Source organism: Peromyscus eremicus, chromosome 5, assembly GCF_949786415.1.
Source record: "Peromyscus eremicus chromosome 5, PerEre_H2_v1, whole genome shotgun sequence".
In the NCBI taxonomy this organism is placed as follows: domain Eukaryota; kingdom Metazoa; phylum Chordata; class Mammalia; order Rodentia; family Cricetidae; genus Peromyscus; species Peromyscus eremicus.
Window position 1 is genome coordinate 39,758,078 of NC_081420.1, and position 72,089 is coordinate 39,830,166.

The window sequence follows — 72,089 nt, forward strand, 5'->3', positions numbered from 1 at the left end:
GGGACCATCCGTATTTGTAAACGCAAGTCCATCCTGTCTTTTAAATTAATTTCCTATTATATTCTCCAATATAATGTGAAAGATAAGTTGCCTCTCCCTCCTCTGAGAGTCCACTCCAGTAGAAGGGATCACTTATTAGATCAGAATCTGTTCTGAAATATGATTGAACTTTGGGGTGGAGAGAGAGAAGACCAGAAAAGTAGGAATCCCCAGGAAATCAAGCATTAAACAAACAGAAAAATGTTAATATTTTCCATCAAGATTTGATATGAATTATTGAAGGGATTTTTACAGATTCCAGCCTCTGAGTAAACACTGCATTTTTATTCTAAATTGTTAATGAATGCTGATGTGCTTGTTATTACTGTCTGGAGCATATTTGGGATGGTATAGTGATTCTAGGATGCACCAATAATACAGGCAATAATTACTCCTCCATCAGGGGAGCAGTTGAAAGGAAGTACCTGGCATTTCTAGAGTCATGAGTCAAATAAACCCAAACCTGGGAATACAGCTCGGTTCATGCAGGTCACAGGTGATACCATCAAGACATAGACAGTTAATACAATCCTGTAAGTTTCACAGGAATAAGGGAACAGAGGCATTACAAGTACTCAGTACACACAGACCCCTGAAATATTCAGTTTCCTCTCATTCTAGAAAAGATGCCCAAAGCTTACCATGAGTCCCTGAGAAATGAGAACGGAGCTCCTGAGCATGAAGAATAACATCCTGCCGAGATCTAAGGTTCTGGAATCAGCTCAGACTGATGCAGAACAAAGCAGCCTGCCTGATACACAGGTTGGAGAAGAATCAGGAGAAGCAGCTGCAAAGCAAACTGACAAACTGCTGCTCACAAGGCCCCATAGAGGCAAATGACACCGTGAACTCTGCGATGGGGGTCCCTGCTACACAGTAGCCCCAACCTACGGTACTGTAGGTAGAAAATACTGAGGAGTTGTAACTCAAAAACTTCACTCATTTCATAGCGGCACATAATACTTCATTAATCCCCTTCTCTTATCCACCTCATCATCATCCCCTCCTGGAGAGTGGATCCATGCTTCCTCAGATGACCTCAGGTCACTCACTGGAGTCACAAATGCCCTGAAGTCATAAACTGGGGTCACGGCTGTCTGCTACCCCCTCTCCTAGGAGGCACCACAGGGTTCTGCTAGACACATGCAACCTGGTAGGTACATGAATTTTTCAGCATATCTTTCTATGATTTAAATTTAACTGTCAGGCCCTATATGGAAAAGTTACATGATTTGATTTGACATTGAGGACTATCTTAAAACATGACTAGTGAACATTAATATGGAGAGAAGTCACGGAGTGGTCAATATAGGAACTTTTAAGATGTGGAAATAGAAGTTATAAAACTTTGAAGCCAAAGGCAAATCTAGAAATTGTTATATTAGTCAAGATCCAGATAAGAAAGGAATATCAAACAAAGGAGGAGACAGTGTGGAGGGTAAGGTACTAAATCTGAGATATGTTACAGGTGTTGACCCAGCCGGGATTCCCAGTGTGTGTGAGGTGATGTGGGGAAGGCACACAGATTCAGCACGAGCCTCAGGCTTTGGGAATCGGGTGGGGAAATATGATGAAACAGAATGAGAAACAGAGGAAGAAATGTTGGTTGGATAAACGTAGAGTTCAATTCAGCTAAGCTAAGAGTTAACTAGGAAAATCCAGGTATGAAGACATACAGACAGAAAGACAGACAGGGAGACAGACAGACAGACACACTCCACTTGACCAAGTCAACTTTGCTAGTGCACAGCTCAAAAATAAAAATCTCCATTAAAACTTTAGATTTTGAATAGCAGTTACCAAACTCATCCATCAGAGTACAATATCGCAGAGTCCACAGTGGGGAAAAAGGAGGCATTTCAAGGACCTAATCTGCACACATTACATGTGTCCATTGCTGCCTTATGCACACTAGAAAATGCCATTGTGCAAAGTGTGTATTTCAGATCCATGTCTAGCATTACTGATACTTTCTTGAAAGAGTCTTTACATCCTGGACACAAAGTTTTCTACCTAAGAAGGAGGAAATGGTTTTGAAGTTTATTAAGAAAATAATCTTCCTCTTAATGACTATGGTTGGCACTCTGGGGAACATTTCTGTTTCTGTGAATTATATGTTCAGTTGGTGGGGAGGCCCTGAGAGGAAACCCATACACCTTATTCTTATCCACTTGGCTTTTGCGAACATCATACTCCTCCTTGCAAAAGGATTGCCAAAGACAATAGCAACTTTTGGTTTGAGAAACTTCCTAGATGACATAGGCTGTAAGATCCTTATTTACCTGTCAAGGGTGGCCCGTGGTGTCTCCATCTGCACCAGCAGTCTCCTCACTGTGGTCCAGGCCATCATCATCAGTCCCAGAGCATCTGGGTGGAGGAGGCTCAGACCAAAGTCTGCATGGCACATCCTTCCATTCTTTTCATTCTTTTGGATGCTCAATGCTTTAATAAGTATGAACCTAATCCACTCCATCACAAGTACAAACCTGAATACATCACAGCTTAAGAATGAAGACAACTATTGTTATTTTATGCTAGAAAGTCAGAAAACAAAGTGGATTGTTCTTCCTCTCATGGTCCTGAGAGATGCTGTGTTTCAGGGTGCCATGGGAGGGGCCAGTGGCTACATGGTATCTCTTCTCCACAAGCACCACCAGCATGTCCTCTACCTTCAGAAGGCCAAGCTTCTCTACAGAACTCCCCCTGAGCTGAGAGCTGCTCAGAGTGTCCTCCTTCTGATGCTCTGTTTTCTTTCCTTCTATTGGATTAATTGTGCTTTTTCTCTATTTTTAAGTCTCTCTTTAGGGAACAATTCCTTGATGATAAATATCCAAGAATTTATGATCCTTGGTTATGCAACCTTTAGCCCGCTTGTGTTGATTCACAGGGATGGACTTCTGCCTGAGTGTTGGCATGCTCAGTGAGAGAATTCAGTAAATTATCTCTCTCATTCATCTGTTAATGAGTGTCAAAAAGCTTTCAGTTCTACAATATTGTGAATAAGACAAAATCCCACAGAACAGTTTAAGCATGTGTTTATTGTCAGACAATCTTCCTGGTAACTCAAGCCTTGAGTGGAGAGGGAGGGAGACTTTGGCAAATTATAGTGATACAGAAACCTCATTCTTTATATTGCCACCCTTTTGAAGGGACTTTATTGTTTTTAGCTTTTTTATATTTGTATTCATTTCTTGTGTATGAATAGTTTGCCTACATTAGGTATGTGTAACTTGTGCATGCTTGGTGCGTCTAGAGGCTGGATGAGACCATCTAATGCCCTGTTACTGACTGGAGTAAGACTTATGGTTCTGAATCAAAATGTGGTTGCTAGGAATTGAACCTGGATCCTCAGTGAAACCAGCTACTGTTTGTAAGTGAACCATCTCTCAAGCAGTGAGAAAATGACTTTAATTAGAATTTGTAAAATTGCCTTTTCTGTTACCATGACTGAAGCATGAAGATGAATTTGGTAAATTTTATCAAAATTTATAGTGATTTAATCCTGTTAGTCCAAGAAATTCCATATCTTGTACCCGATGCTGTGCTTGTGAAATGTTAGTACTACAAAGTTATTGGGGATTCCTCAAAGTGTCTTAAGATTTCATAGAAAAGATTTTACAGAACTTCGAAAGAATGATGTATACTGTGCAGTCAGTCACTAGATGATCAATGCATCAGTCACAACACTTGAATGAACAGAAAAGTATAATTGGTGTTGTATTTGTGAACATTCTCTGCAGGAAAAAACATTGTGTATATAGGACAAACATTTTATTACTCAACATAGAAACATGGGGCAATGTAGATCCACATAAAACCTGAGGAATTTAAAGAGAAATAAAGGATTCTAAACATACACACACAAAAAATGGAGTCAAATATGGCTTCTTGGTGACTGCCTTTTTTTTGGGTAGGCTTGGTGCTAGTGGCAAACAGAGGTTTGGTTCCTTTAAGAGGCAGCTTCCTGGCCCAGTGCTAGTGACAAACATGGGTGTGGCTCTTTCAAGGGGCCTGCCACTGGACATTTACATGGGGTTGATGAGCAGCTTGGCGACATCGTGGACCCAACAACTTCCCAGAGCTGGGGCAATAAAGGTGGCTCCCTCCAGTCCCTTGGCCATGAAGCCAGGCTCTCAGGGAACCAAGAGGGGAGGAGCCAGCTGCTAGTGCCATGAGCCAATGTATGCACTAAGCCGAGCAATGCCAGGCAACTAACATAGCAGTATAAAATTGGTCTCATGCAATCAAAGAATAATACAGATGCTCAGTAAAGACAGCTCCAGATGGACAAAACCTCTAAACGGGTTACAGTGTGTTTAAAAATATACATAGGCTTGGGAAAGAAAAGAGAAAGGATATATACAGTCATATAATAAAAAGAAGTTTAAAAACAATAAAGTATTTAAAAAGGGGTTAAGTGTAGCTGAAGTTTCCCTGATTCTGCCCGGATCCCACTGCCCTGTGGCCGCTTAGGCCCAAGTAAACACACAGAGGCTTATATTAATTAAAACTGCTCGGCCATTGGCTCAGGCTAACTATTGACTAGCTCTTACACTTAAATTAACCCATAATTCTTATTTATGTTTAGCCATGTGGCTTGGTACCTTTTCTCAGTTCTACCTTCACATCTTACTTCCTCTGTGTCTGCCTGGTGACCTCGAACTCTTCCCAGAATTCTCTTCTCTGCTTCTCCTGCCTATACTTCCTGCCTAGCTAATGACCAATCAGCATTTTATTTATTAAACAATCAGAGCAATACATTCACAGCATACAGAGTGATATACACAGCAGTAAATTAAAAAAAATAAATAAATAAAAATAAATAAGTCACATAAAGATGGGAACTACACAGAGTCTGGATCCTTCATGTTACTGTGTTTCCTTTAGATTTTCTGATTGCTAATGAAGAAATAACAGCTGCTAAGATGCATTGATTATGAAAACTGCTGGATTAAGCCAACCTATATATTTTCAAAACATCTTGACTTCAAAATGGAAATAAAAATGTTACTTTGGGAAGAGGTTATGCTTTTATTTCCACAGGAAGGGAGAGGCTGTAGATTCATTTCAGGTCCATATGGATCAATTAATTGGGAAGACCTTCTGAAAGTCCTGACTACAGACATAAAGAAATAAACATAGAAACCTACAAAACAAATAACGTATATTTTAGTTGCTCAAATATAAAGCAAAAAAAAAAAAAACACAAAACTTCTTTGGCTAATGTGTGCACAATGCACTGTATATACTTGTATTAATGCAGACATGTATGCTACTTTTAAAAGTTTATGTATTTTCAGAGCAAAGGGACCAGACACCAATAAAAAACCAGATGGCCCAGGTGATCAAGCATCTCAAAATGCCTCTGTTACAGTCTCCTCAGAATTCTGCATTCAAAACAGCTTCAAGACTGCTGGCTGACTGGGTCCAGCCTCACATACTAGCCATGACCTAACAATTATCCTTATTTTCTCAGAGTTCCCCCAAAGATACCAGTGCTGACAGACAACAGGAAGTAGTCTAGAGAATGAAGCCCACATTCCCAAGAGATGGAGTATGGGTGGGTTTTGGTTATTCAATGGATTATAAAAATTTTCATTGTTTAGGGGGGTTGGTTACAAGTTGTTATTGGTTATAGTCAGAAAAAAAGCTAAACAAAAGAGTTAAATTCAAAGATCTCTTTCTAATGGAAAAAAGGAACATTATATAGGAATAATAAGGCAAAAGGCGTAGATTATTGAATTTACTTTAATCCTAAAAACAACTATACATCTCAAAATACTTTACATTGTTATGGATTTTGGTATATTGCCAAAAATTTAAAGTTAATTTTTTATACTGTATATATGTTTCTACTCTTGTTTGGGGTATTGTGTTTATGCAGCTCATTTAAAATGTAATATATAATTAAGAAATACAGATTAATAGTCGTCTATAATAGTCAAATTTATAGTCATGTTAGGTATGTTTTCAAGGTCATACAGAGATATATTTAGATGGATAGTCTTCAAACACTTCAAAGACCTACAGAATATGGCATTAAATATGTTTAATAACCTATAACTTTTCATGACAATGAGACAGATACATCTGCTCCTGACAGCAGCAATTTGTTTCAAAAGAGGATGATGGGCATCAAAGAAACTGCATGTGGAGTTTGTTTTCTTTATGGCAAAAGCTAGCCATTTGGGCAAAGAAACTGCCTCTGCATCAGTTATTGACAGAATGCTGTCTGTTGTTGTTTGGTTTTGCTCTTTTGGGGGGGCTGCCATCTAGGTCACAAATAAATCATACACAGAGGCTTATTCTTACTTACAAATGCCCAACCTTAGCTTGGCTTGTTTCTTCCCACTTTTCCTGACTTTAAATTATCCCAGCTACCTTTTGCCTCTGGGCTTTTAACTTTTTCTTACTTCCATAACCTTATTTTGCTTCTTACTTTCTGGCTGGCTGTGTGCCCGAGTGGCCGGCCCCTAATGTCCTCTTTCTTTTCCTGCTCGTCCTTCTACTTTTTTTTCCTCCCAGATTTCTCCTTCTATTTATCCTCTCTGCCTGCTGGCCCTGCCTATTTCTCCTGCCTTGCTATTGGCCATTCAGTTTCTTATTAGACCATCAGATGTATCAGACAGGCACAGTAACACAGTTTCACAGAGTTAAACAAATAAAACATAAATAAAAGTAACACACCTTAAAATAATTTTCTACAACATTTCTCTCTTTTGGCCTAAATAGAAAGAAAAGTTTTCACTTTAACATAGTAAAATTATACACAACAAGAGCAGCTGTAAAGTAAGAATTACATTTACAATATCCTATTTGTAGTTAGTATATTCAGAGAAAATAATGGATTATCTATCCTATCTTAGTGAATCCAAAGTTTTACACTTAATTTACTTTCTATCATAACTAAGGAAAACTGCAACCATAACTATCTAGTCTTAACTCCATCAAAGACCCCAGAAGGATAATATTATTTCAGTAAACAAAAAGTGCATTGCAAGCAACTTCCAAAGCTCTAGAAATGACATCTGACTGTCTGGACATCACTCAAAGTTCCTTCTGCAACCTTGGGGAAACCATCTTCAGCCTACAGGCCTAGAGTATCAGGCAAACTTATCAGTGAAGCAGGAAACTTGAAGGACTGTCTTGTCTTGTATTGGCAAAGTTCATCAGTTGCTTTTCTCTGTGTCCAGAAGAATGTCTGAAAGACTTTTTGTGAAGCAGTAATTTTGAAAGACTGTCCTACCTTCTTTTGGCAAAGTTCATCAGTTTTTTTTCCTGTGTGCCTCGCATGTCCAGTCTGCACAGCACATTGTCAGCAGTCAAGGCAAGAACAGTTTCTTTGCTCAGTGGCTAACCTTGCCACAATGAAAGCAAACTCCGTAAGGAGTTTCTTCAATGCCCATCATCTTCTCTGAAGTAAATTGGTGCCGTCAGGTGTGGATGTGTCTTATTGTCATGAAAAACTTTAAGTTAACAAAACATTTTATTTTATTTTATTTTATTTTTTTTATTTTTTTTTATTTTTTGGTTTTTCGAGACAGGGTTTCTCTGTGTAGCTTTGCGCCTTTTCCTGGAACTCACTTGGTAGCCCAGGCTGACCTCGAACTCACAGAGATCCGCCTGGCTCTGCCTCCCGAGTGCTGGGATTAAAGGCGTGCGCCGCCGCCGCCCGGCTAACAAAACATTTTAAATGCCATATTCTATAGGTCTTTGAAGTATTTGAAGACCATCTATCTAAAATATATTTATTTAACCTAGAAAATATACCTAACATATCTACAAATTTGGTTGTTCTAAATGACTACTGATTTATGTTTCTTGATTATACTATATAGTTTATAATAATGCTTTAAAAAACTAGAACTTTACCTTACATTTTTAAATGAACTGCATAGGTACAATACCTTAAACAAGAGTAGAGACATATATACAATATGTGGTACCAAAAATGACCTTAAATTTGTATCAATAAAAATTCCTTTAAACAAGACTAGAAACATATATACAATACTTTAAAACAAAAAATGACCTTAAATTTGTATCAGTATACAAAAGTCCATACCAATACAAAATATTTGAGATTAACAGTTGTTCTTTAGTTTAAAGAAGATTCAATAATCTACCCTTTTATCTCATCATTCCTGTATTTCCCCAAATTATAATAAATATCCATAACCCATCAAATAACCAAAGACCACACACACCTCCAACTCTTGGGAATGTGAGCATAGTTTTCTCTATACTGGCTCCTGTTCTCTATGGACAAAATATCTTTAGGGCCCGAGAGAAAAATTTGAGATAATGAACAAGTCCAGGGAAGACCAGCAGTAACCTTTGCTGATAGACATCAACTGTCAAGATTCAAGAGGTCTCGCCTGATCAAACCTGATCTATAATAACTCTGAAGGAATCCACAGCCTCTCATCTCCTATGGAAACAAAAGCAAAATTTCTTCTCCAATGCATTTTTGATTTGAAAAATACATTTTTTGACTTTTTTAAAGTTAAGGCATTCCTAAAGCATCTGGATTAGTTCAAATTAGCAGTCCAGTTCACACTTCCATATTTCCTAGCAGCTGTCTTCTGCTTCTCATCAATCAATAAATTCAAAATCAACACAATGACATACAGGATCCAGAATACCTGTGTATTTCCCATCTTTATGTGGCTTATTATTTTTATATTACTTTACTTCTCCCTTAAATTTATGAATATACCTTTTTTTCTTTTCTTAAGCCTATGAACATTGTTAAACACACTATAACCTGTCTAGAGGTTTTTCCATTTGGACCTCTTTTATTGTATATCTTCAGCCTTTTTTGACCATGAGAGCAGAGCTTTAAACTGTGAACCTACACCTAGATCCTCTGTACATGGATCTCAGCTGGCCCTGCCTGCTTCTCAGTTTGTGAAAGCCAAGTGTGAGGTTTGCCTGACCAGGAACTGCATTCAACCTTCCTAGATCTCTAAAATGCTGATGCTTGCACTGTGGCAGGCATTTTTACTTAGAGTTTTGTTGCTACTTAACATATTGGCTGCTCAAGGGCTTGCCAGCAGGCAGAAACTCTTAAAGGAGCTGTATCCTTTTTTTTCCTCTTAGCTTTCTTAAGCCCTATGTGGAAATTCAACCATGTTGGGCTCCAAAATGTTGTTTTTGTTTTTGCTCTTTTATTGCTTTTTATTCACAAATAAATCACACACAGAGGCTTAGTCTTACTTATAAATGGCCAACCTTAGCTTGGCTTGTTTCTTTCCAGCTTTTTCTGACCTTAAATTATCCCAGCTACCTTTTGCCTCTGGGCTCTTACCTTTTTCTTACTTCTATAACCTTACTTTGCTTGTTACTCTGTGGCTTGTTGTGTGCTGGGTGACTGCCCCTGATATCCTCCTTCTTTTCTTGCTCCTGCTTCTTTTTTTCATCCCAGATTTCTCCTTCTATTTATCCTCTCTGCTTGCAGCCCTCCCTGTTTCTCCTGCCTTGCTATTAGCCATTCAGATCTTTATTAGACTATCAGGTGTTTTAGACAGGCACAGTAACATGGTTTTGCAGAGTTAAACAAATGTAACACACCTTAAAATAATATTCTCCAACAGCTGTCCAGACTAGACAACCAGGGCACAAGAAAGGCAACTGTCAAACTTTGCCAAGACAAGGTAGGACAGTCTTTCAAAATTCCCTGCTTCTCAAAAATGTCTGTCATATATACTAGGCCTGTAGTCAGAGTTAAATGCCCCAACATTAGAGAAGAACTTTGGGTGATTGTCCAGGCAGCCAGATGTCACTGTCATTAGATAACATTACACCCTTCTGGGGTCTTTCAGGGAATTAAACACTAAATAATTGGACTTAAAGTTTTTCTTAGTTATAATGAAAAGATAACTTAGGTTTAAAACTTTAGACTCACAAAGATAAGATATATAGTATTTTCTCTAAATTTGCCAAATATAAATGGACTGGATATTGTAACTGTAATTCTTACTTGATAACTATTTTTGTTGTATATAATTTTACCATGTTAAAGGTAAATCCTTCCTTTTAATTAGACAAAAAGAGGGAAATGTGGAATATTCTTCTACACTGTGTGAATGTATGTCACTGTGATTGGTTTAATCAAGAAGCTGACTGGCCAATAGTTGGACCGGTAGAGATCAGGAGGGACTGGCAGACAAAAAGAGAGCACGAAGAAGAAGGGGAGGAGTCTCGGGAGTTGTGAGGAGATGCAGAGGAAGAAGGAGATGAAGGTGCTCTACTGAGAACAGGTACTGAGCCTCATGGAAGAGCCAAGATAAGAAATAGGGGTTAATTTAAATGTAAAAGCTGGCAACAAGCCTGAGCTACTGGCTGAGCATTTATAATCAATAATAAGCCTCTGTGTGTGTATTTGGGGAGCTGCTGGTATAAAAGAGCTGATCAGCTATCTAGACAGAAAACTCTGCCCACATCTAACAATTGTACAATTTTATTTTCAATGATTATATCCACAACTATTTATCAGATGTGTCTCATCTGACTAAAACCTCTGTAACAGTTTGGGTTTTGGGTGCACCATGGCTCTACTTTACCATGATGAATAGGTTTTTTACTTCTTGATTGTACTCTATGTACAAAACAATTAAGTGAGCAATGTGTGAGTATTGCATTACGGTATACCTTATTAATTAACTTGTTTTTCTAAGATAAAGATTTATTTTTATTTATGTGTATGTGCCTGTGTGAGTGTATGCCACATTTGTACAGGTACTCACCAGGCCAGAAAGGGCACTGGGTCCCAAAGAGTAATAACTGCAGGTGGTCATGAGTCTTTGATGTGAGTGTTGGACAAGGAACCAGGATCCTCTGCAAGAGGGGCAGATCTCTTAACCATCCCTCCAGCTCCTTTACACATTTCTCATGTAAATGTGACTTGTTTGTAGGTAACAGCCATTGCTTCTCTTGGTCTCACACTCTTCTGTTACAGCCATTTTCTAGAAACTGACATAAAGGGCTGGATTAATGAACACTTTATCAGTCCAGCTAATTTGACCCTAAAGAAAATGACATAAGAACATGGAGAAGGAGTGAAGAAATGTGTGCTAAATCTGATTGATGAAGAGATTGTTCAACACTAAGACTAGACAGAGGGTCTGGAGAGATGACTCGTGGGTGAAAGCACCTACCGACAAGCCAGACAACCTGATCTATCTCTGAAGGGAGAAAACTGACTCCTACATGTTGTCCTCTGACTTCCACATGTGTGCTGTGACACACACACACACACACAAAATAAACTTTAAAGTAATTAAAAACTTTTTTAAAAGGGTAGACAGGAGATACATAATTGTTGATACAGCATGCCCAAGGATGGTCTGGATTCTGAGTGGCACATAGAGCTGCAATTTTCAATTTCCCCTTAAAAGTCAGAGTAGATTAGAGAAAAAAACAAAACAAAATCTTGATGAGAAGATAAATCAAAAATTTTAATTCATGATGGAAATAGTTTAGAATCTAAATAAGTAGAGGATTGTGAAGGCAACCTGGACATGTGACTCACTTGTGCCCTTCAGGTAATGTACATGAGATTTGACAACTGGAATTGGATTAGTATAAACATCTCAAACTTCATAATTTCTTTTTACTTTTCTTTTTTGTTTTATTGTTTTCGTTTTTTGAGACAGAGTCCCCTATTTCTATTTGCAGCCCTGGATATCCTGGAACATGCTCTATAGATCAAGCTGGCCTTGAGCTCACAGGGATCCATCTGCCCTTGCCTTCTGAGTGCTGGGATTAAGTGTTAGCCACCATGTCCAGCCGATGATTTCTTTACGTTGGATGAATTGCTCATCAGTAGCATGGAACTGTGGGACATTAGGATAATGAAATAAGTCAGCTACATGTAGACAAATACCACATGATTTTACTAATAAGTGGAGCCTAAATACAGAAGAGAACAGAGCCTTCAGTGTGTGGTGTGCAGCCTACAGCCCTCAGAAACTACCTCCATTTGTGAACCTGCTTGTGGCTGGTTCTTCCATATAATTAGAAATATGAATCTGTGGCTACTCAGAGCTTACCAGCCTTTACCTTCAAATTCTCCTTGTCATGTGACTTTTACCAAGGAAGACATTAAAAAGCATCTGTTCACCCCAGATAGGGTAAAAAGTGTGCAAAGAATTGGTTTCTTCAAGGTGGTGTTGAGTGAACCAGTTTCCTTGGATAAGTTGGGTACATCTTTATTTGTAGGTGCATGGAAGACATCAAGCTACATCTAGAAAGTCTGGTTCCAACATGGATGACAACCCCAAAAGAGCTGTACAGTAAAATATCCCAACCCTCAATCAGGCTTTCACCTCCTATATATCCCCCAAACAATATGCAGCTATGGCAGGAAGAGGTGAAGATGTGAAAACAGGCCCTGCCTCCCATCCCCCATGAGACTTGAACTGTCTCATTAACAGTATCATAAGGCAAGCTTCCTCTCTGCTGTTCTGTGTATATCATTGCTGAGGTTGTAGGCAAGGGTATTCTGTGGGACATACCTTAACTCTACTTCATGGTGGCCAATGGCCCTGTCACTCCTGAAGGAAAGAGATCTACCACAAAACTGCATTACTCCTCTGGTTCATACATTCTCCCCACTCCTTGCAAACTGCTCTCTTAATATCTTGAGATGCTGAATCCCAAGCCCAAGTGGGTCCCTGAGCTGGTTCATAGCTTGGAAATGTGGGTGGAGGACCAGTCTGGGGACCTTGGAAGATAGTTACAGAACATGTTTGGATTTCGTGTTGTGTGTTTTCTCAGCTCACATCCTTAGTTAATCCACAACAAGTGCTTGGATAACCTCTGAGCCAAACAGTGTAATGATTGTAGAGGAAGAAGAAAAGCTGCCACATGGGCCGAGACTCTGCAGAGTTTCCTGACACAGTGATGATAACAGCTGAAGTCTTTGTGCTGCTTCCTTGGAGCCAAGAACCGCAAGATCCTGAAAGTGCAATAAGACCTGGGACTCCTCACCCTGACAGGCTGACCCAGCACTCACCTTTGGGCTCAGCACAGCAAGGAGACCTTGAAACCCTTCAGTTCACTCTAGTGTGGTGCTAGCCTCGTCTGTGACAAGTTCTTACTATTTATCTCTAGGTAGTTTCTAAGTCATAATCCTCCTGCTGTAGTCTTCCTGGTGCTGGGAATGTGGACTTGCACTACCAGTGGTAAGGGCAGTCATTTTTTATCAAGCTATAAGTCTGTTTGGAGAAGTGTTGCTTTTTCTTTGTTTGCTTTTATTTATTTATTTTTTTTGAGACAGGGTCTCACTATGTCACCATGGCTGATAGAACTGGCCATGCAGACTCTAAAGCAATGATGTAATATTAACTGGGAAGCAGAAGAGGAAGGGTTCAGATCGGCTTTCCAGCTATTTAGAATATATGCAAATCTTAGGGACCCAAACGCACAGTTTCCTTTACGCTAACATACTGTCCCATATAAATATGCCTATATGGGAGACATGGTTCTTGGATGTGAAACAGTAACTTCCTCCCCATCTAGAAATCAGAAAATAAACTTGATCTGAGAGAGATCACAGTGACCCAGTTATTGACAAGGATGAGAGAAAAGATTGGTAAGACCAAAGGAAAACTAAAAACTGACTGCAGAAATTTTCCTAATCCCATGACAATACACAGCAGCAAGTTATTCTCCTTCTCTAATCTATCTTCAAAAGCATCCACACATATAGAACAAATCCATGCTTCCCTTAGAGGTCAGGAATCAAAACTCAGACCTCATAGTTAAGTGCCACCCCACAGTTCCTCTAGGGCACTCTCCTGCCTACACACAGTAGATTAATTAATTATTTTTTTGAACAAGAGACTTTTGGGGACAACTTTGAGTGGTTCAGCTTTAATTGTTTGATCATAAATGGAAAAATTATGCCGCTTGACATACTATTGAAGGCTAAAATGCCATTTAATACTAAAGCGCAGAATCCGTTTGAGGTTCAACTATAACCCAGGAAACATCAAAGCTCTGGAGCAAAGACACACAAGTTGGAATGAAAAAGGCAACCCCAGATGTCATCTTTATTACCAAAGGGGAGACATCAGGGAAAACTGAATCAAACTAAATGGAGAGAGAAGTGGCTGAGCAAGGAAAAGTGCTTGCTGCCTACCTGAGAGCCTGAGTTCCTTCCCAGAACCATGGTAGAGAGACAGAGCCAGTTCCTGGGTATTGACCTCCAACTTCCACACACACACACATAGTACATGTATGTGCCTATATATATACACACATGTACATAAAATGAGTAAATGTTTTAAAAGAAATAAAATCTGAGACACAGTAGAAGTTGCAACACCTGTAGAGTTGGAGATGTTAAAGAACTTGAAGAAAGAGATTCCCCGAGTGTCTGCAAATAGGCCATAGTTAAGATGCATTGATTGATTCCCTGGCATTTGGAATTGCATGATGGTAATATGATAGGATGAAACAGAATCAAATACGATAAATAAAATAATGAAAATAAGAAATAACTCCACAAGTTAAGAAAAAATTTAGGTTGTCTTCAAGCATCTTGAGCGTGACCATGGACAGAATAAACAAGGATTCAATTTGATTTTTCCACTATGGGGCTCAAACAGCATGGTTAGAAAATTTAGATATTTGTTCTGTGTTGCACAATATTCCTTTACATTGTGTGAGTATGTGTCACTGTGATTGGTTTAATAAAGAGCTAAATGACCAATAGCTAGTCAGAAAAAGGTTAGGTGGGACTTCTGACTACAGAAAAGACTCAGAGAGGAAGAAGGTTGGAGTTGCCAGCCAGATTCAGAGGAAGCAGGACGTGCAGGAGGAGAGGTAAAAGCCACAAGCCACATGACAGCATGCAGATTAATAGAAATGGGTTAATTTAAGTTATAAGTGCTAGTTAGAAACAAGCCTAAGCTAAGGCCAAGCTTTCATAATTCATGTGAAGTCTCCATGTCGTTGTTTGTGAGTTGGCTAGAGGGACAGAGAAAGACCCGTTACAGTTCTGTAATAGAAATGTGGTGATTTGAATAAGAATGGCCCTCACAGGCTCACATATTTGATTGGTTAGTCAACATGGCAGGACACTATTTGAGCAGGATTAGGAGCTGTGGCCTTGTTGAGGGAAATGTGGCACCAGGGTTGAGCTTGGAGGTTTCAAAAGCCCACCCCTGACCCAATCTCTGTCCCTTCTCTCTCTCTGTGTCTTTCTGTCTCGTCTCTGTCTCTCCCTCTGTTTCCAGATTAGGAGGTAACTCTCAGCTTCTGCTCCAGCTGGGAGTGCCACCATGCTCCCACCTTGCCCCCCAAATGGTGATAATGAACTAACCTTCTAAAACTGCAAACACCCTCCAGTTAAATGTTTCCTTTTAGAAGAGCTGCCTTGCTCATGGTGTCTTGTCATACAACATCCCAACTCACACATTAAAATGCAATAAATTATCAATGTTAACTTTATTATTGCACTTCCTTAATAGAGACAATTGTTATCCAATATAAGTGGTTTGGAAAAAGAGATCTACTAGAAGAAACTGGAGCCAGAGATATTGGATTCAAATTTCACTTCTGCACTTTCTATTTATTTATCTAGGTTTTGTGTGTGTGTGTGTGTGTGTGTGTGTGTGTGTGTGTGTGTGTGTGTTTACAGCTGGTGCTGGGATAAATGCAGAATCTTGCATTGCACATGCTAAACACAGAATTATATATCTCAATCTCCAAGTCACCTTTTAAAAAGCTTTTAAGAAGATTTATTTACATTGTGTGTATCTCTGTGTGGATGCCCACCTGTCATGGTATGTATGGAGGCCAGAGGACAGTTTTCGGGAGTCAGTTTTCTCCTTCTACTGGGTGGGTCCTGGATATTAAACTCAAGTCCTCAGGCTTGGCAGCAGGTTCCTCTACCTCAGAGTCATCTTGATGGCCCCATGTCTCCTCTTACACTGAAAGGTTACTGCTAATTATGTAAAAAAAAAAAAAGCTATAATAGTACTGAATTTATGATGATATATAAAATGAAGGTCCTTATTTATAAGGTATACAAAATAAAAATCTTAAAGTTAAAATGAATTTTATTTTAAATTAGCCTCATTACATCATAATTAAACTCATAGGAAGACAGAGGAAATATGATTGACAAATGTCGATGATTATAAAACGTACTCTCTGCAATTTGTCTAGTTATGAGGTACTGCAGTAACCACTGCCCACTTCAGAGAGAAGCTTCTGTGACTAAAGCTTATGGCAGCAGCAATCTATGGGCATAAACGTAAGTTTCCAGAACTCATTTTGTCATTTGACAGGCCATCATGTCCATTTTGCAAAACAACAGGTGTACCTTTCCTGCTAGGGCTGTGAGCATCCCACTCACCTCTGCCACAGGCTTCGGTCCAGGTTTACGGCATCAGATGTGAATTCCTCCCTGTATTTGGGGTTTCAAGTCCAACCAGAAAGTGTCTGGTTACTTCCACATCAGTCATGCCTTTATCGCAGCAGTGGGCAGGTACTGTGTGTCAGGTTGCTAGTGCAGCATGCATGGTCTGCAGATATGGACAAATGGGGCCACAGAAACTGGATATCCACATGTAGAAGAAAAGAGCTAGGTCTATATAGCCTGCCTTTCACAAGACCTGACTCTCAGTGGACCAAAGACTTTAAGGTGAGACAAGGAACTAAAAAGTGTCAGAGGAAATGTAGAGAAAGACATCCAAGATCTAAACATAGGCAAGGCTGTTCTCAATGAGACTCCAGTTGTTCAGGAAACAAGACAATTGATAAATGGGAATTTAGGAACTTAAAAATCTTCTGTACCACTAAACAGTAGTTAATCAAGTGAAAGACAGACTACAGACAGAGAAAACCTTGGCAAGCCAAGCATTTGACCGCTTTGTGCATTTAGAGGGTGTAGTCCTTAGTGCCCGAATCTCTGCGGCCAGCCCCAACTCTGCAAATCTGCCTTCCTGAGATGTTCATTAAGTTTTCCACCGAAGACTATGAGTCCTGATTGTCAGAAGTGTATTCATCTCTGAGACACTCCTTCACACCTGCCCAGGTCTCTTTTGCTTTGGTGTCGGTAGCATCCCTGGATGACATTTCATTGGATGCTTGGGGAGGTCTGAGTCGCTGCTGTTCTGTTTGATGTCTGTTGTATAGCTCTGCTTGGTGGCATCACCGTTCATGTCCGTCATCCAGGCCAGAAGACATTCTTCACATTGGTCACCTTAAAGACATATTATCTTATCCTTACCACTCTTCTTATTCTTGCTTTTATCACCAGCTTTTGCCTCAGTCACAGGAACCCACTTCATAAGAACATGTCACCAATGGTCACTCACTTTTTATCTATTTGTGCACTTTCTCAACTTTCATGACCCTCTTGACATCACCTCTGGTAAGGATCTCCTTCTCGTCTGGAACCTAGCTACCTGACAAAGTCCTCACTGAGATAGAAAGCCTGGGATGCACACCGGGGTCCTGCTTGTGCTCCGTGGCAGCTACAGTCACATCCATCCAAGTATTTGGTGACCAAACTCTCAGGTCTTCGATGTGTCTGGACTCATCTTGTGTTTATTCTTACCAAATTGATGTGTTGGAACCGAGCAATGCCAGACAACTACTATCTTGAGATTATGGTACGGAAGGGGTTAGCTTCTTTCTGGTCAGCAAGCTCATCTCAGATAAAGGATATCCCTGTCTTACAAGGTGGCACTGAAAATTCATAAACCCTGGTTGGGGAGGCGGCTCAGTGGCTAAGGTGCTTTCCTTGCAAGCTTGAGTGCTAACTCACTCAAATGCCTGGCGGGGTGGCAGCCTACCTGTAATTCCAGCCTTGGAAGCCAGGGGCAGGCTAGCCCTAGAGGAAGCTGGGTAGTGAAGTTAACTATTTTGGTGAGCTCTGTGTTTGCTTGAAAGATCCTGACTCAGTAAAATGGAAGATGGAGGATGATTCCTGACACCAACCTCAGTCTCATGCATGCAGGTGAGCACAAATGTGCATACACACCACTACACACACACACACACACACACACACACACACACACACAGAGAGAGAGAGAGAGAGAGAGAGAGAGAGAGAGAGAGAGAGAGAGAGAGGTGCCGATCCAATCATAAAGATATACATGCAGCCACACATGAAAAATGGAAACTGCTGTTCTTTAAGGAAATTAGGAAACAAACTGACAAAGCCAAAGAAACCAACCAAAAGGCTTTCTCTCCCCCTCTCCATTTCTGTGGCAATGTTACGATGTATAACAGAAAGAAAATGCAGGAAAGGGGGGGGAGGGGCAAGTTCCTCCTCTGAGAGTCCCAGGGCTTCAGCCTTCCCCCCTGCAAGACTGGGAATGACTCCTGGGCAAATGTCATTTCTTTGGGTTTATTGTATCGTGTAGATGAATTTCCAAATGGTCTTATTAAATAAAAACACAGAGCCAAATATAGGGGTGAAAGCCTTAGAGCAGAGAAATAGGAAAAGCCACCAGCCAACCTTATCTCACCAGCTCTGCAGCTTCCAAATGCCATGACTTCCTGTCTACCCGCATCTTTGTTGCCTTGCTGTTTTGCCCTCTCATTGGCTATCTTAGCCCAGCTACCTCACTTCCTCTTCCTACACAGCTCTATCAATTTCTGTCTGTCTGTATAGACCTCCAGGTCTCTATGGTTGGCACTGGGATTAAAGGTGTGTGTCACCACGCTTGGCTCTGTTCCCTAGTGTGGCCTTGAACACATAGAGACCCTGCCTGCTAAGTGATAGGATTAAGGGCATGTGCTACAGCTGCCTGACTTTTGTGTTTACTTAAAGTGGCTTGCTATTTCCTCTGATCTCCAGACAAATTTTATTTATTAACATAAAAATAAAATATCACCACATTTAAGCACAAATAAAATATCAACACAGTATCAATACTATGATAGTGAAATAGAGGGGACAAATATCTCTCTTTAAAATATCTGCTCTCCTCCCAGGACAGTTACACTCTGACACCTTTTTTTCTGTTGTTCTTCTGCTCATGGCTCCTGGGAGAGCCCATGACAAAAAGGAAGTGCTGGGGTATTTCCCTTCATGATAACCATGGAAGCTCATTGAGGGGATATAAATGTGGACAATTGTTACTTGTTTCTTCTTAATTTGCAGTTCTAGCTTCCTGGCAACAGAATCACCTCCAGTTCTTTCCCCAAGGGAGCAAGAGATCTAAAACCGAGTGATGGGTGGGCACAGCGGGGTGGTAGACAGGTGGGCACAGCGGGGTGGGAGACAGGTGGGCACAGTGGGGTGGGAGGCAGGTAAGGATCTGTCCTTTCAGCTTTCTAGACTCCTTGAGTAGGGCCTAGATTCCCTAGAATGAATTTTGTAAAAAATAATGCAAACTTACTTTTAATAGACTTGATTAACTTAGTGATTTGATATGTTAGAACATTAGGACACAACAATCAGTAATATACATATACATATACATTATATATAGATTATATATATGTATACATATATATAGCATGGAGAAATGGGTGTAAGCAGTAACTGATAACCAGTTTGTCAGGGTAACTCTCATCATTTAGCAATAACAACATCCCTCCTGATCAGGACAAAGGGGCTGAGAAGAGCAGAGCCAAGTTTTAGAACTAGCCTAACATTTAGCATTATACAAGCTTATATCAAGGTAGTAAAAGGTTTCAAGTTTAGGGTCAAAGGAGGTTTAGGAAGGCAATGAAGTGACTTATTGTTTGAGGGTAAGACGTTTATTAGAGTTAATAACACTGAGGACAGACAGCAGCATGCAGGGGCTCTGAAGCAAGATCTGGCTCACAGGCACATTGCCTCTCCTCACCTCCATTAACCTAATTTGTTTTCCTTCTCTGGCTTTGGGAAAAAATTCGATACTAATTTCTCCAGCGTTTTCCCCAGTGCTAAGGAGAAGCAAAATGTCCCATGACAGGGATGGAGGAATAGGAAGAAGATGGTAAGAATCTGATTTCTACCTGCCTAGAAACCCTGAACTAGTCTTAAGATTGTGCAGTGCTAGACTTTTTAAGGAAAGAAAATATATTATTATAATATTTAATTTAATGTTGTGATACTTTAGGACATTTAAGCAAATGGCAGTTTGGTGGGGAATGCCTGTAACACCAGCATTTGGAATTCCAAAGTATCTCAAGGTGAGCCTGGGCACTGACTGCCAGGTCAGCCTATGCTCCATAGTGAGCATTACGTCCCCCAGCTCTAAAATTCATCATGGCAAAGCAGTTTACAATATACACACCTTTAGCTCATAGAGAATATGTGTAGAATGTAATTTCTATGCTTCTCAGTGAACATGCAAGACATTAGGAACACGGATGTCTCTGCTAATCAGAACATAGGGGCTAAAACCAGCATAACCAAGTTCTAAAAATGTTTTAATATTCAGTGAAAGAGAATCGTGGGTCACTGTGAAACCAGTGTGAAAGGAGAGAATGAAATCTATCCAATAGAAGAAAAGAAAGCAGGACATTAGAATGAGAACACTCCATGTAGCTCTGATTTCTGGAGGGGAATTGTTTTCAGACCTGGAGCTGTGAAGGTAGAGGACTCGCTTGTGATGTTTATAAAGATGGAGAGCCATGGACCCACTGCTCCAGCCCATCAGACTCTGAAAGGTGACATCACGAAGAGTCATGAGAGACAGGAAAAGCCACTTGATTATATATCTTGATTGCAGCATATAGCAATGGCCAATGAATGTTCCAGATGTAGACATGTTCAAGCCACCACCTGCTTTGATGTAGCAGAGCAAGTTGGAGCTTATGAGAACATTAACAATCCAAAAGAGGAGGAGAAAGGGAAGAACTTGCCATGAGGTCTGTGGTTTTAGCTTTCTCCAAAGGATTGTCCCGGGACTGATGGTGACAGCCTGGACCACGCTGAGGAGACAGGTGGTACAGATGGAGAGGCCCCGGGCTGTCCTTGCCAGATAAACCACAGCTTTACAGCCAGTATCGCCGAGGAAGTTTCTGAAATAAAACACTGTGGCTATGTCTCTGATTCCCGTGGTACAAATAATGATCATATTAGAAAATGCCAAGTGGATGATAATAAGGTCCACAGGCTTTTTCTCAGTGCCCAAGATAGACGTGTATACATGTCTTGCAAATATTAGGATATTTCCCACAATTCCAGGTCCAGCAAGAGAAAGGAAGATTACCGTGTGGAGAATGTTATTCCACTTCATCTTCTGACTTCATGCACAGTGCTAGGGAAAATCATTTGAGAAATACATGTAAGATTTTCTCTGTTTATTCTGATGAAAATAATGATATCAATTATGTAAACACATATGGTTCTTTCCTTGATGGTGCCTGATCATATTCTTTATTTTCCTGGTTTGTCTGTTTTTCCATTCACACAGAAGTGGTGCTAGCTACAATCAGGGCATAAACTTCATTAATGCTGCTTTCACAAAGACCCTTCTTTGAATTCCTTCATCCTTCATCCACAGTCACATGACCATGCTCTTCCCAGACAAAAGCTAAATGTATGGCATCACTTTGTCAGTTTTCCAAACAACACAGTCCTGACAGGCCTCTTCCTTTTCTCTCCTCACCCAGTTTGACCTCAGGCTCCTGGACTGTGCTGGCTCCTTATCCTGGTCCTCTTCACTGCCCACATGCAACTATCACCTGATTGTTGAACTAATAAAAAGCTTGCAGCTTCTCAGAAAGCTGTTCTTGGTCAAGTGGTCCAGTTTCTCAGGGGATATGATATGGTATTCTCCTCTTCCCAAACCCTTTGATCATAAATTATACAGTTGTTAGTGAGTTAGTGGGCCATGAAAGTCTAGATCACTGGCCTCAATGTGGGGCTGCGTGTGATTAAAAGTTGTGTTCCCAATCAGCATGGGTAGAATCATACTGAAGACAATTCCCTGTTTACTCCTATTAATCCTGTTTTTTTCTCTTTCTTTTGTGAACACTGCCCCCCCAAAAAAAAAAAAAAACACCAGGAAACTGTTCCTGTAGCATCTTAACAAAGGCATGTCTTGCTGATTGTTTTAAGGTTAGTTCAGTTTAGTGATATTCTCAGTCAGAAATCCCCCAGCCTGCGAGTCCTCCCCAATCTCTCACACTGTGATTGTCACCATTTTAGGAACAGTATCTTTTTCTCTGTTGTTTTTTTTTTATTTTGTTTACTGCAGTCAAAATGAGGCCTTTGAAGCAGAAACCTATTCCATTTGTTTCATCCTCCACAAAACACATAGAACTTCACATGATAACTTTAATTTCTGTCTGTCCTCAATAATTTGACACCTTGTTCACATCAAAATCAGTTCTGAATTACTTTGAACCTCTCCCAAGCAAATGTTAGCATTCACCCTTACCTTTCCACAGGACTATGTGCTGTATCCACAGCTGATCTTTGCCAGTTATCATGCCTTATTGAACCCTGCTTAGAGTTTCATCTCTTACGTTTTCCCTGCTCTCAGAAAGCTGTTGCCTGTGTACGAGCTCCCTTCCTGCACTGGGCAATGAGCAGGCCCCAGAGACACTGGCTCTGTATGTAGTTTATAAGTATTGGCATAATACCTGCTCAAAAAGTTTGTAGGTTGCTCAATGAAACTGTTGGTTTTAAAACGCACTTTAATCACAGAGATGAACTGACAGAGGAATTTTGAGAAACGTTTGAACTGGGCTCTTTCATCAAGGTTGATAAAGCCGAGTACCCTCCAGAGTCTGTTCTGTCTGGGTGGCACACTCGGTAAGTGTTTAGCTCTTCCTCACTTGTGCAGTGATGTGAGCTTTCAGGCTTCACACAGTTTAGTGATGGGCATGGGTTATCCTTTAAGAACTTGCCAACGATGCTTTAGTTTCTCTTGAAATCCTTCTGTACTGAACTGCTTATCATTTGATACCTTTTCAGATGTACCTACGTGATCTCCAAGATGCCAAAAGCAAAATTTATAACCATGAAATTGTCTTTGATTTCATGTTTCACAGTGTCAGAACTTAATTAGAAAAATTACTCTCTCTCTCTCTCCCTCTCCCTCTCCCTCTCTCTCTCTCTCTCTCTCTCTCTCTCACACACACACACACACACACACACACACACATACACACACACACACACACACACACACGTCTATTCCAGGGTGATTGGGAATATACATTTATATACATCTTCATATGCATATTTAATATGCTTTCTCAACCATCACTCCTCCAGCATGTAAGAAATAGCAAAGAGCATCCTGTGTGAAACTAATCAAACCAGGGTTTTCCTTCAGAAATAGATCATGGACTCTAGGGGCAGATGCAAGTTCCAGACACATGAAAGAGAAATCAGTAAATTAGAGAAAGATTATTGCAAAATCAACAAGCTTTGTGACCAGCTATCCTGTCTGTCAGACCCCGCCTTTCTACCCGCTCTACTCCTGGCTTTGAACATTTAGCTTGGCCCCTTTAAGGCTCTCTAATGTAGGAATGATGCTTGGCACCACTCACGTGTTGTGAGAATTCGCTGGAGCAGAGGCGCTAGTGCTTAGGACGTGCCTGCCGAGTGTTAAACACTCTAACAGCACTGTTCTATGGGTTTGTGCCATGTCACTTTCCCCCACGATTCTCTGCACTTGCACACCATGTGATGGTTTGAGTCTGGACAGGGAAGCTTCGGGAACAATAAAACCACAACAAAGAAGGGCAAAGCCCCCCCCCCCCGCCCCCCAGAAGCTAAAGAGCCCCAGATCTCAGATACTGTTAAGCAGAACCCTTCACTCCTGTGAGGACAAACACACAAACTGGAGACTGCAGAGAGGAAAAGCTCCTCACACTCAGGCTGAGATCTCAGCCCATGTCTCCTAGACCTGCCTGGGCTGTCATGAGCGTCTCTGGCCCAGAGCACCCCACGCAGCTGCACAAGGCTCGCTCATGGACGTGGAAACTTTTCTGCATGGCAGGTGGGAATGAGAGACTACTTTTTCCCTGGATCTTGTCACCTTCCTCTTTCACAGCGACAGAGGAGCCCAGACCCTTCTCTTCAGCCGCCTTCTCTCCCCATCCTACCTCACAGCATCTCTGTCAGGGGGAAAGGCAGCTTCAGTCCACCGTGACGGGATGGAACACTAACCTGCGGCGTCTGTGTGGGGCTCAGGGTGGGTGTTCGCACAGCACAGCCAGGCCCTGTTTGTCACCCTGGCCCTGTGTTCCCAGCAACCGTCACTGCTGTTAGGATGTCACCATCAAGACTTCCCTTCTCCAGGGGAAAAGGGCTCCTTATGAACCTCTCCATCCTGGATGCCACCTCTGCGCTCTCCCTGGAGCCCTGCCATTTGCTGAGGCAGAAACTTTCTGTTACTAATTACAGTCCCCGTGTGGTGACGAGGAGGGCTGTGAGGATGAACAGCACCCCACCCCGAGTTTCCTGGCTCCTGGGAATTAAGTATCTAGCATACGTGGTACACATACATATATGCCGGCAAAACACACAGATAAAATGATAAATAAAAGATAAGATAAAATGAATCAATCTAATAAAAAAAATAAAGGTTTAAAGAAAAATACAAAGAAGCTCAGTAACACCATGAACAAAAGTTGTTCAGGGTCCGAATCAGTGGCTGGTCGTCAGGTGTGGTGTTCGGGGTGAGACAGCAGGGGACCTTTTGGAGGTCTGTCTGTCTGTTTCTTGCTCTGAGTACTGACTCTATAGAGGAGTCAGCTCCCTCCTGGCTGAGTTCTCCATTTCTCCTCCTGTTTGTATGTAGTTGTATGTAGTTTGTATGTAGGTAGAGGTTCACTGTCAAGCAATGGACTTCTGTCTCTTGATGACCAGATTGTTCAGTTATTGTCCAGATCCCGTGGAGAAGGGTCATGTATAATTAACTTGAAGGACGACACATCAGTTCTGGGTCTCTAACAGCAGCTTCAGAAATGAAGTTTAGTTCTCACTTGCCCTCAGACAGCAGAGCAGATCCAAGGAGAGAGCACTGGACTCACCATCCATACAGTCACCCCTGCAGAGTGGCTTAGCTCATACTCCCCTCCTCCATCACTCCTTTCCCTCCTTCCCAGGGCCCATCTACTTCCTGGTGTGAAGGAACACACTGAGTGGTCATATTGAACTAGTACTCAGGAGACTTTTTTCTCCAGTCACAGGAGTGTGTCTTGTGTCAGCTGAGGTGGATAAGTTAGGTGGAGGGTGTAGCTAGGGTTTTCCTGCCTGGCCCACAGTTAGGACAAATCTTTCTCACCTGCCGATCCCACAGCCGTTCAGTCCCAACCAAGTAAACACAGAGACTTATATTGGTTACAAACTGTATGGCCGTACCAGGCTTCTTGCTAACTGTTCTTACAGCTTAAATTAATCCATTTCTATATATCTATACCTTGCTATGATGTTTGTCATCATGGCAGCTGGCAGTGTCTCTGACTCAGCCTTCCACTTTCCAGCTTTATTCTCCTCCTTGTCCTGCCTATACTTCCTGCCTGGCTACTGGCCAATCAGTGTTTTATTTACCAACCAATCAGAGGAACACACTTGCCATACAGAACATCCCACAGCAGGGGGGTAGAAGAGAAGAGGGCTCCTAGTCTTGCCCGGAGACACCCTGTGCTGTCTAAGCCCTGGATCTGTCTTTTACTCTCCTGAAAGGGAGGCTCTGGCCTCTCTGCTGCATCAGCCTGTGTTTTACTGAGACTTAGGATCGATCACCCATGGACTGCTGGGGGTTGCTGTACAGACACATTCTCTCCTTTTATTCTTCTTCAATCTTAGGTGTACCTAACTGTGAGTTAGGGCTCTCTCTAAATTTAGGGGTGTGTGTGTGTGTGTGTGTGTGTGTGTGTGTGTGTGTGTGTGTGTGAGAGAGAGAGAGAGAGAGAGAGAGAGAGAGAGAGAGAGAGAGAGAGAAATCACTATATATTGTATGCAGAGCTCACGTGTATCCTCTCCCTTTAGTGTGTAGGATATAAACTCTCCCAGCCTGTGGCTTCCAAGGTCTTCACTCTTGATCATAAAGAGTTCTTGAAAGTTGTGGTCATGCTCATTTCTGTATTGCTGCCTCAATATAGGATAGTGTAGTAGTCCTTAAACTTTCGTACAATCCCTGATGTTTTTCTGCTTATACATTTAGTTTTTTGGGTAACAGTTCTCACTGCTTTTAACTTGGCTTATTGAGTTTTCCATTTCTAATGTTTCTGTTTATTGATGAATTTTTTTGCTAAACATCTAATCTGTGCTGCTGACTTTCTGGTTTACATCCTGAATGTACTGAATGGTCTTTCATCCTGAATCCTCTTTAAGGTCATTGATCATTTGAAAAACACCTTTTTTTTTTGTTGTCCAGTATATCAAATATTTCATTACTTTCATGTATAGTATAATATGTGTGAAGATAGGGAGACTCCCAGGGTGGACTCATAAAATTGTCATTTAAAACCAATCCACTGGAGCCCAGAAACTCACTGAAATCAGTTGAATAAATTTTCTAAACATGGAGTCTTGGACTGGGGTTCTGGCTGTGCATAGCTGTCAGTGCAGAAGGTTGTCCAAATATTCCATTAATAGAGGGGAAATGCTGCAGATTCGGCCACTGAAGTGCAGCTTTCCTTATTCCTCCGTAACTGTTACGTTCACTTGGCTCAGAAGTTATCCCAGCAGTCGAGTTTCTGTAACCAGTTTCAGGTTTCTCCAGACCCGCCCTCCTCTGCCCACAGTGCCAAGCTATGACCCAGCCCAGGGACCCTCTTCTGAGTCACAGAGTAGGTGGTCACTGCCTCTTCCTCCTCGGGTCCTTCTTTAAACACTGGCACAAAACAGATATGGAGATTACTGAGGATTGTGTCTTCTGACTAAGTTCCAGCCAGGGATCTGGACAGATGAGAGTCACCTTGCTGTATCTACACCACAGGCACTTCAAGGTCATTGGTGTATTTGGTACTTTTATTCCTTGAACACTAAACTACAAATGGGACTCAAAATCTTGACTGGATTTGAGCCCAACCACCCCCACTTCAAAAAGCCAACAGCCTCATAAATAGCTTTAAGGAAACCTGTACAATTCACTGTTGTGGAATATTAGTTGAAGATGTGTTACATCTGTTTATGCTGTTGAATATTTGTTTACTGATGCAAAGATATGTTGCATTCTTTTATGTTGCATTTGTTTAACTCTGTGAAGCTGTATGACTTTGCCTGTTAAAACACCTGAATGGTCTAATAAAGAGTTGAACAGCCAATAGCTAGGCAGGAGAGGGATAAGCGGGGCTGGCAGACAGAGAGAATAAATACAAGAGCCGAAAGAAAAGGGGGGAGTGAGAAAAGGAGAAGGAGAGGAGGATGCCAGGGGTCAGCCACCCGGCCACCCGGCCACCCAGCCAGCCACAAGTAAGAAGGAAAGAAAGGTATATAGAATAGAGAGGGGTGAAATCCCAGAGACAAAAGTTAGATGGGATAATTTAAGAAAAACTGGCTAGAAATAAGCCAAACTAAGGCTGGGCATTTGTAAGTAAGAATAAGTCTCCATGTGTGATTTATCTGGGAGCTGGTTGGCAGGCCCCAAAGAGTCAAAGAATAAAGAAAAAAAAACTATAATTCATCTGTCTTAGGGATGCTTCTCTCTGTCACATACTGTCCCACCTAGGAGGGCCTTTCCATGTCAAGTACTGTAAACAACTGTGGGCACAGGGCTAACAGCACAGGTGAAAGGAACATATTTAATCCAGAAGTGAGAGCAGTGCTGGGCTGGCCTGGGAGGTGGCTTCTGGTCACTGGTCCTGTCCTGGGTGGAGCCTAGTCACTGTCTTTCAGATGTGAATCAATGAGCATTACTAAGTGATATATTTTGCACAAAAAAAGAGGCTAAAAACTCTTGTGCCATAAATAAAAGAATGAAGAACTCTGAGATCTACTGTCACACCCTCCAAGTGAACGTGAATTGGGCTTGGGATTCAGCATCTGAAGATTATTAAGAGAGCATTTTGAAGAAGGAGTAGGAGAATGTATGAACCAGAGGAGTAATGGAGTTTTGTGGTGGATCTCTTTCCTTCAGGAGTGACATGTCCTGTCTTAGTTAGGGTTACCTTGGCTGTGAAATAACATCATGACCAAAGCATGTTGGGAAGGTGTCACCACTTCAGAGGCTGGAGGACCCAATTCAGTTGAGCTGGTAAATGAAGCAATTGAAGTCATATGAGTAAAATTCATCTGAATTCAAGTTGTGTACAGTGACAAAGACAAGCTGAGTGTAGCTGGAGTTACCCTGTGTCCACCTGGCTCCACGGACCCGCAACCACTTATAAAAATAATCGCTCAGAAGCTTATATTAATTAAACTGCTTGGCCATTAGCTTAGGCCTACCACTGACTAGCTCTTACACTTAAACTCAGCCCATTTCTGTTAATTTATATGTCACCACATGTTCTGTGGCTTTACCTGTTGCCTTTACATGCTGCTCCCTGGACGGCAGGCTGGCGTCTCCTGACTCAGCTTTCCTATTCCCAGAATTCTCTTCTCTGCTTGTCCTGTCTATACTTCCTGCCTGGCTACTGGCCAATCAGCATTTTATTTATACAGAGCAATATCCACAGCACTTCCCCTTTTCTTTTTTTTTTCAAAAACGGAGGTTTTAACTTTAACGTAGTAAAATTACATATAACAAAACAATTATCAAGCAAGAATTACAGTTACAATATCTAGTCTATTTATAATATCTAGTCTATTTGTATTTGGCAAAATTAAAGATATCCTATTTATCCTATATTTGTGAGTCTAAGGTTTCATATCTAACTGACCTTTTATCATAACTAAGGAAATTATAACTATCTAGTCTTCAACTACATCAAAGACCTCAGAAGGATATAATATTACCTAAGAAATGGGAAAAGGATGCAAGCAACTTTCAGGAGTCTTGCAAGAGTAGACCGAGACAGCTGGCAGCCTGGACAGTCATCCAAAGTTCCTCTGTAAAGCTGGGGCATCTGTCTTCAGCCCACAGGCCTAGAGTCTCTCAGTCACTTCTCTCTGTGTCCTGTAGAATGTCTGGCAGTTTCCTCTGTGAAGCGGGAACCTGAAGGACTGTTTTGCCAAGCAAAGTTCAGTGGTCACCTTCCCATGGGTCCTGCATGTCCAGTCGATACATTTTTTTAAGCAGTCCAGGCAAGAACAGTTTCTTGCCCAAATGGTTATTTTTTTTCCAAGAAGAAGATAAACTCCATATGGAGTGTCTTTGATGCCTACCCTCCTCTCTGAAGTAAAATCAGTGATGCCAGAAACAGATATGTCTCACTGTCCACAAAGTCTAAATATTTTTTTTTTTTTGGTTTTTCAAGACAGGGTTTCTCTGTGTAGCTTTGGTGCCTTTCCTGGAACTCACTCTGTAGCCCAGGCTGGCCTCAAATTCACAGAGATCTGCCTGCCTCTGCCTCCCGAGTGCTGGGATTAAAGGTGTGCGCCACCACCATCCAGCTCAGAAAGTCTAAATTTTTAAAACATTTTAAATGCCATATTCTGTACATCTTTGAAGTGTTTGACGATTACCTACCTAATTGAATTATATCTATATATACCTAGAAAACTTAACATGACTATAAGTTTGACTATCATAGAAGACTAATTATTGATCTGTATTTTTTTAATTATGCAGTGGTAGCATACACCCTTAATCCAATCACATGGCAGGCAGAGTCTTCATGTGGTCAAGGACACAGCCAAACATGGTAACAGGAGCCTTTAATCCCAGTACCAACCATAGAGACCTGGAGGTCTGGATAGACAGGCAGTGACAAGGAAGTCATGTTGCTGGGCTTAGAGCCAATGAGAAGGCAGAACAGAAAGGCAATAAAAACACAAGTCAGGCAGGAAAAAGCTCTCTGGGGGAAGCTACTGCTGTTGGTAAGCTAAAGCTAGTTGTGGCTCTTGCTCTGATCTCTTTGGCTATTAACTCTGTATTTGGCTCTCTGTGTTTCTTATTTAATAAGACTGTTTAGAAATTCATCTACAGCTGAGGATGGCGGGAACATGTCCTTTAAACAAAGGACAGATTAAACATTTATATAATTATCAATAACAAACAAGCAATAGTAAGTAATGTAAAAGAAAACCCCTCCTTTTTGCCACACCCGGATGGAGCACAAAATCACATTCCAAGGACACTTCCGTGTGGTGAAGAAACTGAGACACGAGACTTTTCTCCTGTTTTCTTTGAGGGTTTCCATGAACACTCAGCATTCTCCCCAAATGACTCAACTCCTGGGCTGTGGTCTGACATCTCCCCTTTTTATGTTTTTAATTGCAGGATATCCAGTGGTTCTGGTTCGAGATGTAGTAGATAAATCTGTCATTTGATGCATGAGTATCCTACAGGTAAACAAATTATAAACATAATGTATAATATTAGACCAGTAAAAGTATTATATGTTATACTCTGAGGCCAAGAATGAGGACCAAACTACTTCTGGTACTATTAGTTACATTATTATATTTATCAGAAAAATCTACTGAATAGCTTGAAAAGAGACCCATATTATTGGCAGTTCTGGAATCTGGTAGATTTGCCCTTTTATAGGAATACAAATGTTATGATTGTCCTATGCAAATAGGAAGCGATTCAAATCTCAAAGCAAAATTAAACCCTGTCCCTTCTTCAGGTGAATGAATGATTCTATCACTGCCTCAAGGTCCAGTCATAAACACGGAGTCATTAGTGAAGAGAACAGGAGCTGGATCTATCTAATCCACAAGCTGAAGCAAAAGAGCCTGAGGAACATGTACATGCTCAGAGGCACTCACACAGCTAGCATCACCAGAAAAGAAATTCTCAGGCGACCCAGGGCCCCATGTGCTTCATAAATAACTTCTCCCTTGGTGCATAGGGCCTTAACTTGACCCCAGCGGACAGGCTTGAGTTCTGACGATAGAGTCGGAGTCGATATCTCCTTTCGCCCTTTGGCTGGAGGGTTGCTGTCTCTCTGGTGACTCCCACTGTCTCCTCACCCTCTGACATCGTCTTTGATGGTCTGGGGCCAGAGTAGCCAAAGAGGAATTCATGTTTCGGTGGATCCATCTGCAACGACAGATGCATATTTTCTCCCAATTTTCTTCAGCAAAGTCAGCTTCAAAGTCCCAATTTAAAAAAACAAAAACAAAAACAAAACCACATAGGCCTTTTTAAAGGTAGTTTGGTATGTTTTGTAGAGAAATGCCTTGAGCTCTTGAACATATACCACCTTGAGATAAAATTTTTAAAAATTAAGAGTAAAAAAGGAAAGTGCAATAATATCCCTTGGTGCCCCCTTTTTTATTCTTAAATAATTGTTGTTTTAATGTTCCAGGTGCTCTTTCACCTTTGCCCTGGCATTGAGGAGTATAAGAAATACTGTAAGATGGCTAATACTTCATTCCTTACGGATGTTTTTGAATTTTTTTTGCTACTATAGGCCGGCCCATTGTCAGTTCTTGTTGAAGTGGGCACTCCCACAGCAGCAAAAGTTTGTATATGGGAAGAGCACATGGCAGAAGCACTCTGAAGAGCGAGGTACAGCTGAAAAAAATTAGAACATGTGTCCGTGCAGAGGTGCAAGTGCAGCATCTGAGGTACAAAAGCAAAGTGAGTAGCATCCATTTGTTATAATTCACTAGTTTTTCCGTATCCAGGGTTAACTCCAGCTATATGACTCTGACAAGGTAAGGGAGCATAAAGAGGACATCCTTGCACAGTTGGCTCACCTGTTTGAGCGGGAGGTGGTATTTATTGTCCATGAAGTTTATCGGCATCGGTGTGTGGTGTCGGTGCTCCTATTCTGGAGAGGTAAAAATCGGACAGGTTAGTGCATTAGCTTGCTCATTTCCATCTGTAATAAAACGAGGAAGGTTAGAGTGTGCACGAAAATTGGTAATAAACAAAAGGACATGTGTGGATTTTAACTAGATGTTGTAGCTCCTGTCGTAATGAGAGCAGAACAGGATGCGAAGACAAAATGGATGCAGTTTCCACCACTGGGAATAATCCTACAACATGAGCAGAATATAAAACAGTATTTAAGGGCTTATGAATTAACTGTAGTAGGTTAATCAAAACAGCCAATCCTATCTGTTGGGCTAAGGTAAAAGAAATACTAATAGATTGATTATTATTTGGATCATGAATTCCTCTTATACTGTTGGATGAGCCATCAGTAAAGTAAGTGTCTGCCTGTAGAATGGGAAAAGATTAAACAAGTTTCGTAATTAGAAATTTAGTTTTTATGAGCAAATCCCATAGTTTAACAACCAGATAATGATTTCCTGCCCTTCCATAGTAAGGGCAAATAAGATCTGAAAATCCATAGAGTTCTGTAGCACTCTTAAAGATGGATGTTAATTAAAGGTAACATAATACAGCAAAGGATCAAATCCATATAATTGTTGATGTTGGGTCCTCCTCTGATTTACTAATTGAGCAAGAACAGTAAGGTATGCGGTTAGTATTAATTTTATAGCCCTTACGGTGTAAATAAGTTCATTGCAAAGGCTTATCCTCTTGTGCTATAATACCTGTGGGAGACAATTTAGTGGGGAAAATAACTAAGTTTTAAGGCAGTGAAGGATTCACACGATACACAGATGCCTCTTTTAGCCCTGATTTAAATAGCCTAGTTCTTCCTTTGCCTCTCAAGATAATATGTGAGGACTATTCAATGCACTTTCTCCTACTCAAGGTTTAAATAGATTGGTTAGTGCATAATTAGATATTCTTAAAGTAGGATGTAGCCAATTAATATTCCCTATTAATTTCTGAAAGTCTTTAACTTTTTAATTGTCTTGTCTAATGAATAATTTTTTTGTTTGACAGTTGTTTTAATAACTGGTTATCCCAGATATTGCACAATGTCTGATCTTTTTTACCAATTCAGGCACAATAATAAGCCCATTTTTATGTAGCATATCCTGATTTATGTCATATATTGATTGTAGCTCTTCCTCTTTGGAGGTGACTATCAGGATATCATTCATACAATGAATAATATAAGCCTGAGGAAAGCCTGCCTCACAGGCTCTAAAACCTTTCCAAACAGTACTGACACATCACCGGGGAGTTTGTCATGCCTTGAGGTAATACAGTCTGTTGATATCGGAGCTGAAGTTTTTTATGATTGAGTGAGGGGACAGTAAAGGTGAAATGCATCTTCTCATCAGAATGAATATATGGTATAAAAGCAATCTTTTAAATCCAAAACTATTAAAGGCTAATCTTTAGGAATAAGGGTGGGTGTAGGTAAACCAGTCTGTAAAGCTCCCATTAGCCACAAGGTGGCAGGAATATTGCAGCAATCAATCAACAATTTCTACTTACCAGATTTTCTTTTAATTACAAGAATTTAATTCCAGGGAGAAAAAAGTAGTGTTCTATGTGCTCATTCGCCAACTGTTCTCTGACTAACTGGCAAAGGACTTCCGGCATCTTCTCTAGCCACTTCTGGAGTCATGTGCATGCGCAGTCAGCATCCAGACAAATCGCTTAGTCGCCCCAGGGCCTTATATCCTATGTAATCTATGTGCTATGTGTAGCATGGCTACGTAAGCCTCTACATGCATGTGCTAAGTTACCTTTAAAAAAGCAGACTCGGCCTGATTCTCTCTTTCTCCTTCACGTTCCCTTCTCCGGACAGGCCTGTCGCACACCCTTCCATTTCCCCTCCCTCACCAATAAACTGGTTTCGTGGGTTTCGTTGTATCTTGTGGTCTGTTCTCGCACTCAGTAAATAACGTTGATGCCGAGACCAAACAGGCTTTCCTGGCACCTCCACACCGGGATCCTGAATCGGTTTGGTTCTTCTACAACTGACCATTTTCCATCTGCTTGGCCGCTGGATCGCTTCACACAACACCAGCTACTTCAGTTGGTGAGTTTTCCTTCTACCGGTTGGCATAAATGCTTCCTTGGACCCTTGGAAATGACTATTGATCGTCCAGCATTCTAACTAGTGTTCTCGCAAAGCAAGGGAACTCCTGTCCACAACTTTTAAGGCTATGGACAGCCTCTTTCGCTGAACCTGGAGGCAGAAGCTGATGAAGAGGTTATGGAGGAGAGCTGCTTACTGGCTTCTGCATGATGGCTGCTCAGCCTGCTTTTGTATAGATCCCAGGACCATCTGCTCAAGGATGGCACCACTCACAAAGGGCTGAGAACGCCCCCCCCCCCCCCATCATCAGTAGTTAAGAAAATACCCTACATCTGGATCTTATGGAGACATTTTCTCAATGGAGTTTTCCTCCTTTCAGATAATTCTAGCTTGTGTCAGGTTGACAGAATTAGCCAGTTCATGGCCACTGGCCACCATGAAACAGTAACTCTAAGTCCCACAGAATCCATTTGGAACAGTAGAGTGGTAGCTTGCCCTGTAGTGCCGGTAATGGGGCAGTGACTATCTAATGGGAATGTGGAGCCTGTTTGCACAGCTTCACCTGAGATTCCAGCCTCTATTTCTTCCTGCCGCTGCTGCTTATTGACTTGAGGGGTACATAGGAGGTAGCATCTTGATTGAGGTTTGGGATCTTTTCTCATACAGCTTTTGGGAGGGTTGTCGCCTATGTTGGAGCCAGAATTTCTGGTCATGCTGGTGCGTTTGAGTCTTTCATGCCCTATCAATTATGATGTATTCAGATAATCCAAGTAAATTGGTTCACTCAACTCAACTTTGATGGAACCAAGTCTTTGCACAGTTTTTACTCTATCTGGGGTGAACAATTTTTTTTAATGACTTCCTAGGAAAAGTCATATAATAGGGAAAATTTGAAGGTAAAGGCTGGTAAGCTCTGTGTACCCACAACTTCATATTTCTGATTATAGGGAGGAACCAGCCACAAGCAGAGTTCACAAATGGAGGTAGTTTCTGAGGGCTGTGGGCTGCACACCACACTTTGAAGGCTCTATTCTCTTTTGTATTTAGGTTCTACTTATTAGTAAAATCACATGGTGTTTGTCTACATGCAGCTGACCTATTTCATTTAGCATAATGTCCCACAGGCCCATGCTAGTGACGAGCAATGCATCCAGCAGAAGGGAATGGTGACCTTGTTTATATTAATCCATCTGTCAGATCTTGTGTGCTTTACCTGAAGGGCATAACTGAATCCCATGTCCAGGTTGCCTTCACTATCCTCTACTTATTTAGAATTTTCATCATGTTTTAACTTTTTAATTTATATCTGATCAAGCCTTTGTTTTATTTTTTCCCAATCTACTCTTTCTTTTAGAGAAAAATTGACAATAGCAACTCTGTGTGCCACTCACAGACCTTGTTCATGCTGTGTTAACAATTATGTATCTCCTGTCTATCCATTCTTTTAATTTTAAGTTATTTTAAAGTTTCTTATGTGTGTTTATGTGTGTGTCACAGCACACATGTGGAAAGCAGAGGACAACATGTGGGAATCAGTTTTCTCCTTCAGAGACAGATCAGCTTGTCTGGCTTGTTGGCAGGTACTTTCACCCACAAGTCCTCTCTCCAGACTCCCTGTCTATTTTTAATGTTGAACAATGTCTTCATTATTCATATTTAACACATATTTCTTCACTCCTCCATATTCTCACATCACTTTCTTTTGGGTCAATTACACACTGAGGAAGTGTTCATAAGTCTGGCCCTTTATGTCAGGTTCTAGAAAATGGCTGTAACAGAAGAGTGTGAGACCAAGAGAAGCAATGGCTGTTACCTACAAACAAGTCACATTTACATGAGAAATGTATAAAGGAGCTGGAGGGATGGTTAAGAGACCTGCTCCTCTTGTAGAGGATCCTGGTTCCTCACCCAACACTCACATCTAGGTCTCATGACTGCCTGTAGCTATTGCCCCTTTCGACCCAGTGTACCTCTTGTACAGTGGGTACACCTGTACAATGTGGCATACACTCACACAGGCACATACACATAAATAAAAATAAATCTTTATATTAGAAAAACAAGCTAATTAGTAATCTATAGCACAATACAATACACACCACTTACTTAAATGTTTTATATATACAGTGCAACCAAGCAAAATATAAATACTTACACATCATTGTAAAGTAGAGCCATGATGCACTCAAAATATTACAAGGGGTTTAGTCAGATATGACAGAGCAGTTTTTTTTTCAAATAAGGCATAAACCCACCTCTAACAATTCTACAATTTCATGTTCTACGATTATATTAATAAGTATTTTTCAGAATGTGTCCACCAGAGTCTTAGAACCATGTCAATATCTTATTGTGTGGATCCAATTTGAGAAATCAAGCAGAGAATCCTTCATGTGAATGAATGTAGAATCCGATCCTTCTGCAGCTCTTTGATGACAAACAGCTGGATAGTGTCGTGGAGAGCACCGGGGCATTAACAAAGGGCAGCTGCGAGCAAGCCTCAGTCGGCTTCAGTCACGTGACCTGTTCATTGCAAAAAGGCAAATCCATAGCTTTTCATCAACATAGAAACTGCAGACGATATAACAGGAAACTTCACTGTGTATTGTTTTCTAGTTTATCCCATATCTACAGTCTTTATTCCTGCAGAGAACCTTCATGAACAGACCACCAATGAAATGCTTCAGGGCTTTTAATTTCTGTGACTGGGGCGTAGGGCTTCTATGAACTGAATGCAGAGTACATGTCCTTTTTTCACAATTCTATAAAATCTTTTCTATGGATGGATAGTTACAGATACTTTGAAGGATCCCAAAATAGCCTCGTGGTACTACCATCTAGCAAGCACAAAAAAAAAAAAAAAAAAAAAATTGGATTTCTTGGACTAACATGAGTAAATCACTATGAAATAGATAAAATTTACCAAATTCATCTGTGTGCTTCCAGTCACAGTGTTAGTAAAACCAGTTTTACTAAACATAGTTAAGACCGTTTTATCTGTGCTGGAGATGTGGTTGAGAAGTTGGGAATATAGCTGGTCTTCCAGAGGACCCAGGTTCAATTCCTAGTGAAACCACACTTTGGTTCTGAACAACTTCTCTAACGCGAGTCAGTCACAGGGCATTTAATGACCTCTTCCACAATTTACAGGTACCAGGCATGGATGTGCTACACAGACAGAATGCAGGTAAACTATCCATACAATACAAATATAGACAGGTTTTTAAAAAAATCCCTTCAAAAGAGAGGAAAATGGAGAATGAGGTTTCATTTTTCACTGTAATTGGCTAAGATCTCTCTCTCAGCTCAAGGCAGTGAGTCACCAGGAAGACTGTCTGAGAATAAACACGTGCTTGAACTGCTTTGTGGGACTTTGTATTCCCCACAATATTGCAGAACAGAGAGCTCTTTCACACTCATTGAACAGCTACACGAGAGAGAAATTTTCTCAACTTCTCCCACTGAGCATGCCAACACTCAGCCAGAAGTTCATCCCTGTGAATCAGCACAAGAGGGCTAAAAGTTGCGTAACCAAGGGCCAAAATTTTTTGGATATTTACCATCAAGGAATTGTTCCCTAAAGAGAGACTTAAAAATAGAGAAAAAGCACAGTCAGTCCAATAGAAAAAAACAAAACAGAGCATCAGAAGGAGGACACTCTGGGCAGCTCTCAGCTCAGGGGGAGTTCTGCAGAGAAGCTTGGCCTTCTGAAGGTAGAGGACATGCTGGTGGTGCTTATGGAGAAGAGATACCATGTAGCCACTGGCTCCTCCCATGGCACCCTGAAACACAGCATCTCTCAGGACCATGAGAGGGAGAATAATCCACCTTGTTTTCTGACTTTCTAGCATAAAATAACAATGGTTGTCACCATTTTCAAGCTGTGATATATTCAGGTTTGTACTTGTGATGGAGTGGATTAGGTTCACACTTATTAAAGAATTGAGCATCCAAAAGAATGAAAAGAATGGAAGGATGTGCCATGCAGACTTTGGTCTGAGCCTCCTCCACCCAGATGCTCTGGGACTGATGATGATGGCCTGGACCACAGTGAGGAGACTGCTGGTGCAGATGGAGAGGCCACGGGCCATCCTTGACAGGTAAATGACCATCTTACAGCCTATGTCATCTAGGAAGTTTCTCAAACCAAAAGTTGCTATTGTCTTTGGAAGTCCTTTTGCAAGAAGTATTATGATATTCGCAAAAGCCAAGTGGATGAGAATAAGGTGTATGGGTTTCTTCTCAGGGCCTCCCAATAAACTGATCATATAATTCACAGAAACAAAAGTGTTCCCCAGAGTGCCAACCATAGTCATTAACAGGAAAGTTATTTCCTTAATAAACTTCAAAACCATTTCTTCTTTCATAAGTAGAAGAACTTGTATTCAGGACACAAAGAGTTTTTCAAGAAAGCATCAGTAATGCTAGACATTTATCTGAAAAACATATTTTGCATAATAGCATTTTCTGGAACACAAAAGTCAGTGATGAACACATGTACTGTTACAGATTAGGTCCCCGAAACTCCCCCTTTTCCCTGGGGACTCTGAGTCATGTGTATTCCCTGACAGGTGAGTTTGGGAACTGGAATAAAACTCCAAAGTTTTAAAGGAGATATGTTTGAGCTCTATATAGGCAAAACTGACTTGTTCAAATGTGTGTGTGTGTGTGTGTGTGTGTGTGTGTGTGTGTGTGTCTGTCTGTCTGTCTGTCTATGTGCATGGATTATCCTAGTTAACTCTCCGCATAGCTGAATTGAGCTCCAAATTTTCCCAACCAAATTTCTTCTTTTTCTCTATTTCATCATATTTCCCCCACACAATTTCCAAAGACCAAGGCTCCTTTCTTATTTGTATCTTAATTAGTGTAACAATTTCTAGACTTGCATTTGGCTTCAACGCTTTAAAACTTCAATTTCTACATCCTAATATTTTGAGAGTTTTTATGTTGGCCATTCTGTGATTTCACTCCATGTAAATGTTTCCTGGTTATTTTTTTTCTTTAAGTAGTTCTCAATGTCAAGTCCAATTGCACAACCTTTCCAGATAGGGTCCTACAGTTAAAGCTGAATCATCAAAATACAACCTGAAAATTTTCATATAACTACCAGGTTGCAGCTAGGGATGGTGTCTAGCAGAACCCTGTGTTCCTTCCTAGAAAAGCAGGTAGCAGAGAGCTGTGATCCTCCTAGTGGATGACTTCAGGGCATCTGTGACCCCAGTGAATTACCTCAGGACATGTAAGGGAGCAGGGGTCAGCTCTGGACCAGGGATGGTGATGCGGTGAACCTAAGAAGGGGATAATGAGGTGTTATACACTGCCCCGAGAGGAGTGCAGTGCTTGAGTTAGGAGTCCTCAGTTCCCACGGCAGGTAGATCAGGAAGCAGGGGCTTTTGGGAGTGAGCAGAGATTCCACTGTCTAAGAGTTCACGGTGGCATTTGCCCCTGTGGGGCCTTTGGAGCAGCAATTATGTCAGTTGGTTTTGCAGCCTGCTTTTCCTTCAACCTGTCTGTCAGGCAGGCTGCTTTTTCACACACCAGTCCCAACTGATTCCAGAACTTGGACCTGGGTAGGATATTATTCTTCATGTTGTGGAGCTCCATTATCATTTCTCAGGCATTTGTGGTAAGCTTTGGCACCTTTTCTAGGATAAGAGGAATCTGACTATTATGGTGGCTGCGTGGGTTTGTGTGTTCTGAGTACTCGGAAGGCCTCTGTTCACTGCCCTCCTTCCTGTTAAACTCACAGGATCACTTTAAATGTCTGTGTCCTGATGATCTCCTGTGTGACCTTCACCAACCTAGCCTTCTTCCCAGGTGTGTGTCCAGGTGGCCTCATGACTCTAGAAATGTCAGCTGTTCCTTTCAACGGCTCCTCTAGCAAGGAGGTAATTACTGCCTGTATCAGTGAGTTCTAGAAACCACAATACCATCCTAAATATCTGTACAAATGAAATATGCTCCAGATATTAATAGAAAGCACATCAGCATTCACTGACATATTTAGAATAAAATTCAAATGTTTTGTCAGTGATTGGAATCTGTAAAAATCCCTGCTTTCAGTTCACCCAAGTACTGATGGAAAATATTAACATTTTTCTATTTGTTTGGTGCATGCTTTCCCGGGGATTCCTACTTTCCTAGGCTTCTCTTCCCTTTTCCAAGCTTTAAGTCATATTTGAGACCCTCTGCTGAGACTTTTAATAAGTGATTCCTTTTTACTGAAGTGACTGTCAGAGGAGTGAGAGATGACTAAATGCTAAAAGACATTAATTTAAAAAAACAGGAGGGACTTGTATTTAGATTGATGGGTGATACCATGATGAGTCTAGCCTCCAAGAGCCCGGCCTAAGTTACATCCACCCATCCTGGTTCTCTACCAAAGAAACCAGCAAGCAAGCAAACAGACAAACCTCAAAAGATTGTGGATCTTTGCTGCTTAGCACTGGGATGAACTTAGGATAAGCTCTTTCAGAATGTGCTAATTCACAGCCTGAATCCTATATAGCAGCAATTCTCAAGATGGCCATGATAACCGTTACACTTAGTAGTACACTTCCCACACCCGCCAGGGATACAATGACTAGGTAGAGACAGACAGAAAATCTTCAGACTGGGAGTTATAAAGCTATTGTAAAAAATGCCAATATTTGAAAAGTGAAAATGCATCAAAAGTGAGAAGTATAAATGTTACAAATACTAGTGACACTGTAGAAGTCACAATGCTGGCAAGCTTATACCTAAAAGAAAGAAAGACAAGGATTTTTGTTTGTCTTTCATGTATCTAGTTATTTTTGAGACAGAGTCTCCATATGTAAACCAGAGTGGCCTTGAACAATTACTATGCCTCGGTCTCTCTAGTACTGATGTTACAGGAGTGCATCATTATGCTTTTCTTGAATTTTTGACAGACCTCTGAAAATCTTATCTATCTTATTGATTCTTTAATAAGGTAACCTTAGGCAAAGACCCAGCCAGAGCTCTGTCATGATCCCCCAGCCTGAGGATGGATAGCGATGCCTCAACATTTCTGTTCCATTTCTGTATCTCTAGGAACTAGTCTCCTTTGGTCTTTCTGGAGTCAGGGACCAGCCTTGTAGGGTCAGAAGGAAAGCGGAGGCCCCAAGGATCACAGAGCCTCTCAGCTGCTCCCTGGCTTAGTCAAAGAGAGAGACTTCTGCTTTAGTGAAACTCTCCATGGCACAGCTGAGGGGATCGAAGATCTTACCTCCATGAACTCACCTGGACCTCTGTGGTGCAGACAGCCTCAGGAGCAGCTCTGGGAAGTGACACTTTCCAGGTCCTATTTGTACTGCCAGGATTTGTGGGGCTCTTGGCTGCCATCAGGTAGTGTGGACTTCAAGTTTCATGTTGTCACATGTCGGGGGGAGGAAGGCCTCTGCAGGGCCCCAGTCCCTGAAGTACAGCTTCCCCTCTCTCCACAATTACTACATCTGTTTTGCTCTGAAGTTATTTCAAGCTTAATTAGGGTTTAATGATTTTAAGAGGAAGAATGTGAGATGAGAAAACGAACAACTAGCCATGTTTCTGTGTATGGAGCTTCCTGCATCTCTAGACTAGATTTCATCTTCCCAAAGGGCCAAGCTGTGACCTGGAAGGATCGACTTCTGACACAGAGACCAAGTAGTTTCTTCTCCTCATCAGATAGGAGTAGACTAAATGGTGCTCAGCACTGGAGATTGTGCTTTCTGAGCAAGTCCCAAACATGAACCAGGACAAATTTAGAGTCCCTTGTTCGACCTGTGCCTATCCGTAGTAAAGGCCTTTGCTGTATATGATTTTTTTTCATTCCCGCACATTAAATACTTTAAATATCATATGGAGCTTGAAATATAAAAGCTTCCGTAATATTGACCTTATTCTAAAAGCAATCTTTACTCATAAAACTTCAAGGACACTTTTTTTTTTTAACTTATGTGTGTCCAAGAGTGGTCCTTCTGTGTACTTTTCATTCTAGTTCCTAGGATGTCCTTCCTATCCAAAACGCAAAATGATATAAATGAACGTGGGTTCAAGACTGAGACTTGTTCTTGAAAGAAAGCACCACTGAGTTGCCTTGGGAGATGGGTTCACGGTCATGGCTCTTACTCTGTGCCCTGCATGATGATGTCTCTTATACATATTGGTGCAACTGGCACATCACAGAAGGTAAATGCACTTTTCTGTAAATGAAATGACAGCTTTTGCAGGAACCAGGATTCCATCCTTTCTATTGAATGGGGGATCCAGGAACAGGGAAACTAAGTTATACGTTACATATGTTAGGGTAATAAGAGTTGTTGGCCAAATGGGCCCAGTGGGAATCCCTAAACAACCCAGGCTTCTGCCAAGACTGTAGGTTGCTCCTCACAAACTTATGCAAGGCCACATTGCTGACAACAACACCTGCATAACCCATTAAAATGGAGAGGTTGAGTTGGTGCCTACATAGAGGCACCACTCCTGTTTCAGCTTCTTTGGCGCAGAATACTCTGTATGCTTACAAAAGAGAACCATAAACACCAAGCCAACCACAACCCTTTGATCTACAATGGTGCCACAGCTCATGGCAGTAACCCACTAATGACTGATTTGACTTAAGGTGCCCATGAGATGGAAGCCACACCCAGCACTGCTCAGGTGACCGTGAACCTGAGAACAGATTGCCCAGGGATCTAGAACAAAAACAAGTAATACTGGTCTAAGAAAAGGAAAAAAATGTAGTAATAAAATGACTCCAAATGACATTCTGCTGTACTCATAGATCAGTGTCTTGTTCAGACATCAGCAGAGAAGCTGCCTCCTGCAGCAGATGGGAACAACACAGAGACCCACAGCCAGACAGTACACAGAGCATGAGAGACCTTGGAATACTCAGCCCTTAAATGATATGTCTACATCAAATTCTTCCCCTCAGAGGTCAGAGAACCCTCTAGAAGAGGAGGTGGAAAGAGGGGATGGGGGACACCAAGAAAACAAGGCTCTCTACATCAGCATGAGCAAAGCTCATGTGAACTCACAGCAACTGAAGAAGCATGCACAGGGACTGCATCGGTCTGCACCAGGTCCATGTTTATACTATGGCTTAAAGTTTAGTGTTTTTATGGGATTCCTGAGTGTGCACATGAGTTGGTCTCTGATTCCTGTGCCTTCTCTTGGTTTCTTTTCCTTCTGTTTGTCTTGTCCAACATCATTGTAATAGTTCTTCTTTTATCTTATTACATTTAAAAAGAAATGAATGAGTGAACTGATTACTTAATTAATTAAAACCTAGCCAATAGGGCAAAGATTAATGACTGAACTGTCACTTAAAGTTTCTCAGAAAGCAAAAATAAGTTTTCTCCAAGAGTGGCATTGGGTATTCAACCACTGCAGGACAGGCCTCATGTTCAGGAATAGCTACCTGACTAATATATAATAGGACTATAAGGTTTTTTAGGTGCTTTTATTTGTTTTTAGCTTGGTGTTTGATGGTTTTCTTTTTGGATGTTTTTTGTTTGCTTGGTTTCTTGGTTTTAGGTGATTCCATTGTTGTATTCTTTCTTTGTGTATGTTTTGAGAGTTTAAATTTGGGTGGGTAGAGATTGGGAAAGGATCTGGAAGGACTTAGGGGAGAGGAAGAAGTATGATCAAAATTTAAATTTTAAAATTGCTTTAAGTAATAAGATACAATAATAATAACAAAAAAATTAAAAATAATTATATCTGGTCCAAAAAGAAGCATTTCCTTCTGCTGTCTTTATTTTGTTTAGAAAAATTCTAAATATCATCTTTGTCTTTGAAATACAAAGAAAAATATAACAATTTAAAGCTTATAATGCTTTGACTGGGTTATTCTATAAAATATGAGAAGAGAGCAGAAAGAGAACCCTGCATGCAGCTTCCATCTGGGAGGAAATCTTTAGAGAAAACTGGCTACCTACAGAGAGAGCACATGCTCAGAGGCACTGATGACCTCCGTATGTCCCACAAGCTGACCTCTTATAAAGGATATTCTCTTGTAACAGGGTAGCACTTAAGAGTAACAACCCTGACTAGAGAGATTGCACAGTGGTTAAAGTACTTTGCTTCCAAGTGTGAGTACCACCTCCCTTAACTGCCTGATATTTTTTATATCTTCATCTTTTATATCCCAGCAGTTGTTATGGGTTAACTAAGGATGTGAACTGAGAAAACACACAACACGAAATCCAAACATGTTCTGTAACTATCTTCCAAGGTCCCTAGACTGGTCCTCCACCCACATTTCCAAGCTATGAACCAGCTCAGGGACTCACTTGGGCTTGGGATTCAGCATCTCAAGACATTAAGAGAGCAGATTGCAAGGAGTGGGGAGAATGAATGAACCAGAGGAGTAATGCAGTTTTGTGGTAGATCTCTTTCCTTCAGGAGTGACAGGGCCATTGGCCACCATGAAGTAGAGTTAAGGTATGTCCCACAGAATACTCTTGCCTACAACCTCAGCAATGATATACACAGAACAGCAGAGAGGAAGCTTGCCTTACGGTACTGTTAATGTGACAGTTCAAGTCTCATGGGGGATGGGAGGCAGGGCCTGTTTTCACATCTTCACCTCTTCCTGCCATAGCTGCATATTGTTTGGGGGATATATAGGAGGTGAAAGCCTGATTGAGGGTTGGGATATTTTACTGTACAGCTCTTTTGGGGTTGTCATCCATGTTGGAACCAGACTTTCTAGATGTAGCTTGATGTCTTCCATGCACCTACAAATAAAGATGTACCCAACTTATCCAAGGAAACTGGTTCACTCAACACCACCTCGAAGAAACCAATTCTTTGCACACTTTTTATCCTATCTGGGGTGAACAGATGCTTTTTAATGTCTTCCTAGGAAAAGGTCACATGACAGGGATAATTTGAAGGTAAAGGCTGGCAAGCTCTGAGTAGCCATAGCTTCATATTTCTAATTATATGGAAGAACCAGCCACAAGCAGGTTCACAAATGTAGGTAGTTTCTGAGGGCTGTAGGCTGCACACCACACACTGAAGGCTCTGTTCTCTTTTGTATTTAGGTTCCACTTATTAGTAAAATCATGTGGTATTTGTCTACATGTAGCTGACTTATTTCATTATCCTAATGTCCCACAGGTTCATGCTACTGATGAGCAATTCATCCAACATAAAGAAATCATTGGCTGGACATGGTGGCTAACAATTTAAATCCCAGCACTCAGAAGGCAAGGACAGGTGGATCCCTGTGAGCTCAAGGCAAGCCTAATCTACAGAACAAGTTCCAGGATAGCCAAGGCTATAAAGAGAAACAAAAGACCCTGTCTCAAAAAACAAAAAACAAACAAGATAAACAAAGAGAGAAAATAAAAAGAAATTATAAAGTTTGAGATGTTTATACTAATCCAATTCCAGTTGTCAAATCTCATGTATATCACCTGAAGGGTGTAAGTGAGTCTCGTGTCCAGGTTGCCTTCACAATTCTCCACTTATTTAGATTCTAAACTATTTCCATTATGGATTAAAATTTTAATTTATCTTCTAATCAAGATTTTGTTTTTTTCTCCAATCTACTCTGACTTTTAAGGGGAAATTGAAAATTGCAGCTCTATGTGCCATTCAGAGTCCAGACCATCCTTGGGCATGCTGTATCAACAATTATGTATCTCCTGTCCATCATTTTTTTAAAAAAGTTTTTAATTATTTTAAAGTTTATTTTGTGTGTTTGTGTATGTCACAGCATGCATGTGGAGGTCAGGGGACAACATGTGGGGGTCAGTTTTCTTTGTCTGAGATAGATCATGTTGTCTGGCTTGTCAGCAGGTGATTTCACCCACCGAGTCGTCTCTCCAGACCCTCTGTCTAGTCTTAATGTTGAACAATCTCTTCATCAATCAGATTTAGCACACATTTCTTCACTCCTTCTCCATGTTCTTACATCATTTCCTTTTGGGTCAAATTAGCTGGAATGACTGAGAAAGTGTTCATTAGTCTGGCCCTTTATGTCAGTTTCTAAAAAATGGCTTTAACAGAAGAGTGTGAGACCAAGAGAAGCAATGGATGTTACCTACAAACAAGTCACATTTACATGAGAAATGTGAAAAGAGACCTGCTCTTCTTGCAAAGGATCCTGGTTCCTTACCCAACACTCACATCTAGGACTCATGACTGCCTGTAGCTCTTGCTCCTTGGGATCCAGTGCCCTCTTCTGGCCTGGTGGGTACCTGTACAAATGTGGCATACACTCACACAGGTGCATACACATAAATAAAAATAAATCTTTATCTTAGAAAAACAAGCTAATTAGTAAGGTATAGCACAATACAATACTCACACATTGCTCACTTAATTGTTTTGTACATAGAGTGCAATCAATAAAAAAAGAAACCTGTTCATCATGGTAAAGTAGAGCCAAGTTGCACCCAAAACCCAAACTGTTACAGAGGTTTTGGTCAGATGAGACACATCTGAAAAATAGTTGTGGATATAATCATTGAAATAAAATTGTACAATTGTTAGATGTGGTAGAGTTTTCTGTCTAGACTGCTGATCAGCTCTGTCCCACCAGCTGATGCCCATAAAACCACACAGAGCCTTATTATTAATTATAAATGCTCAGCCAATCTCTCAGACTTGTTATGAGCTTTTACATTTTAAATATCTTATTTATGCTCTGCCAAGAGGCTCAGTTCCTTTTCCTGGTACAGCAAGTTCTCCTGCTTCCTCTACATCTCCTCGCAACTCCTGGGATTCCTCCTCTTCTTCTTCATGCTCTTTTTTTGTCTGCCAGTCCAACTTGACCTCTACCGGTCCAGCTATTGGTCAGTCAGCTTCTTTATTAAACCAATCACAGTGACAAATATTCACACAGTGTAAAGGAATATTCCACATTTCCCCCTTTTTGTCTAATTAAAAGGAAGGTAAAACAATTATCAAGTAAGAATTACAATTACAATATCCAGTCCATTTGTATTTGGCAAATTTAGAGAAAATACTATCTATCTTATCTTTGTGAGTCTAAAGTTTTAAACCTAAGTTACGGAACTGAATGGCTAATAGCAAGGCATTTAATAAAATAGGCAGAGCTGGCAGGCAGAAAGGATAAATAGAAGGAGAAATTTGGGAGGGAAAAAAGCAAGAAAAGGAGGAGGACATTAGAGGCAAGTCACCCAGCCACACAACCATCCGCAGAGTAAGAAGAAAAGTAAGGTTACAGAAGTAAGAAAAGGATAAAAGCCCAGAGGCAAAAAGTAGCCAGGATAATTTAAAGTTGGGAAAAGCTGGCAAGAAACAAGCCAAGCTAAGGCTGAGCATTTATAAGTAAGAATAAGCCTCCATGTGTGATTTATTTGTCATCAGGGCGGCAGTCCCCCCCCCAAAAAAAAAAGCAAAACAAACAACAATTTGGTGTCCAACATGCCCTAATTTCCACATATGGCTTAAAAAAGTTAAGGGAAAAAAAAAGGATACAGCTCCTTTAAGAGTTTCTGCCTGCTGACAAGCCCTTAAGCAGCTAGTGTATTAAGTAGGAACAAAACTCTAAGTAAAAATGCCTGCCACAGTGCAAGCATCAGTATTCTAGAGCTCTAGGAAGGCTGAATGCAGTTCCTGGTCAGACAAACCTCCAACTCTCTGCAAGTTTCACATTTGGCTTTCACAAACCAAGAAGTGGGTGGAGCCACTGAGAGCAGTGTGCAGAGGATCTAGGTGTAGGTTCACCATTTAAAGTTTTGCTTACCTGGTCATAAAAGGCTGAAGATACGCAATAAAAGAGGTCCAAATGGAAAAACCTCAAAACAGGTAACAGTGTGTTTAACAATGTGCATACACCTAAGAAAACAAAGCGGGTATAGTTATAAATTAAAGTGAGAAGTAAAGTAATACAAAAAATAATAAGTCACATAGAGATGGTAAATACACAGGGATTCTGGATCCTGTATGTCATTGTGTTGATTTTGAATTTTTTTTTTTTTGATTGTTGAAAAGCAAAAGACAGCTACTAGGAAACATGGAATTGTGAACTAGACTGCTAAATTGAACTAATCTAGATACTTTAGGAATGCCTTAACTTTAAAAAAAGTCAAAAAATATATTTGTCAAATGGAAATCAAAAATGATTTGGAGAATAGATTTTGTTGTTGTTTCCACAAGAGATGAGAGGCTGTGGATTCCTTCAGAGTTAATATGGATCAGGTTTTATCAGGTGAAACCTTTTGAATCTTGACAGTTGATGTCTATCAGCAAAAGTTACTGCTGGTCTTCCCAGGACTTGGTCATTATCTCAAAATTTTCTCTCTGTGACCCTGAAAACACTTCATTCACAGACAACAGGAAGCAGTTTGGAGAAAACTACACCCACATTCCCAAGAGTGGGGGTGTGGGTGGTCTTTCGTTATTTGATGGGTTATGAATATTTATTATAATTTAGGGAAATACAGGAATGATAAGATAAAAGGGTAGATTATTGAATCTACTTTAAACTGAAAAACAACTGTTAAACATTTTGTATTGGTATGGACTTTTGTACATTGATACAAATTTAAGGTCATTTTTGTTATAAGGTACTGTATATATGTTTCTACTCTTGTTTAAAAGATTTTTGTATATTGATACAAATTTAAGGTCATTTTTATTACCACATATTGTATATATGTCTCTACTCTTATTTATGGTATTGTACCTATGCAGTTCATTTAAAAATGTAAGGTAAGGTTCTAGTTTTTGAAAGCATTATTATAAACTATGTAGGATAATCAATAGTCATTTATAACAATCAAATTTGTAGATATGTTAGGTATGTTTTTTAGGTTGAAGAAATATATTTTAGATATATGGTTTTCAAATATTTGAAAAACCTATGGAACACAGCATTTAAAATGTTTTGTTAACTTAAAGTTTTTCATGACAATGAGACATATCTGCACCTGGCAGCACCAATTTACTTCAGAGAAGATGATGGGCATTGAAGAAACTCCTTACGGAGTTTGCTTTCATTGTGGCAAAGTTAGCCATTGGGCAAAGAATCTGTTCTTGCCTTTGATTGCTGACATTGTGCTGTGTAGACTGGACATGCAGGACACACAGGAAAAAAACTGATGAACTTTGCCAAAAGAAGGTAGGACAGTCTTTCAAAATTCCTGCTTCAAGAAGAGTCTGCCAGATATTCTGCAGGACACAGAGAAAAGTAACTGATAACTTTGCCAATACAAGGCAAGACAGACAGTCCTTCAAATTTCCTGCTTCACTGATAAGTTTGCCTGATACTCTAGGCCTGTAGCCTGAAGATGAATGCTGCAAGTTTGCAGAAGGAACTTTGAGTGATGTCCAACAGTCAGATGTCATTTCTAGAGCTTTGAAAGTTGCTTGCAATGCACTTTTTGTTTACTGAAATAATATTATCCTTCTGGGGTCTTTGATGGAGTTAAGACTAGATAGTTATGGTTGCAGTTTTCCTTATGATAGAGAGTAAATTAGGTATAAAACTTTGGATTCACTAAGATAGGATAGATAATCCATTATTTTCTCTGAATATGCTAACTACAAATAGAATGTTGTAAATGTAATTCTTACTTGACAACTGCTTTTGTTGTATGTAGTTTTACATGTTAAAGTGAAAACTTTTCTTTCTATTTAGACAAAAAGGAGGAAATATAGGAGAATATTTTTTAAGGTGTGTTACTTTTGTTTATGTTGCATTCGTTTAACTTTGTGAAGCTGTGTTACTGTATCTGCCTAAAACACCTGATGGTCTAATATAGAACTGAATGGCCAATAGTGAGGCAGGAGGAATAGGAAGGGCTGGCAGGCAGAGAGGATAAGTAGAAGGAGAAATCTGGGAGGAAAAAAAGAAGAAGGCGCAAGAAAAGGAGGGGGACATCAGGGGCCAGCCACCCAACACACAACCAGCTAAAGAGTAAGACACAAAGTAAAGTTACAGAAGGGATAAAAAGGAAAAAGCCCAGGGACAAAAGGTAGCTAGGATAATTTAAAGTCAGGAAAAGCAGGCAAGAAACAAGCCAGGCAAGGCTGGGCAATTGTAAGTAAGAATAAGCCTCTGTGTGTGATTTATTTTTGAGCTGCTTTGTGGGCACCCCAAAAGAGCAAAAACAAACAACAGACAGCATTCTGTCAATAGCTGAGGTAAAGGCAGTTTCTTTGCCCAAATGTCTAGCTTTTATCATAAAGAAAACAAGCTCCATATGCAGTTTCTTTGATGCCATCATCCTCTTTTGAAACAAATTGCTGCTGTCAGGAGCAGATGTATCTGTCTCATTGTCATGAAAAGTCATAGGTTATTAAACATATTAAAAGCCATATTCTGTAGGTCTTTGAAGTGTTTGAAGACCATCTATCTATCTAAATTTATCCAAGTATGACCTTGAAAACATACCTAACATGACTTTAAGTTTGACCATTATAGATGACTAACTATTAATCTGTATTTCTTAATTATGCATTACATTTCAAATGAGCTGCATAAACACAATACCCCAAACAAGAGTAGAAACATACATATATTATAACAAAATTAAATTTAAATTTGTATCAATGTACCAAAATCCATACCAATGTAAAATATTTTGAGATGTATAGTTGTTTTTTGGATTAAAGTGTATTCAATAATCTACCCTTTTTAATCTTTAGAAAGAGATCTTTGAATTTAACTCCTTTTTTATCTTTTTTTCTGACTATGACCAATAACAACTTGTAACCAACCCCCTAAACAATGACAAACATTTATAATCCATTGAATAACCAAAACCCACCCATACTCTGTCTTTTGGGAATGTAGGCATCATTCTCTAGACTACTTCCTGTTGTCTGTGGGGACTAGTATCTTTGTGGAAACTTGAGAAAATCAGGATAATTATTAAGTCATGGCTAGAGTAGTTTGTGAGGCTGGATCATCTCAGCCAGCAGTCCTGAAGCTGATTTGGATGCAGAATTCTGAGGAGATTGTAACTGAGGCGTTTTGAGATGCTGGATCACCTAGGCCATCTCTTTTTATTGATGTCTGGTCCACTTGATCTGAAAATACATAAACTTTTAACAGTAGCATACATGGCTGTATTAATATAAGTACAGACTGTGCATTGTACACAAATTAGCCAAAGATGATTTTTTGTTTTGCGTTTGAGCAGGTAACATATACATTACATGTTTTGTAGTTCTTCTGGATTTATTTCTTTATGACTGTAGCAAGGATTTTCAGGGGGTCTTCCCTGATTAAACATACAAACCTGGAATGAATCAACAACCTCTCATTTCCTGAGAAAATAAAAGCATAACCTGTTCCCCAAAGTAACATATTTTTACTTCCATTTTGAAGTCAAGATGTTTTTAAAATATATGTTGGTTTAATCCAGCAGTTTTCATAATCCAATGTGTCTTAGCAGCTCTCATTCCTTCATTAGCAATCACAAAAATCTGAAGATAATACAATAACATGCAGGATCTAGACTCTGTGTAGTTCCCATCTTTATGTGGCTTATTTTTATTATTATTATTTTTTTACTTTACCCCCCTTTTTAAAGACTTTATATTTTTAAACTATTTTTTTATTGTATGACTGTATATGCCTTTCTCTTTTCTCTCCCAAGCCTATGTATGTTTTTAAACACACTGTAACCCATTTAGAGGTTTTTTTTTTTCCATCTGGATCTGCCTTTTCTGAGCATCTGTATTATTTGGTTACATGAGACCAATCTTAAACTACTATGTTAGTTGCCTGGCACTGCTCGGCTTAGTGCATACATTGGCTCATGGCACTAGCAGCTGGCTCCTCCCCTCTTGGTTTCCTGAGAGCCTGGCTTCATGGCCAAGGGACTGGCATGAACCGCATTCACCGCCCCAGCTCTGGAAAGTGGTTGGGTCCACAATGTCGCCAAGTAGAGCACTGCCCACTGCTCATTAACCCCATTTAAGTGTCCAGTAGCAGGCCTCTTGAAAGAGCCACGCCCATGTTTGTCACTAGCACTGGGCCAAGAAGCTGCCTCTTAAAGGAACCAAACCTCTGTTTGCTGCTAGCACCAAGCCTACCCAAGAAAAGGCAGTCACCAAGAAGCTGCAATTGACTCTGCTTGTGTGTTTGGAACCCTTTGGTTTTTTAAGCTTCCTCAGGTTTTATGTGGATCTACATTGCACCATGTTTCTATGTTAAGTAATAAAATGTTTGTCCTATGTATGCATTCCTGCAGAGGATGTTCACGAATACAACACCAATGAAATGTTTCCGTTCATTTAAATGCTGTGACTGGTGCATTGGTCATCTAGTGACTGGCTGCACAGTACACATGATTCTTTCACAAATCTGTAAAATCTTTTCTATGGATGGAATCATATAGACATTCTGACGAATCCCCAAATGGCCTGTCACACTAACATTTAGCAAGCACAGCACCAGATACAAGACACAGAATTTCTTGGACTAACAGGATTAAATCACTATAAACTTTGATAAAATTTACCAAATTCATCTTCATGCTTTCAGTCATGATAATAGTAAAATCAATTTTACAGATAATAATTAAAGCCATTTTCTCAGGGCTTGAGAGATGGTTCACTTACGAGTAGTAGCTGGCTTCACTGAGGATCTGGGTTCAATTCCTACCAACCATATTTTGGTTCAGGACCATAAGTCTTACTCTAGTCAGTAACAGGGCATTTGATGGTCTCTTCCAGCCTCTAAAAGCACCAGGCATGCACAAGTTACACATACATAATGCAGACAAATTATTCATACACAAGAAATGAATACAAATATAGAAAAGCTAAAAAAATTAAAGTCCCTTCCAAAGGATGACAATCTATAGAGTGAGGGTCTACATCACTATAATATGCTAAGGTCTCCCTCTTTCTCCCCTCAAGGCTTGAGTCACCAGGAAGATCGTCTGAGAATAAACACATGCTTAAATTGTTAGTTAGGATTTTGTCTTATCCACAATATTGTAGAGCTGAGAGTTCTTTCACACTCATTAAACAGATAAATGAGAGACACGTTTTCTCAATTTCTTCCACTGAGCATGCCAACACTCAGCCAGAAGTCCATCCCTGTGAATCAGCACAAGGGGGCTGGAGACTGCATAACCAAGGGCCAGAATTTCCCTAATAATTATCGTCTCAGAATTGTTCCCTAAAGAGAGACTTAAAAATAGAGAAAATGCACAGTCAGTCCAATAGAAAAAAACAAAACAGAACATCAGAAGGAGGACACTCTGAGCAGCTCTCAGCTCAGGGGGAGTTCTGTAGAGAAGCTTGGCCTTCTGAAGGTAGAGGACATGCTGGTGGTGCTTGTGGAGAAGAAATATCATGTAGCCACTGGCCCCTCCCATGGCACCCTGAAACACAGCATCTCTCAGGACCATGAGAGGAAGAACAATCCACTTTGTTTTCTGACTTTCTAGCATAAAATAACAATAGATGTCTTCATTTTCAAGCTGTGACATATTCAGACTTGTACTTGTGATGGAGTAGATTAGGTTCATACTTATTAAAGAATTGAGCATCCAAAAGAATGAAAAGAATGGAAGGATGTGCCATGAAGACTTTGGTCTGAGCCTCCTCAACCCAGATGCTCTGGGACTGATGATGATGGCCTGGACCACAGTGAGGAGACTGCTGGTGCAGATGGAGACACCACGGGCCATTCTCTCCAGGTAAACGATGATCTTACAACCTATGTCATCTAGGAAGTTTCTCAAACCAAAAGTTGCTATTGTCTTTGGCAATCCTTTTGCAAGAAGGATCATGATGTTCACAAAAGCCAAGTGGATGAGAATAAGGTGTATGTGTTTCCTCTCAGGGCCTCCCCACCAACTGAACATATAATTCACAGAAACAGAAATGTTCCCCAGAGTGCCAAGCACAGTCATGAAGAGAAAAACTATTTCCTTAATAAACTTCAAAACCATTTCTTTCCTAAGTAGAAAACTTTGTGTCCAGGATGCAAAGATTCTTTCAGGAAAGCATCAGTAATGCTAGACATGGATCTGAAAGACACATTTTTCACAATGGCATTTTCTAGTGTGCATAAGGCAACAATGGACACATGTAATGTTGCAGATTAGATCCTGGAAATGCCCCACTCTGGGATATTGTGTGTGCTCTGACAGGTGAGTTTGGGAACTGCTATTCAAAATCTAAAGTTTTAAAGGAGATTTTTATTTTTGAGCTCTACACTAGCAAAATTGACTTGTTCAAGTGGTGTGTGCATGTGTGTGTCTGTGTGTCTGTGTGTCTGTCTGTCTGTCTCTGTTTGGGGTTTATCCTAGTTAACACTCTGCATAGCTGAATTGAGCTCTTCATTTATCCAACCAACATTTCTTCTGTTTCTCATTCCATTTCACCATATTTCCCCACCTGACTCCCAAAGCCTGAGGCTCATGCTGAATCTGTGTGCCTTCCCCACATCACCTCATACACACTGGGAATCCCTGCTGGGTCAACACCTGTAACATACCTCAGATTTAGTACCTTACCCTCCACACTGTCTCCTCCTTTGTCTGATATTCCTTTTCTTATCTGCATCTTGACTAATGTAACAATTTCTATATATACCTTTGGCTTCAAAGTTTTATAACTTCCATTTCCACATCTTAATATTTTAAAAGTTCCTACATTGACCACTCTGTGACTTCACTCCATATAAATGTTCACTAGTTACTTTTTTAGGTAGTCCTCAATGTCAACTCAAATTGTGTAACCTTTTCAGATAGGTCCTGACAGTTAAATCTGAGTCATAAAAAGACATGTCGAAAAACTCATGTACCCACCAGGTTGCAGGTAAGGAGGGTGTCTTGAAGAACCCTGTGGTGCTTCCTAGAAGAGGAGGTAGCAGACAACTTTGACCCCATTTTATGACTTCAGGGCATATGACCCCAGTTTGTGACTCTAGTGAGTGACCTGAGGGCATCTACAGGAGCATGGATCAGCTCTTCACCAGGGGATAATGAGGAGGTGGATGGGAGATGGGGATTAATGAGGTATTATGTGCTGCTATGAAATGAGTGAAGTTTTTAGTCCTCAGTATTGGCTACCTACATACAGTACTGTAGGTTGGGGCTACTGTGTAGCAGGGATCCCCATCTCAGAGTTCACGGTGCATTTGCCTCTGTGGGGCCTTGTGAGCAGCAGTTTGTCAGTTTGCTTTGTAGCTGCTTCTCCTGATTCTTCTCCAACCTGTGTATCAGGCAGGCTGCTTCGTTCTACATCAGTCTGAGCTGATTCCAGAACCTTAGATCTCAGCAGGATGTTATTCTTCATGTTCAGGAGCTCTGTTCTCATTTCTTAGGGACTTATGGTAAGCTTTGGGCACCTTCTAGAATGAGAGGAAACTAAATAATTCATGGGTTTGTGTGTTCTGAGTACTTGGAATGCATCTGTTCCCTTATTCCTGTGAAACTTACAGGATTATTTTAACTGTCTATGTCTTGATGGTATCACCTGTGACCTGCATGAACCGAGCCGTGTTCCCAAGTTTGGGTTTATGTTGCCTCATGACTCTAGAAATGTCAGTTATTGCCTTTCAACTGCTCCTCTGATGGACGGTTAGTTATTGCTCTATTATTGGTGTGTCCTAGAAATCGCAATATCGTCCCAGATATCTGCACATAATGAAATATGTTCCATAGAGTAATAGAAAGCACATCAGCATTCAGTAACAATTTAGAATAAAAATTCAATGTTTAGTCAGAGGCTGGAATCTGTAAAAATCCCTTCAATAATTCCACCTGATGGAAAATATTAATATTTTCTGTTTGTTTAATGCTTGATTTCCTGGGGAATCCTACCTTCTGTTCTTCTCTTTCCACCAACCCCAAGTTTCAATCATATTTCAGAACAGATTCTGATCTAATTAGTGATTCCTTCTACTGGAGTGGACTGTAAGAGGAGGAAGGGGCAATTCATCTTCCACATTATACTGGGAAATACTACAGGAAATTAATTCAAAAGACAAGATGGACTTGTGCTTAGAAATATGGAAGATCCCATTTCTGGAAATAAACCCCAAGAAGGTGACATAGGTTACATTCATCCATTCTGGTTTTCTAAAAACAAAGAAACAAAACCAAAACAGACTATTTCTCTTTGCTGCCTAGCACTGGGATAAAATTTAGACGAGCTATTCAGGATGTGCTAGTTCACAGCCTGAATCCTTGATAGCAAGAATTCTCAAGACGGTAATGATAACTGTTACACTTAGTGGTTTATATTTCTCCACACCTGGCAGGCGTACAAAGACTGCAGCTGATATAAGTATGTATATTATTATGTGATAGACTGGAGAGACTAAGGATGGATACCCAAGGAAAACCTTCAAATTAGGAGTTAAGATATTGTAAGAGAAGACACGTGCAAGTATTTGAAAAGTGGAAATGCACCAAAAGTGGGAAGTACCAACATTACAAACACTAGTGATACTGTTGGAGTCACAATGCTGGCAAACATGGAAGCTAAAAACAAGAAGTTCTGTTTTTGTTTTGTCTTGTTATTTTTGAGACACAGTCTCCCTATGTGAACCAGGCTAGCCCTGAACAACAATTATCTTTTCTCAGTCTCTCTAGTGCTGATGTTACAGGAGTGCATCCTGATTGTCTCCAGGGTTTGAGAGACATCTGAAAATCTTCTATATACTAATGATTCCTTTAAAGAAAAACAAAAGACAAAAAAACAAGGAAGAAAACTTATGCAAAGACCCAGCCAGAGCTCTGTCATGATCCCCCAGCCTGAGGATGGATAGTGATGCCTCAATATTTCTGTTCCATTTCTGTGTCTCCAGGAACTAGTCTCCTTTGGTCTTTCTGGAGCCAGGGACCAGCCTTGTAGGGTCAGAGGGAAAGCAGAGGTCCTGAGGATCACAGATCCTCTCAACTGCTCCCTGGCTTAGGCAAACAGAGAGACTTCTGCTTTAGTGAAACTCTCCCTGGCACAGCTGAGGGGGTCGAAGATCTTACCTCCATGAACTCACCTGGACCTCTGTGGTGCAGGCAGCCTCAGGAGCAGCTCTGGGAGGTGACACTTGCCAGGTCCTATTTGTACTGTCAGGATTTGTGGGGCTCTTGGCTACCATCAGGTAGTGTGGACTTCAAGTTTCATGTTGTCACATGTCAGGGGAAGGAAGGCCTCTGCAGGGCCCCAGTCCCTGAAGTACAGCTTCCCCTCTCTCCACAATTACTACATCTGCTTTCCTCAGAAGTTATTTCAAGTTTAATTAGGGTTTAATTATTTTGAGAGGAAAGATGTGAGGTGAGAAAATGAACAACTAAGTTTCTTTGTACAGAGCTCCCCACATCTCCAGACTGTTTTCACCTTCCAAAAAGAGGCAAGCTATGATCTGGCAAGGGACCGGCTTCTGACACACAGGTGAAGTCACTTGCTTCTCTTTCTTAAATCCCTCCTTAGATAGAATTAGAATAAACGATGCTTAACATTGAGGATTTATGTGCAAGTCCGAAACATAGACCAGAACAAGTTTAGAGCTTTGTTCTACCTGTGCCCATTGGTAGTGATGGTCTTAGCTGTAATTGATTGTTTCATTTCTGCACATTAAATATGAATGTCTTTGTGGCCTTATTCCAAAAGCAATATTTACTCATTATATAATGTCAATGACATTTATAAAACTTATATGTGCCCCAGAGAGGACCTTCCATATATATTTCATTCTAGTTTCTAGGAGGCCTAACCTATCCCAGATGGAATTGGTGTAAATAAATATACAGGGCTAAGATTTGAGGTGATGACAACATTATTTTGTTCTTGAAGAGAAAGCACCATTGCGTTGACATAGGAGATGAGTTCAAGGTCATGGCTCTTTCTCTGTGTCCTGCATGATGGTGCCCCCATACATATAGGGGTTGCTGACACATTCTAGAAGCTAAAAATGCTTCCTCTGTAAATGAAATGACAGCTTTTGAGGAAACTAGAATTTGTATCCTCTCTATTGAATGTGGAATCCAGGAACAGGGAAGCTAAGTTGTATATTACATATGTCATGGTGGGTGGAAATAGAAAAATAAGGGTTGTTGGCCAAAGGGCCCCATAGAATCCCCAAACAATCCAGGCTATTGCCAAGACTATAGGCTACTCCCCACAAACTGACACCAAGGCTCCATTCCTTAACACTTCACCTCCACTACTCACTGAGCTTGGAGACGTCAAGTCCATGCCTACATAGAGGCTTCACTCCATGTTCCAGCATCTTTTGTACAGGAAGGTACTCTGCAGGCTCTCAGAAGAGGAACATAAACACCAACCCAGCCACAAAGCCTCATCTGCAATGGTGCACTGCCTGCAAGATATGCTAGGACAATGGCGGCACAAAGATTGTGGAGTAACGCACTCCACAAGATGAAACCCACACTTGACACTGCTTGGCTAACCAGGAACCTGAGAAGCCACAGCCCAGGGATCAAGGGTAAAACCAAATAATACTGGTCTAAAAAGGGGGGAAATGTATTGATAAAATGACTCCTAAATATTATGATATAGTCGTGGATCAGTGTCTTGTTGAGCTATCAGCAGAGAAGCCTCCTCCTGCAGCAGATGGGATCAAACACAGAGACCCACAGTCAGACATTACCCAGAGAGTGAGAGACCTTGGAACACACAGCCCCAAATGTTATGTCTGCATCAAATCCCTCAATCCCTCATCTCAGAGCTCAGCGAACCCCACAGAAGATGATGCGTAAAGAACATTAGAGCCAGGAGAGATGAAAGACACCATGAAAATAAGGCCCTCTAGATCAACATGAGCAAAGCTCCTAAGAACTCAGAGAGACTTGAGCAGCATGCACAGGGCCTGCACGGGTCTGCACCAGATCCTCTGTGTGCTTCTAGTTTTTATGGGATTCCCGAGTGTGTGAAAGAGTGGGCCTCTGATCCTGTGCCTTCTGTTAGGTTCTTTTCCTTCTGTTGGGTTCTTTTTCCTTCTGTTGGTTTGTCTTTTCTTACTTCGATGTGATAGGTCTTGTTTTATCTTATTATATATTTTCTAAAAGTGAATGAATGAATGGAAACCTAGCCACTGGGGTAAAGGTTAGTGACTGAACTGTCACTTGTACTTGCTGGGAGAGGGAAAATCAGTTTTCTCTAATAGAGTGACACTTGGTACATCAACTCCTCAAGGACCTCACGTGTAGGATTAATTGACCATCATAATAATGGACTACTCAGGGTTTGGTTTTGTAGTGTGTGTGTGTGTGTGTGTGTGTGTGTGTGTATGTGTGTGTGTGTGTATGTGTGTGTGTGTGTGTACTTTTATTTGGTTACAGTTTGGTGTTTTTTTTTCCTTTTGGGAGATGTATGTTTTTATTTTATTTTCTTGTTTTGAGCAGATTTTGTTATTGTTTTGGGTTTTTGTTTGTGTTTGAGAAAGAGCTTGAAGTTTGGTGAGGAGGGAGGAGGGGAGGATGTGGAAGATCTAGGAGGTGGGGAAGAATATTATAAAAATATATTTTATGCCGGGCGGTGGTGGCGCACGCCTTTAATCCCAGCACTCGGGAGGCAGAGACAGGCGGATTTCTGTGAGTTCGAGGCCAGCCTGGGCTACCAAGTGAGTCCCAGGAAACGCGCAAAGCTACACAGAGAAACCCTGTCTCGAAAAACCAAAAAAAAAAAAAAAAAAAATATATATATATATATATATATATATATATATATATAAAATATTTTAAATGTCAAAAAATATAATAATAATATTAATAATATTATTATTAATAATAATAATAATAATAGTAAAAGTAATTTAAAAATAATAACTCTGGTCCAAAAGGAATACTTCCCTCTGTTGTCTTTATGATTATTTTTGGAAAACTTCTAAATAACTTTTTTGTCTTTGAAACATAAAGAAAAATAAAACAATATAAAGCTTGTAGTACTCTGACTAGTTTATTTAATAAAGGACAAGAAAATCTCAGAAAGGTAGCCATCATGTGGCTTACATACCAAATTCCAGAGAAAACCGGCCACCATAGGCAGAGGGCATGCTGGGAGTCACTGGTAACCTCCATTTTGTACAGCAAGCTTACAATATTCCATTGTAAGAGGGTGACAACTAAGATTAATAAACCATAAACTCTTACTGGGGAGATTGCTCAGTGGCTAAAGTACTTTATTCCAAGTGTTAGTGCTAACTCACTCAAATGCCTGGTGGGGTGGCAGCTTGCCTGTAATTCCAGCCTCCAAAGCCAGGGACAAGCTACCCCTAGAGGAGCTGGGTCAATAGGTTAGCCATTGCTGTGCTCTGTGTTTCACTGTAAGATCCTGACTCAGCAGAGTAAATGGAGGATGGTTCCTGACACTAACCTCAGTTTCATGCATGCTGGTGAGTACAAATGTGCATGGGCATCACCTCACACACAGGTGTGCCTGTGGACTCACAAACATGCATGCACCCATAAAACATGGAAAATGTAAAAAAAAAAAAAAAAAAAAAAAAACACCACAATGCAACTGCTCTTCTTCAACAAAATCAGGAAACCAACTGTCAAAACAGGTGGCTTTATTTATGGTTTGGCTGAACCCGGGAGAGAAAGACTCTTCCTTTCTCTGCCCTTCTCTGTAGCAGTGATACAATTTTATAACAAAGAAAAAATGCAGGAAAGGTGCCTGTGTCAAAAGAACTGTGGGAAGCCTCTCTAGGGGGTAAGTTCCTCCTCTGACAGTGCCAGGCTTCAGCCTTTCTCCTTCCCAAGGGTGCGCATGACTCTGGGCAAATGGTCATTCCTTGGGTTTATAATATCAGTATTCTCAGAGTGCAAAGGACGGGACACGGGTCTCCTTTCACAATATCTGCCATCTTGCCAGGACAGTGACATCCTGACACCTCTTTCCCTGTTTGTCTCCTGCTCACTACTCCTGGTAGAGCCCATGACAAAAAGGAAGTGCTGGGGTATTTCCTGGACATGATAAACATGGAAGCACATTGAGGGGATATAAATGTGTATGATCATTAGTTCTTCCTTTTTTTATTGTAGTAATAGATTCCTGGCAATGGGGTCTCCAGTTTTTTTGCAAGTAAGCAAGAGATCCATAGTCACATGATGGGCACAGGGTTGGGGGGGCAGGTAAGAATCTGCCCAGCATCCATCCAGGGAAATGTTTCTGCATATTGGAATATCTATTTGGATGATTTAATAATCTATTTTGTGTTGCTATAAAAATATTTGAGATTAAATACTTCATGAAATGGTCTGCTTGGATTACAAGTCTTATATCTGGAAGGTCCAAACACCATAGCACTATCATTCTGGTAAGGGACTCCTGGATTCTTCACAATATAGTTAAGGAACAGAACAAGAAAATGACCATATACAGAGGGGGCCAATTGTATAGTGTGATCTTGCCATATAACCCACTCCTATAAGAATGACTTAATCCTAGACATCTCCATTACATGCTTATGAAGAGTCACCTGATGAGCTGATTCCATTCCAAGTAAGATTCTACCTCCTCAACACTGCCAGATGGGCATCACACATCCAGTCTCTGGACCTCAGAGAGATCTTTAAACCATATTGAAACCACAGAAGTTGTTTAATATGCAAATAAAGTTTAACATATCTGAATGTCTATATGTCTTTATCTGAACATGCAATCCATTCCTCTAAAGCATTTCCATCTAATGAATTATCACAGTCACTTACCCAGGATTTCAAGTCAAAAATCTCTCACACATCACACCCTAGTCTTCAGTAAACATTATTGGTTCTATCTTAAATTATTGAAAATGTAGCTAAATCATACTACCTCTATATAACTAATACCATCCAAATCCAAAGTTTCCACATTTTAATATGCACAGAGATTGCTTGATCACATCCCACATGAAAACAGTGTGTTCTTGAATCATTTTGTTCAAGAGAACCTGCTCTTGCATAGGAATTTTGAATTTGAACTGACACATTTTTCTGTCTACCATCCACCTTTCCCTGGGCTCATCCCAGGTGACTAGGCGTAGGGAGTGCTGAAACAGAATTGCTAGTACCTGATGTAAGGTTGCTCTAAAAAGCACCTTCCACTCAGGGCCTCTCGCTAGCCTTGCTAATACCATCTCGGAACTATGTAGTCCTTCTGTTGGCTCTCCTTCCCTGTTACATTTACCACTCTCTGAAGGCTCTTCTGTAACACTCTGCTCATACCCAACCTGGGTCTTGCACATTCAGTCTTATTTAGCATTAGCACATTTCTTTAACACTTTCCTCTAATATACCTTCTCCTACCAATCATGGCCAGCTACAGATCCAAGAGGTGCCTTTTAGAATGTGCCGTAATCTGCCATTCTTTTACTGAAAATTCTTCAGTGGCCTCCTATTATTATTCTCATACCCAAACCTACACACAGTGTCTATTACTTGAATTTTTGTAGCATAGCCCTGATCCACATCTCATCATCTGCATGCCTTCCTTCTGTCTGAAGTTAAGAATGTTCTTCCACAGATGTCCACATGCAAAGTACTACACTTCCGTTAATTTTTTTGCTTTCCTTAAGGGATAATGTGCTTGTTCGCAATTCTATATAAAGCAAGAAGTGTTTTCCATAGATACAGCTTCAAAAGAAATCAAATGTTTTTAGGGTCCAAATGCACAAGGACACTTTCAATCAAAGAACCCTTGGATATATTCCAAATAAATGATAGGTTGGTGTGCAAAACAATACTACATATTTTTATTCTTATTTTATTGTTAAATTGTTTTTATTTTTAAATTAAAATATGATCACAAAATCTCCCCCATCCCTTTCCTCCCTCCAACATCTTCCCATTACCCAATCCCTTGCTTTCTCTCAAATCCATGGCCCCGGGCCCTTTTTCTTTAATTCTTGTGTATGTACATGTATGTGAAGGTATACGTGTGTTCCTAATTACATAGATACAAGATGTTCAGATTATGTTATTTGTATGTATATAGTTTCCATGCTGACCACATGGTATTGGAAATATTAAATATTAAGATAGTCTGAGAGAGATTCTGGGTATACTGTTGCATATCTTTAATCTCATAACAGAGGGAGAGGCAGAGGCAGGCAAATCTCTGGGAGTTTGAATCCAGTCTGGTCTATATAGTGAATTCCAGGATAACCAGAGCAATATAATAAGACCTTATCTTGAAAAAAATAAAAAACAAAACAGTAAAACAAAATAAAAGCAAATTAAATTTTAACACTATATAAATAAAGATGCTCTGAGAAATAGTTCCCTTTGAGATTAAAGCTGAGCTTCCTGTTCTTTCATACTATGACAGGTTAGGTATCCTTTCTTCTAATATGTCTATTTAGTTGTTTGCAAAATAAAATAAACCCATTGCACAAATGGATGTAAAGGAAAGTGGCAAAGGAAAGAATCTGTCCAGCTTTATTGACTCCTGAGCAGGTCTTAGATTGCCTAGGACAGATTTTATATAAAATAATACAACCTATTTTTATAAGCATGGATTAACTTAATGATCTGATATGTGAGTACATCAGGGCACAGCTAAATCACAGCAGAGCAGCTGAGACCGGTGTTCACTAGGTCCCTGAGCCTGTGAGCCTCACCTGTGGAGGAGTCTCACCACAGCTGTCTCTCACCGGGGCCATAACTGGCAGATAGTATGCCAGGCAGGTGCCTCAGTAGTCCCGCTCTGACCCCAGAAGCCTGGAAGTGTCCTAGAGAGCCGCTGCCTCTGCTCTGGACAAAGGAATCAGCCCCAGCAGCAGCAACAGAGCACAGCAACTCAGAGGGGAGAGGGAAGGCCAGGCAAGCACAAGTCCGGAAGATCTTCCCTTGACACAGCCTCTTAATGTGGGCAGTTACTGTCAGGGACCACCCACAACCGGGGCGGGGCTTCCCACATCAATCAAGACAGTCAGAACAACTCTAGGTAAGGTTCCCGAATCAGGGGATTCTAATTTGGGACAAGTTGACATAGGAACTATTCCTAATAGTGGTCTTTAATCTAGATTATCGGAACATTAAGAACCTAGTTTATCTTAACAAAGAGCAGTGTTTTAAAGACCCATTGCCTGGCCCACCTCTTGCTTTAGTCTGCAGAGTTTCAACTCTTGGACCCATAAAGGAGTGCAGGCAGCCTTGGCTCCCCTCCAGGCACAGTACTAAGCTACACAGAGAGCAATTCAAGCCCACTCCCTGTAAGAACTTTTGGGTCTTTCTTTATGGGTCTTTCTGATGGACAACTTTGGTGAACAGCCCTTTATGGTCCCGGATCCCTTCAGGAGTCACACCCACACAGTCCAGAGGAGACAGGAGCCTCCCTAGGATGACAGCAGTGCAGTCTTGAGGACTGAGATGTCTGGATTTCTTGGGCCCGAGGCTGTGCAGTTCTCTAGGCCCCCAGTGTCTTGCCAATTGCCAAGGCTGTGCCAACCGGCTCCCACCAAACAGACCCTCTCTGCAAGGTCAGCGTTGTAGTACCCTTGTCTGCAGCTCAACAGAGTGCAGCTTTGCAGCATCGGGGAAGATGGAGTCTGGGATTCCAGGGAGGAGAGGAGGGGAGACCTATGAACACTGGGATGTTCAGCGCAGGCCACAGTGAGTGGCTGGAAGTGAGGTGGAAACTCCAGTGTAAACACAGTCAGCAAAGGATTTACACATCAGTGTGCCAGGGAGGCCCTGGCCTCGAGTGCGGTCTCCAGACATGGGATGACATCATGTGAGAGAGCCTGTCAGCCAGAGACTCTTGTGGTGGTACCTTGAGGTCATCCTGGTTGTAATTGTTCCACAGCATCCACACTAGCTGCTTATGTTCAGGAATTTCGCCACATCCAACAACTGTGGCTCAGATTTGCTGGGCTGTGGTGACCTGACTTGACTCACCGTCACTTTCCCTCTGCCCTGCACACTCAGCTCAGAGACGGACGGGTCACCCACCCTGTCTCACTCTCCTGCTCTGGCTTTGGGAAAATTGAAATTCTGATGTCTGAGTGATGTATTGTCTCTAGTGCTTTTCTCAGTGCTAATGAGAGGCTACAGGTCACATGACTGGGATGGGGGGATGGGAGGATGGGAAGAATCCACTTTCTGCCTGCCTGGAAACCCTGAAGTAGTCTTAAGATTGCACAGTGCCAGACTTCTTAAGAGAAAAAAATCTATTATTATAATATTTAATTTAATGTTGTGATATATTAGAATATTAAGGCAAATGGAAGTTTGGTAGGCAATAATATAATCCCGTCATTTGAGATACTGAGACAGTTCAAGATCAGCCTGAGCTATGTACTGACTGCCAGGTCAGCCTGTGCTACACAGCAAACATTATGTCCCCCAGCTCTAAAGTTCACCATGGCAAAGCAGCTTACAATGAACATACCTTTGGCTCATAGGAATAGATGTAGAATGTAATTTCTACACTTCTCAGTGAGCATGCATGACATTAGAAACATGGATGTTTCTGTTGATCAGAACATAGGGGCTGAAACTAGCATAATCAAGTTCTAAAAATGTTTTACTATTTAGTGAAATGGAATCGTGTGTCGCTGTGAAACCTGTGTAGAAGGAGAGAAAGAATGAAACAGAAGAAAAGGAAGCAGTTCTAGAATGAGAACACTCCAGGTAGCTCTGCTTTCTGGAGGGGAACTGTTTTCAAGCCTGGAGCTGTGAAAGTGGAGGACTTGATTGTGATGTTTGTAAAGATGGAGAACCATGGACCCACGGCTCAAGCCCATCACACTATGAAAGGTGACATCACGAAGAGTCATAAGAGGAAGGAAAAGCCACTTGATTGCAGCATATAGCAATGGCCAATGAATGTTCCAGGTGTAGACATGTTCAAGCCACCACCTGCTTTGATGTAGCAGGGCAAGTTGGAGCTTATGAGAACATTAACAATCCAAAAGAGGAGGAGAAAGGGAAGAACTTGCCATGAGGTCTGTGGCTTGAGCTTTTAGGAAAGGGTGGCCTTGGGACTGATGGTGACAGCCTGGACCACGCTGAGGAGACAGGTAGTGCAGATGGAGAGGCCTCGTGCCATCCTTGACAGATAAAACACTGTGGCTATGTCTCTGATCCCCGTGGTACAAACAATGATCATATTAAAAAATGTCAAATGGGTGAGAATAAGGTTTAAGGGCTTTTCTCAGTCTGAAAGGCAAAAGTGCACATATATATCTCACAAATGTTAGAACAGCCTTTATGCCCAAGGTAGTTTTTAACCTAAATGGACACTAAAATTCAGCAAGAGTCATCATTTGAGAAATTCACAACCAGGGCTGTTGCACAGATTTCTTGGGAAAGTTTCAACTCCTATCCAGGGAAGAAGAGTGGCCTCAGTGTCCCTGCTAGGCACTGTTTAGTGCTCCTGCAAAGGCTGTTGAGGTTTTTCCATTTTTGTAAAAAGTCGATGGACAGATCTGGTGAACAGTCAATTGCCAGGCTGCGTCCCACCAGGCGGTCCACACAGGGCACAGACAGGAGCCTCCCTAGGAAGCCTGCAGCGCAGGTAGCCTGGATGATGGGGGTCAGAGCGAAATCTGGACCCTCTGTATTCTCCTGGGTGGGAGGCTGCAGACTCCTTAGAGCCCCAGTGTCCTGCTGCCATACAATGCCAGACTCCAGGGGCTTCAGCAACCAGGTCCACTCTGTACCTTCAGGACTGCAGAGCCTGTGCCCACAGCTGAACCCCACGTGCCTGAGCAACCATATGGAGGATGGGGCCCTAAACTCTGTGTGGCTGGCATGCAGAATGACTTAACAAATGCCACTTCTTCTGTGTAAGCCCTAATGAGTGAACGGAAGTGAGAGTCAGCTGCTCTGATGCAAAGTTCCTGAGGTATATTTACAGAGCACTGTTCCCAGGGAGGTTCACAAGTAGAGCTTGTTTTCCAATCTTGATGGCGTTTTCTAAAAGATGACATTTCCTCTGAGCTTTCCTATATATTTCCTGACCACATGTCAGTGTCATGAGTGTGTTTGGAATTGCCTTGCAGTGTTTATTCTTACCAGCTCGTTAGTGCTTGGTACCCTGCAATAACAAGCATTCACCTGCTGCTGTGAATTAGCTTCTCTCCCTGGTCATCCCACTTCGCAAGTGACCTTCAGATAAAGGAGGCTCCCTGACATCCTTCTCCTTCACTTGCTCTCCTGCTCATTGGATTTAGAATAGCCTCTGGCACATAGGAAGTGCTTTGTAAATAAGTAGAGAAGTCGATGATCATGGAAGTACATTAGAAGGACCAAGAAGACAGGAAACGTTTGTTAGCCTTGTCAGAGTAAAACTCTACCATATAGAAAAATAAAATTCTACCTTCAGGTGATTGCATGCTCTCTTGTATTTCCTGATGAAGGATGCAGCAAGCTAAATAAACTGCATGATAGACGTGGTGGGATGGTAGGATAGTGAGAATTCCTGCCAAGTCCCTGGAAACTGAACCGGTCTTCAATTATCTAGCAGCAGCTGTCCGGGGGGGGGGGGGATCCCTACTATCTCAATTAATTTTTGCTGTCATACATTCCAATGGCAAAGCAAAGCCATCTTAATGTTTAGTTTTAGTTCATGAAGAACTGAGTGTAGAAAGGAATTTCTTATTTCTCAGGGGACACATCAGTGCTTAGCAACATGGAAATCCCTAATTATCAGGACAAAGGGACTGAGAACAGCATAACTAAGTACTAAAAATGCTTTAATATTGAGTATTGTGGGTTCATGTGTCACTGTGGAGCCTGTGTAAAAGGAGAAAATGAAATCTGCCCAATAAAAGAGAAGGAAGCAGGCCATGAGAGTGAGAACACTATGGGTAGCTCTGATTTCTGGCCTGGAATCATTTGCAAACCTGCAGCTGTGAAGGTACAGGACACGTGTGTGATGTTTGTACAGATGGAGAGCCATAGACCCACTGCTCCAGCCCATGAGACTCTGGAAAACGACATCACGAAGAGCCATGAGGGAGAGAAAAAGCCACTTAACTGTGTGTGTGGATGGCAGCATGCAGCAATACCCAGTGTACATCCCGACTTCAGACTTGTTTGTGCTCCTGGCTGCTGTGATATAGTGAAGCAAGTTGGAGCTTATCAGGGAGTTAAAGATCCAAAAGAGGAGGAGAAAGGGAAGAACTTGCCATGCAGTCTGTGGTTTGAGCTTTTTGCAAAGGATTGTCCTGGGACTGATGGTGACAGCCTGGACCACGCTGAGGAGACAGGTGGTGCAGATGGAGAGGCCCCGGGCCACCCTTTCTAGGTAAATTATAGTTTTACAACCAATGTCACCTAGGAAGTTTCTGAAATAAAAAATTGTCGATATGTATCTGACCCCTATGCAATGAATAATGATTGTGTTCACAAAAGCCAAGTGGATGAGCATAACATCTACATTTTTTCTCTCAGGACCCATGAAAGTATATATGTGTCCCACAAATAAGATGATGTTCCCTAAAACTCCAAGTCCAGTAAGTAAAATGAAAATTAATCTCTGGATGAGGTCTCTCCAGATCATCTTCACGATATTTCCAGCACTAGGAAAAAAACCTTTTGAGAAGCACAAGGAAGTAAACATGATATGGTTCAGGCCTGTGGGTGTTCTGTTTTCTTTAGTGAAGAGAACAGTGTATTATGTGAATGCAGAGTCCTTTGTTACAGATGCCTGAGTTTGTTCTTGCCCCTCCTGGTCTTGTTTCCATGGATACAGCAATGATGCTGATGGCGATTGAACATAAACACCATGCTGATGCACTTACTGCTTTACAGAAGACAGTTCTTTATACCTTCCATCTCTATACTTTTTTCCATGAGGACACCCAAACAAAGGGCAGCATTACTCATTTCTGAGACATGATATGGAGCATCAACTTAGATGCCTCTCTTCCCAGATCCTCTTTGCCACTCTGTACACACTCATCCCTCAAGTATTGAACTAATAGAAAATTGGAGATACTCCAAAGAACTGTAATACTTGTCCAAATGGGATTGCTTTCCAGGGAAAGTCAGGTGGCTTTTCTCTGTCTCCAAATCTGAATTGACCTTGGCAACAAATAACACATTGATTAATTGGGTATGACAGTAGCTAGCCCATTCCCTTTACTTCAGTGGGATAGTGTGATTAATTGTTGTCCCCTATTACTTCATGAGTGGGATATATTAAAGGAAACCACATACCCCTACTTATGTGCCTTTACTGACCATGCCCTAATAATGTTCTCCCAAGAAAGCATCATATCTCACTTCTAAGCTTAGGCATTTTCCTTTGGATTCCCAACAAAGGCACAGTCTAACATTTTGATTTTCAGGGCTCATCAAATCAGTGATTTTATCAGTCAGTAATGCTGTACCCTATAAATGACAAGCAGCCTACAACCTCATACTATTGTGAAGTTTTACACGTAACATCCATTCTTCCGTTTTCTCTTTCTGTTTAAATTGAAGTGAGGATTAAAACACAAATGAATTCATGTTGCTTCCACTTTTACAAATCATAGATAACTTTATGTGGGAAACCTAAATATATTTTCTTCCACTCTTTAGGATTCTCTGCTGTTCACAAAGTTTATCTCCAGATTGCTTTCAGATTCTTCCAAGCACATGTAACACTGGCACTGGCCCTGTGACAAGGGGACATGTGATGTCCTCTTTGTGACCTGACTCCAGCCACGATCTTTCATAGCTAAGTGCTGCCCACAGGTCACAACTGTGTCTCCTACCGTTTCCCTGAACCCCCGACTGTGCTGTCTGTTAGCCTGCTTATATCATCCCTCTGTGCTGAGAACACCTGAGAGATGCTTTAGTGCATCAGCTACCTTCCATGAACCTGTCATGGAATGCTCAGAAAATGACTGCTGAGTAAATTATTAACTGAGTGTTATGGTTGCAATGTTCTATATAAACCACAGAGATGAACTGAAAGCATAGATATTCTGGTTGTGCTCTTTCCTTAAAGTGCTGGGAAAGTCAGTCCACTTTGGAATACACATTCAGGAATGTTTACTGCATTTCTTTGCATGCACGGGGGTGGTAAATTTCCAAGTTCCCATAGGTCCAGTGACTATCATGGACTACCTTTAAAGGCGTCATCAATGTGGCTAATTTTTAGTTGCATTATCTCTGTAACGATCTTTTTTTGATTGTGTATTTTTTAAAGGTGTACTTCTTATTTCTTTGAGATACCAATAATGTATATTGAAATGAAGAATCTGTCGCTGTTTCCTGAATAGTGTCACTCCTGCACTGAAAAAGTTATCTATTAAAATCTATTCAAGAAACTGCTGTAGAAACACTTATGTGTAGATTTTTATTCATTTCTTTTTCAGTTTAGTTATTTTATGTATATGAATATATGCTCGGACAGCACTTGTGTCCCTGGACCTGCAAAGGTCAGAATTGGCATCAGGTCTCCTGAAACCGGAGTTGCATATGGTTGCTAGCTTTGATGCGGGTGCTGAGAATTGCAAGAGTATCAAATGCTCTCAACCAATGAGCCTATTCTTCAAACATGCATGTACAATTTAACACGCTTTCACAAGCTCCTTACCCCCGCCATGCTGGAACTGATCAATCCAGTGTGTGTGCGTCCAGCTAAATGAGGGATTTTCCTGCAATGATGTGGTGGAGGCTTACACATATTCTAGAAGCTGAGGAAATTCCAAAACTTTAGAAATAGAAAGTTCAGGATTCACAAAAACTCCTTTGTGACCACCCACTGTGGATTAAAATTTTGCCTTTCCAAATTCATATATTCATCATGTCAAGAAGATTATTTGATTTCTTTAAAAAGTATTTTTATATGTAAATTGTATTTTGTGCAATATAGGTGTATTTTAAGGAGTCAATGAACTAATATGTGTAGTACCTAGGGAAGTGCCCAGCATGCTTTAAAGAACCATTTTCTAAAATCAGTTATTAGTGTTAGTGTTTAGCCTCGTGTCTGCTTTATCCACAATTCTCATATTCCATGGTTTACACTGGATCTAGGGAAGGGGAAATTCACAAGAAATGAGATCATGGTAAAGAAGGAAAGAGAGCTCCATCCACAAGCACTGTAGTCACTAGAGGTCACACAGCTCAGATCGAAGTTCCCAGTCCTTGGAGGAAAAACACACAGATTGTGCAGAAGCTGTGGGAACCAGAGCTTCCTCCTCCAGGCTACAGTGCAGGTGCCCCCATCTCCTGCTCTGCCTGTCCTGTGTAATGAGCAGCTCTGGCCCAGGGGCAGCACACACTGTCCACATGGCTGATGAAGCCATCCTGGATTGCAGGTAGGAAATGATAGACCATCTTCTACCTGAATCCTGCCACTTCCCTCTCCCAGAGTGACAGGGAGCCCACATCCCTGTCTCCTGCATCTCTGCCCTCCACAGATTTCTTTCCACACCAAAGGCAGCTCCACCCCACCATGACGTGGCGGCACTCACCATGCAGTCTGTGCAGCAGCTCGGGGTGGGTGTCCTCATGGCACCAGCCAGGCCCTGTTTATCAACCTGAGACCTGAACTCAAGAGAGGTGTCAAGATGTCACCATCAGGAGTTTGGCTCCATCAGGGGAAAAGGCTCCTCCTGCACATCTCCATCCCTGAGGCCGCTCTGCCTTCTCCCTGGTGCCCTGTCATTTCCTGAACCCAGAAACTTTCTGATTATAATTATGGTTTCTGTGAGTAAGGAGAAGGAGGGGTCGGGCATTTGAACTTAACTCTGGTCTGTCCTTATGCCTCAGTTTACCTCCTTAACCAAGAACTGCTTTGGAAGAAATATCTGATACTTGAAATGATCACTTTTGAATAATTTTCAAGCATATTCTTTATTAATAACAAAAGATCATTTAGTGCTACAGGCAGGGGCTACGGTCAGTGTCATGTTTAGGACAATCACCAGGGACTGTGGGAGCCTCTGGGCTCTTAGTACTGTGTCTGCTGCATGCTTTACAGGCAGTCCTGAGTATTTTGGGTTTTTTTCTGTACTTTTTTTTGCTATTAAAGTTTTATACAAAATATTTTGATCATGTCATTCCGTTCCCCCAACACCTCCTGCATCCTCCCTATCTCCCTATGCAACTAACTCTATGTTTGCTCTTTTGTGCTCTCTCCCACAAAAATAACAAAACAAAACAAAAGAAATCCTCAAATAAAAGATAACGAAAAGAGTCAAAATAACATAAAAAGCCTAAACAAAATGAAACAAAAGTGTACAAAACAAAACTGTGGAGTTCATTTTGTTCATTTAGATAATAGTGACCCGCAAAACTCCTACAGCTGGTAAACTCTTTCAGCAAAGTGGCTGGATATAAACTTAAATCAGAAAACTCAGTAATCCCTCTAAATACAAATGA

General features: G+C 41.0%; 3 protein-coding genes and 3 pseudogenes across 3 annotated transcripts; 1 reads left to right on the top strand and 5 right to left on the bottom strand.

Annotated features, from left to right (window-relative positions):
- Positions 1 to 1,944: 1,944 nt before the first annotated feature.
- LOC131911308 (vomeronasal type-1 receptor 4-like) lies at positions 1,945 to 2,963 on the top strand. The gene has a single exon (XM_059263291.1). The coding sequence runs from the start codon at positions 2,067 to 2,069 to the stop codon at positions 2,961 to 2,963; it is 897 nt and encodes a 298-aa protein (XP_059119274.1). The 5' UTR covers positions 1,945 to 2,066.
- A 17,376-nt stretch (positions 2,964 to 20,339) lies between these two features.
- LOC131911291 (putative vomeronasal receptor-like protein 4) lies at positions 20,340 to 21,242 on the bottom strand. The gene has a single exon (XM_059263277.1). It carries the CDS (start codon positions 21,240 to 21,242, stop codon positions 20,340 to 20,342), a length of 903 nt encoding a protein of 300 aa, XP_059119260.1.
- A 16,053-nt stretch (positions 21,243 to 37,295) lies between these two features.
- LOC131911306 (vomeronasal type-1 receptor 4-like) lies at positions 37,296 to 38,338 on the bottom strand (annotated as a pseudogene).
- A 14,485-nt stretch (positions 38,339 to 52,823) lies between these two features.
- On the bottom strand, positions 52,824 to 53,872 carry LOC131911305 (vomeronasal type-1 receptor 4-like; annotated as a pseudogene).
- An 11,326-nt stretch (positions 53,873 to 65,198) lies between these two features.
- LOC131911016 (vomeronasal type-1 receptor 100-like) lies at positions 65,199 to 65,919 on the bottom strand (annotated as a pseudogene).
- Positions 65,920 to 67,383: 1,464 nt separating this feature from the next.
- LOC131911307 (putative vomeronasal receptor-like protein 4) lies at positions 67,384 to 68,416 on the bottom strand. Its single transcript, XM_059263289.1, has one exon. It carries the CDS (start codon positions 68,329 to 68,331, stop codon positions 67,384 to 67,386), a length of 948 nt encoding a protein of 315 aa, XP_059119272.1. The 5' UTR covers positions 68,332 to 68,416.
- Between the last annotated feature and the right edge of the window lie 3,673 nt (positions 68,417 to 72,089).

What these genes read in the sequence shown, in the direction of transcription:
- LOC131911308 (XM_059263291.1), top strand. Translation starts at nt 2,067, where the DNA reads ATGGTTTTGAAGTTTATTAAGAAAATAATCTTCCTCTTAATGACTATG.
- LOC131911291 (XM_059263277.1), bottom strand. Translation starts at nt 21,242, where the DNA reads ATGAAGTGGAATAACATTCTCCACACGGTAATCTTCCTTTCTCTTGCT.
- LOC131911307 (XM_059263289.1), bottom strand. Translation starts at nt 68,331, where the DNA reads ATGTTTACTTCCTTGTGCTTCTCAAAAGGTTTTTTTCCTAGTGCTGGA.